Source organism: Muscardinus avellanarius (assembly GCF_963383645.1).
Source record: "Muscardinus avellanarius genome assembly, chromosome: 13".
Lineage (NCBI taxonomy): Eukaryota > Metazoa > Chordata > Mammalia > Rodentia > Gliridae > Muscardinus > Muscardinus avellanarius.
Genome location: NC_137799.1, coordinates 10,057,131 through 10,129,219, shown reverse-complemented (window position 1 = coordinate 10,129,219; position 72,089 = coordinate 10,057,131).

The window sequence follows — 72,089 nt, the reverse complement described above, 5'->3', positions numbered from 1 at the left end:
GGCTTGGCTCTAAGAGGTTTCCAATGAAGAAGAGGTGAAAGGTGAAGGAAATATGGATAACTAACACTTTCCAGAACTTTGCCGCAAAGGAGAATTGAGGAAGAGGGCTGTTGCTGGAGGGGGAGATGGAATGAAAAGGATCTTTTCCCCACGAACCTGGGAGAAACCTCAGTGGGTTCAGAGGATGACGGGAATGATCTGTTGGAAGGGGTGGAGGAGAGAGGAGAGAATTGCTGGCCAAGTTGATGGCTGGAGCAGAAGGTTAGAATCTATCTCTTGCTCAAAAGGAGGGTTGGCTCTGGAGAGTTAGTTTACAGTGATGGAGAAGAAAGCCAGGGAGCAGGTGCTGGTGGGAGCAGGTGCTGGTAGGTGGATGGATGTAGGGTGAGTGGGGTTAGCGAGAGGGAGTGAGTAAAAGAGAGAGAAAGAGAGAGAGAAAATGGCAGAGAAGATGTTAAAAGAATGGAAAAGAGCAGCTGGGTGTGGTGGCGCACGCTTGTAATCCCAGCATTTGGGAGGCTGAGACCAGAGGATCGTGGTTCACGGACAGCCTCAGCTACTTAGTGAGGCCCTCTGGAACTCAGTGAGACCCTGTTTCAAAATAAAGAATAAAAAGTACGGCTGGAGGTGTAGCCCCTGGGTTCCATCCCTAATACTTCAAAAAAATAAAATAGAAAAGAAGATAGGGTTTTTAAAGAGTCTAGGAGGTGGGAGTGTGACTTTGGGAACAGGGTACAATTGCTGGACCACATCAGGGCCCATTGACGGTCCCAGTCATACATTAACAACTTAATGAGATCCTTAGAAACAGATCCTGTTTTTAAATAAAAAGGAAAGCGCGTTGGAGGAGAGTGCTATGTTATTCAACATTTTTACAGCTATAAGCTAAAAGAATGACCATGTAACATAGAGAGACCTACCTGTTGGGAGACATCACTTCCTTAGGACGTCACACTTCCCCACGGAAACCTCTCTAGAATCCTCCGTCTCCTCCTGGGACAGCCCCTCAGTGTGGGAGGTGAGTGGGGTTGGGGTGGGCGGGGAGTGGGCTCGCCGCGCAGTGGGGGACCTGGGGTTCACGCTTTCTGTTGGCAGTGTGGGGTGCCCCTCACCTTCCTGGGCCAGGTCCCCAGGGTCTCAGCCTGCCGGTGGGTTCACAGAATAGACAGCTAGTTTTTTTCTGGGCCTGGCAGAGACAGATGCTGTGCGGGTTACCAGAACAGGCCAGAGAAGGGCTGGAACAGCTGAGGGCTCCTTCCATAGACTCTCAACCGAATCCACCGGCCCACGAGCAAGCGTAACCAACATGGCGCCGCCACTGCCTCTCCCAGCTTCTAACCTCGTATCTTATTACCTTTCTAACTCATTGCTAGAGCTGTCTCCCGTCCAGCAGGGCGGCCACCAGCTCCAGGTGGCCACCGAGAGCCTGCAGCGCGGCTCGCCAGAGCCAGGTGTGTGTTGCGAGGTAACATACACACCTGCTCTCAAATACCAGGGGTGCAAAAGAACACGAAACCATCTCACTAATAACTTTATGTCCATTACGCTGGAAGTGATCATGTTTTGTATGTGTTGAGTTACATAAAATTTATTAATAAAATTGAATTCACCTATTTTTTTTTTATGCAGTACTGGGGATAGAACTCAGGGGCATTTTACCTTTTAGCTACACCCCCAGTCCTATTTTTGTTCTTAATTTGAAAACAGGGTCTCACTGAGTTGCAAAGGGCCTCGTTCAGCCTTTCCAGTTTCTCAGCATCTCTTTCTCATGGCATTTCCCCAGCACACACGAGCAGCCTCTCAGCTCTCGCACCCACCCAGTCTTTGGAGGCTTACATTACTTGTAGTCCTTTTATTTGAGGTTTCAAAAGAAGGCAAAATTTTTTCTTTTTTTTTTTTTTTGGTACTGGGGTTCCTGGAAACCCTTCACTTCCAGGCTACACTCCCAGACCTATTTTATATTTTATTTAGAAACAGGGTCTCTTAAGCCAGCGCGGCTGGCTTCGAACCTGCGCGATCCTCCTGTCTCCGCCTCCCAAGCGCGGGGATGACAAGCGTGCGCCGCCACGCCCGGCAGAAGGCAGAAATTTTTTTTTAAAAAAAGCTTTTTTTAACCTATTGTATGTAGGCAAACATCCCAGCATAGTCTTTGGGAACACTTTTTTACACTTCACTGTGTAGGGTGAGTGTGTGTGTGCGTGTGCATGTGTGTGTGAGAGAGAGCATCCAATGTAATTGGCTACACGAGAGATTCTGCTGTGTTGATAAATCAGAACTCATCACCCTAATTCCAACCCAGAACTATTAAAGTTGTTTCTATTTTTTTGTTGTTGTTGTTATGGTAAAATAGTATGATTCACAATGTTATATCTTCTTCTCTTTATTTAAATTCTAAGGAGTGGCTTTTCGACCAAAAGCCCTGCCTGACTTTAAGCCTTCCGGTACATATTGCTAAATTACCCTTCAGAGACGTCAACCAATAACACTTCTCCCAGAGACTGGGTGGGGAAGCCCGTTTCTACGTGCGTGTACCAGCAGTGGGTATTATCATTATTTTAAATCTTTAACGATGTGATAGGTGAAAATTTATGCCTGACTGTTATTATAATTTGTATTTTCCTTAATTACTAGAGAGGTTGAGCATCTTTTCATATTTATTAGCCTTTTATGTTTCTTCATCTGTTCGTGACATATTATAAAAGATAAGAGCAGGTTACAAAACATTAGGTATAATATGATTGCAAGTTTCTAAAAAAAAAATAATAGTAATAAGATTGGCAGGAAATGAGCATATTCTCACCGTGCCTCTGTCTGGGCAGTGGAATAAGGAATGAATTTTCTCTAGCATTTTCAAACTCTTGTGCTTTCCAAATTATATACACTGAACATGCATTATTTTTGTAGCCCCAAATCATGCTATTTTAAAAAGTAACAATTATACTAATCATATTAAAATAGCCCAAAGTTTTTAGAAGAGAGTTGGGTGGCCAGAACAGCCTACAGGGTCATGAAAAAGCTGGCCCTACCATCCCCACCCCCGGACATCAAAGACCGGCTTCCTCGCCACGCAGAAACCCTATGTGAGATATTGTCTGCCTTCAGAAAGGGCAAAGGTGGGCTACGGGCAGGGCAGGAGGCCTGGGATGTGGCCGGTGGGTGCCAGGCGCTCGCAGGCATCGTGGGTAATTACATCTCCTTTTAACGCATGCAAATTTTATCAGTATTATTTATATATTCAAAGCCACGGATGAATAATATATGCATTTATGCAGAGGTAATTGCCTTAGCCAGGTTCTTCCTGGGACTTTTATTGTCTCCCCAGATACTGAATATTCAACTCCCCTCTCCCGACCAGAGCTGCTGTCTGCAGCCCTGGCCTCCTCCAGGGAAGGGAAGGAGGCCAGGTGGGGGTGCCAGGGTGCTGGGCTTGCGCCTCGGCGGAGTCCTCCAAGGGTGCTGGATGAGGCGGGACTTGGCTTTACACCTCTTGGCCTGGCCCGGGGATGTCCGGCTTCTCCACTGCCGCACCTGTCTCTGCTAGCCCTGGATGTCTTCCCTTCCACACGGCCAGCATCGCCATGAGAACCCCACCTTCTTGGTCCTACGGGCAGGTTATTTCTGAAGTCTCACCTTGACCCGGGTCTTTTTTATTTTATTTTAAAAATTTTTTTATTTTTTGTGGTACTAGGGATGGAACCCAGGGGCATTTACCTCTGAGCTCCACTCCCAGCCCTGTTTTTTTATTCTTTATTCTTTTTTAATTTTATTTATTTATTTATTTATTTATTTATTTATTTATTTATTTATTTATTTTGGGGTGGTGCCAGGGATGGAACCCAGAGGCCTTCTACCTCTGGACTACACTCCCAGACCTATTTTATATTTTTATTTGGAAACAGTCTCTTAAGCCAGCAGAGGCTGGCTTCGAACCTGCGCAATCCTCCTGTTTCAGCCTCCCAAGTGCAGGGATTATGAGCAGGCTGGCCTGGGGCCCTGCCTGGGGCTCTGGGCGGCAGCTGTTATAGTTCAATCATCTTAAAAATCATTTGAGGTGACGGGAAAACCCACCTGCCAGCGCCACGTTGGGAAAGGCCGGCACCCTGCAAGGCACAGCCAGGCCCGGCTCCCTCTGCGCCTGCGTCTGCTCCTGCTGCATGGGCGCGGGGCCACTGCAGATGGCAAAGAGGTTGTCATTAGCCAGGGAGCAGCAGGGCCCAGGCCCTGGCTGGGACGCGTAATGGCTGGGGGAGGGGGGTGGCCTTGCTGAAAAGGGTGTGTTTCAGAATTCCTTATAAAAATTGCAAACATAGCCAAGCTTGGTGATGCGTGCCTGTAATCGCAGTACTTGGGATTATGGAGACAGAGACTGAGATTCAAGACCAACATCAGGAACTCAGGCTGGAGTGTAACTCAGAGGTAGGACGTGCTCAGTTCCTGTCCCAGTACTACCAAAAAAAAAAGAAAGAAAAAAAATTGCAAACGTGGCCAGGCGTGGTGGCGCACACCCGTAATCCCGGCACTTGGGAGGCTGAGGCAGGAGGATCACAGGTTAGAGGTCAGCCTGCGCAATTTAGAGAAACCCTCAGCAATTTAAAGATACCGTGTTTCAGCTGGGTGTGGTGACACTCACTTGTAATCCCAGCACTTGGGAGGCTGAGATAGGAGGATTGCACAGGTTCAAAGCAGCCTCAGCTACTTAGTGAGGCTCTCAGCAATTTAGTGAGACCCTGATTCCAAATAAAGTATAAAATAGGTCTGGAACTATAGCCCGGAGGTAGAAAAGCCCCTGGTTTCTACCCCCAGTCTAACCAAAAATAAAATATAAAAGATAAATAAAGATATCCTGGTTCAAAAGAAAAAGGTAAAATAGGGCTGGGGTGTAGGTGTGAGGTAGAAGGCTCCTGAGTCCAATCCACATTACACACACACACACACACACACACACAAACTGCAAACGTCCCCAGGTGGGGTGAACGGCACAGAGTATCTCTTCTGGACCATCGCAAATTGCAGTCATGATTGCTCCTGACCAGTTTTGCTTGTCCGTATTCCAATTCAATCTCCCTCGATTATTTGAAAGCAGACCCCAGGCATCATAGCATTTCAATCACCAATATCTTAGTGGCATACAGGGCTTTGGGGCCACCCAGAGCTGCTCTCTGGGCTGGGCAGCGACTCAGGCTCTTCACGGGTCAAAGGTTCTGGGCCCTTGGACACCTCAGCTTTTACCCTCTGAGCTGGGGCTCCAGGGAAGACTGAGTCTTGGGTAGGATGTTGACCTTTCAGGACATGAGGTTGGCAGAAATGGCAGCGGAGAGTGACCACTCGGAGACTTCCCAGGGCTGGACCTCGGGGCAAACTAGGAGAGTAAGACCCAGAAGCTAGGCATGGGGGAGGGGCGGGTAGCCCCCTGGGACCCTTCCCAAAGTGACTTAGGGAAAAACGGGATTCCCATTAAAATTGCACAAGATTCTTCAGTAGGAATTGGCGAGCTGATTCTAGAATCGGTATGGAAAAGCAAGTGGCTTCAAGAACCAAATCCATCTTAAGAAAAGATACTTTCAGTTGAAGGATTGACTTTACCTGATTTTAAAACTTGCGGTAACGATGCGGTGATGAAGGCGGTGAAATCAGGTGTAAGGGTAGAGAAACGGATAAATACAATTGAATTGAGTCCAGAAACAGGCCCACGTCTTAGAACGCAGTGTTTTGGTTTTGACTTCTTGACCAAGGCCGGAAGGCTTTTCAACATGAGAAGGAAAGCCTTTTCAGTAAGTAGCGTGGGAACAACTGAATAAATGTGGAACACAAAGACAGAAACCCTCAATCCCTACCTCACACCACACACCAAGTTTCATTTAAGATGGATCGTAAAAGCTCAAAACGTAAACCTAGTGTACAAGAAGACACAGGACATAAACATCCATGGCTTCAGAGTAGGCAAAGATTAACTCAAAAGGACAGAAAAGGCAGGAATAATAAAAGAAAGAGCGGAGCCAGGCGTGGCGGCGCACGCGCTTGTAATCCCAGCATTCGGGAGGCTGAGCCTGGAGGATCGTGGTTCGCAACAGCCTCAGCTACTTAGGCCCTCTGCAACTTAGTGAGACCCTGTTTCAAAATAAAGAATAAAAAATAGGGCAGGGGGTGTAGCTCAAAGGTCAAATGCCCCTGGGTTCCATCCCCAGACCTGAAGAAAAAAAAAAAAAAAAAGCTGATAAGCTGGACTTCCTCATGGTTAAAATTCCCTTATCATTGGGCACTTTGAAGCTGGACATGGTGGCACAGGATTGTAATCTCAGCATTTGGGAGGCTGAGACAGGAGGATCCAGGCTCGCAGCCAGCCTCAGCTACTTAGTGAGGCCTGTTAAGTTGGGTCCTGCACTCATGTGACTTTGTGTCACATGACCTCTGCAGGGCAAGGGAGGGGCTGAAACCCCCGCGAGAATTGGGCATTCCCGCGAGTAAACCCTCATCTCGCGAGATGCATGCCTTTAAAAGGAGAGCCCGCGTCCTCAAGCTTCGGACAGGCGCGCGGGCCCCACGGTGCCTTGCCCTGATCCCCGGGAGAGCCGTGCCATTAAAACTTTACATGCCATGTGTACCGGACCTCTCTCGTGTTTTTCACACTCCGCCGTACTCACTTATTTTTATTTTACTCGCATTTAATTTTTTATTTTACTTATCATTTGGTGCCGAACCGGGAGAACTCTTGGGTCCCTCCCCATTTTTTCTTTTTTTTTTCGTTTTTTTCCTTTTTTCTCTTTTTATTTTTACTCTCTTTTTGAGCCCCGGACTCTCCGACCCGCCAGCAGCTCGACTGCGAGGTCCCACACCAGCGCTCCGCTTGCAGGCGTTGCTCCCGCCACTGCCGCCGCTGCCGCCCCGTGCCTGCCCGGACCCGTAAGCCTTCTTCCCCAGCCCCGCGCTCTCCGGGAGAGCCGGCGGCCTTCTTCCCGCCCCGGGCTCTGCTGAGAGTCCGCGGCCATCTTTCCAGCCCCGAGCTCTGCTGAGAGCTCACGGCCATCTTTCCAGCCCCGTGCTCTGCTGAGAGCTCACGGCCGTCTTTCCAGCCCCGCGCTCTCCAGGAGAGCCGGCGGCCTTCTTCCCATCCCGGGCTCTGCTGAGAGCTCGCGGCCATCTTTCCAGCCACAAGCTCTGCTGAGAGCTTGCGGCCATTTTTTCAGCCACGAGCTCTGCTGAGAGCTCGCGGCCATCATTCCAGCCCTGCGCTCTGCTGAGAGCCAGTGGCCATCTTTTCCTGCCCACGTGCTCTCTTCCGGAGTGCCGGCGGCCATCTTCCGCGGCCACCACCGCCGGAGCGTGCAGGCTCCACCAGCCGCCAGGCTGCTAGTTCCACCCGCCCGGAGCCAGGCTCCTTGGGTGATGCTGGCACCTGTTCTACTTGCTGACCTCCTGCACGGGCCAGGACCTCTGCCTGCTGTTTGGACCTCCTAAAACCGCCGTTCCCGCCTGCCCACGCCGCCCGCCGCTGGAATGGGACCGCGCCGCCCGCAGACTGCGCCACACTGCGCGCCTATGTCTTCTCCGCGCCTGGCGTTGCTTAGACCCGCCTGCCGGGGCCACCTGCCTCCTCCATCTAGGCGGCCGCCACTCTGCTAAACAGCCCCCAGCCCGCCAAGTCCAGCCCGCGCTCCAGCTGGTTCCTCCACTCGGACTCGCGCCCTGGCGCCCTTCACCCTGTGCCTGCCCACCCCTGCTGCCTGGGCCTGGCCATTCCGGTAAGCAGCCACATGGAATTACTGGGGGGGGGGTCGCCAGCTTTGGCCCGCCATCTTGCACACATGGAATCACTGGGGGGCCGCCATCTTGGCCCCACCATCTTTAACCCCTCCCACCTCATGGCCTCACTGGAGGCCTCACCATCCTTAACCCCTCCCACCTCATAGCCTCACTGGAGGCCTCGCCATCCTTAACCCCTCCCACCTCATGGCCTCACTGGAGGCCTCGCCATCCTTAACCCCTCCCACCTCATGGCCTCACTGGAGGCCTCGCCATCCTTAACCCCTCCCACCTCATGGCCTCACTGGAGGCCTCGCCATCCTTAACCCCTCCCACCTCATGGCCTCACTGGAGGCCTCACAATCTTTAATCCCTCCCACTTTCCACTCCTAACCAATCCTAGGAGTCGGCGGCCATCTTTCTGGCCCGAGCCAGGTAGCTTGGCACTTGCTCTGCCTGCCAACCGCCTGCGCGGGCCAGGACCTCTGCCTGCCGCTTGTACCTCCTAAAGCACCGTTCCAGCTTGGTTCTCCGGTCACCGCCGGGACCTCTGGCCGGTTTGCCCCACCCGCCCCGAGCCAGGCTCACTGGCGGTGCTCCTCGGGGCCCAGCCTCAGTGTCTGGCGTGTGCCTGGAAGCCATTTTGTCTCCACGCCGCGGGCCCGGCAAGCCATGCCGCCTGCGCACCCCCACTGATCCCACCTGCGCCAGCCGCCAGTGCCGTCCACACCAGCCACCGGCATCCGCGCGCCCTGGCTCCACCGCGCCCCCAGCAGCTTCTCAGCGCTTCTGTCACAGCCAGCGCTGGCCGACATCACTATACTCCGGTAAACTGCCTCCTTCCCTTGGTTAGCGGGTTCCGGACTTGGGTCTTCTGGTCCACTGGGACCTAAAAATCCAAGCGCTTGGTGACCCATTGTCCCCCGGTCCACTGGGACCACGCTGCGGATGACCAGGTCATCCTCCGGTTTTGAGAAGGAATGAAGACGTTCTTCCCTATCTCTTAACCTCTGTTTCCGAACGATTGAGCAGGGAAATCGGGGACGCCCATTTCCTGTTCTTCGTTTCCGCCCGCGAACCAATTATGGGGAGTCGAACCTTTATACTAGCAGATGCCCTGAGAGCCTGTCTGCCTTGATACGAGTTGGGAAATAGGTTGCGGTGGCCCAGGAATAGTTAGGAACTTTTATAAGCGGTCTGGTATCCTTCCAAATGCTCTCCCCCATCAGCTTCCATTTATTTTCCCGCCAGCTGCCATTTTGTGATGGCGCGTAGTCACTGCCTGGTGATGTCACAGTCGCCATCTTGGCCCGCGCCAGACTGCAATTTTGCTGGGCGGCCCGCGTGGGCGCGCCCTAGGTGCTGTGGGAAACGCCGGGGCTGGGGCGACACCCTCTGCCCGTGGGGAGTCTGCGTTGCCATTCTTGCCGGACACCAGCCCCGGGACGCGCTCTTTGTGAGTATAGGTCCGTCACAGCTGACAGAACCTTAACATAGCATCTAAGTTTTAATTCCAGAGAGAAACAGGCGGAAATGGAGCATACACTCCGACTTTGCTAAAAAGCAGATCCCTGGTAGCTGCCCTTTGGCTGGCGGTGGCGGCTCAGCCCCCTGGAGCGCCACCTAGGTGTGGAGGACTGCAACAACAACTACCTCCAGGAGCCTGCCTCAAGTGGGGCAAAGCCACGCCTACCAATCAGACTGTGCCCGGCGTGTGGCCAGGAGGGCCACTGGAACAGTGCCCTTGGAAAAGGGTGAGCCCCAGGTGCCTCAACACAGGGGGAGCACCTTTCCAGACCAGGCCCCGCCGCTGGCCCTACTCAGCCTGGCTGAAGACTGATGGCTCCTGGATCCCTCAACCTCCATCCTCTTTGCCAGCTCAGGGTAGCTCTCCAGGTACTGAGTAAGCCAGTCTCCTTTTTGGTCGCCTGCTCAATCTCATGATTTGTTTTTTTCTTTAATAGCCCTTGCCTGTTCAAGCCTCCTCAAGCGCACATCACTAAGCTGTCCAGGGTAACCTCCAATTCGCACTGCAGCTATGCACCCACCTGCACCCCCTTCTGGGGGGCTGGACTCCCTACTCCTCCCGGCCTGGGGCCCCTGACGACGCCCCTTGACAGCAGGAAGAAGCTAGAGGGTCCAACGTCATCCATTATCCCTACCATCAAAAGGCCGGAATGTTAAGTTGGGTCCTGCACTCATGTGACTTTGTGTCACATGACCTCTGCAGGGCAAGGGAGGGGCTGAAACCCCCGCGAGAATTGGGCGTTCCCGCGAGTAAACCCCCATCTCGCGAGATGCATGCCTTTAAAAGGAGAGCCCGCGTCCTCAAGCTTCGGACAGGCGCGCGGGCCCCACGGTGCCTTGCCCTGATCCCCGGGAGAGCCGTGCCATTAAAACTTTACATGCCATGTGTACCGGACCTCTCTCGTGTTTTTCACACTCCGCCGTACTCACTTATTTTTATTTTACTCGCATTTAATTTTTTATTTTACTTATCAAGGCCCTCTGCAACTCAGTGAGACCCTGTTTGAAAATAAAGAATAAAAAGTAGTGCTGAGGGTGTGGATCGGAGGTGGAATGCCCCTGGGTTCCATCCCCAGTACCACAAAAACAAAAAGGGAACTTGCACAGGCAAGCCACAGTTTCAGAGAAAATATTAATATGATACTTACTAATAGAAAGCTTATATTTGCCGGGCGTGGTGGCGCACGCTTGTAATCCCCGCGCTTGGGAGGCAGAGACAGGAGGATCGCATGGGTTCGAAGCCAGCCGCGCGCGCTGGCTTAGGAGACCCTGTTCCCAAATAAAAATGTAAAAAAATAGGTCTGGGAGTGTAGCCCGGAGATAGAAGGGCTTCCAGGAACCCCAGTACCACCAAAAAAAGAAAGAAAGAAGAAAGAAAGAAAGAAAGAAAGAAAGAAAGAAAGAAAGAAAGAAAGAAAGAAAGCTTACATTCTATTTTTTGCACACATGCCTGTGTGTGTGTGTGTGTGTGTGTGTGTGTGTGTGTGTGTGTGTGTTGAACAGGAAGTCAACCCCAAGGGCATTCAACCTCTGAGATACATCACCAGCCCTATTGTATTTTTTAGTTTGAAACAAGTTCTCACTACAGTGCTAGATTTAAGACTGGCCTTAAATCTGCGATCCTCCTGTCTCAGCCTCCCAAGTCCTGGGATTACAGGTATATACCGCCACCGCCAGCTTGTATTCTTAATATATGAATCCATCCTAAAATTAATAAAAAACAAAAATGGCAGCCCAAATAGAAAATAAGCACAACACACCCTTCACAAAAGAAAGCGTAGAAATAGGCAATAACCGCAGGGAAAGGTAATCAACAGCATTCAGTGATAGGGGAAGTCGCCATGAAGCACCGCCGCTCCCAACAGAATGTGTTAAAACTGAAACCACAACACAAGGCTGGCAGCGTGGAGCGGTGGCGGGGATGCCGGGCAACGTAAGGCGGGACTCTCCCGCTGGAGTGTAAGGATAACCCGTCAGGAAGCAGTGGTTGAGATCCATTCTCCAGGCCCTGAGTTAGATCAAGTGTGTGTGTGTGTGTGTGTGTGTGTGTGTGTGTGTGTGTGTGGTACTGGGGGTGGAACCCAGGGGCTTTCTACCTCTGGGCTCTACTCCCAGACCTTTTTTATGCTTTCTTTGGAAACAGGGTCTCGCTAAGTTGCTGAGAGCCTCGCTCAGTAGCTGAGGCTGGCTTCGAACCCATGCGATCCTCCTGTCTCCGCCTCCCAGGTGTGGAATTACAAGCATGCGCCACCACGCCCGGCTGAATTCAAGTTATAATGACAAGAAATTATTATGCATGAAAACCAATCCCGGGGAACAATTTTTGATCAATAGGCAAAAGGGTTAAAAAGAAAGAAAGAAAACATGGTCTGCATATAGAATGGAATATTATTTAGCAATGAAAATGAACTGCTCACACACACACAAAAATTCACAAAAGAGTACATACAGGATGATTTCATTGCTATAGGGTCCAAGAACAAGCAAACCCAGTGTATGGCAAAAGAATCAGGGCAGCGGATATCTCTGGGAAAAGAGGAAGAAGCGGATTGGAAAGAATGAAAGCAGAAATGTTCCGCAGAAGTGAGAGTGATTCAGGGGGTCATTTTTAGCTAGGGGCATTAGTCAGTGTTCCAGGCTCGCACACCTACAGTGTGTGTGTTTCGTTGTGTAACAGTTTTATCTCCGACCCGCAAAAAAAGGAAGGAAAGAAAGAAGAAAAACAAAAAACCCTGAGAAACTTTCGGATGATCCGCTCCACCCTCTAGTTGACACAGAGAAGGCAAGGGACCCGTCTAAGGTCACACAGCAAGCTGGGACCCTCCTGACTTCCAGTTTGTTGCCCCTGCCTCAGGCCTCGCCCTCTGGGAGCAGGGGAAGTCAGAGGGTCCGCTGGAGCCAGAGGCCCCCAGGCCTGGCCCGGGCAGCTGTGGGGAGCGGCCTCGGGGGCGCAGGCAGGACCTGGCCTCAGCCCTCTCGCCTCCTGGAGGCCGCGCCTGCGCAGTCCATGCCCCCCCCCCAGGGCGTTGTGCTGGGGACCCCGGAGCGGTGTTGGGGGGGCGGAGGCGGCGGCCGAGCCTCTGTGGACCCCCTCGCCCCTAAATCACGCGGCCGCATGAATAATAAATAAGGCCGGCTCGGATCCTTAATAGTAGTCGCATGTCTTATTAAACTAATATTTCACAAACTTTTATTCTCCCTGAGGTTGGAGGTGGGGAAGAAAGCCCGGCCCTCCCGGCCTCCAGCGCAGCTGCCCCCTCCGCCACCCTGCGCCCCGCTGCGCATCCAGGCCCCGGGTGGGGAGGGCCGGCCCGCAGCCCTTGAGAGAGGGAGGAGGCCTGCGCTGCCAGGCGCCCAGGCCCGTGGACGGATTGCCCGCGCCAGGAGGGAGCTGCAGGGTGGCCTGCGGGGAGTGAGAGCTGAGTAAAGCCGCCCTGGCCAGCAGCCGGGGGCCCCACGGCCCTCTGCGTGGAGGCTGGGCCGGGCGGGCAGGGACCCTGGGCCCAAGGCAGTCAGGGTCCAGCGGGCACCCGCTTATCTCCCCTGCAAAGGGCTAGTTACCTTGAAGAGTAAAGCTAAATCTCCGCCATGCCGGCCCTTAAGGAGAGATTTGAGAAAGCCCCTTGGCTGGCTGACGACCCCCCAAAGGGCTCCTCCCAAATCCAGTCTGCGCCCCAGGGCAGCGGCTCCCTGTCCTGAATCTCCAGAGCCCTGCATCCACTCGGCCTCCAGGACTCAATGCTGAGCACCCTGGGCAGGTGTAGACAGAGGTCTCTGCCCGCCCAGTGGGGGCAGCCCCGAAGGCCCTCCCTCCAGGGCGCTCACCACCAGGAGGCCCTGCCAACCCCGGCTCTGGGGCCCAGGCTCTTTCCCCACAGTACTCCTGTCCCCGGGTCTCCTTCGCACCCCTCCCCAGCCGCCTAGGCCCATTACCCTCAGCCAGATGCCCCCCAGCAGCACCGCCCTCTGATAATGGGTCCCCACTATGATCTGGGGCTTCTCCATCCCCCACTGACAACCCCCAGAGTCAGCCCGTCCTGCCTGGGGGAGCCGGCTGTCCACCCCCCCCTCCAGGCTCCTCCCTCACGGGGCTGCCTCCCCAGCGCCGGCCGACCTCCCAACACTCGGCTCCAGAAGGCTCCTGGCTGCCCACCCCACAAAGGGTCGCCCTGCTCCGTCCCTCCCCCAGCTGGTTCCAGCTGACCGCTCTCAACACAGTCCCCTCTGTCCTTCCCCCACCCAATATACACTTGTGGGCCCTGCTGCCCACCCCAGCCATGCCCATTGGAGTGTGTGTTTGTGCGCGCATGTATGCCCGTGTGTGTTATCAGGAGTGGCGATATCCTGAATTTCAGTATCTCAGTCAAGATTCTAGAGTGGGGTGTCTAGGGGTGCACTGTGCGTCCCTAGGAGGAGGAAGCGGTCAGCTATGGGTCTACTGGGAAGAGGCCACACCAAGGCCCATGTGCTTATCTGGAGGGCGACCAAAAACATAAACAGGTAACCGTCAGTGTGGCAGCGATGCCCCCCCAAAGGCGTCTCCAGCGAGCGCCCAGGGCTCAGTCCTGCTCTGTTCTGGCGAAGTGTGTCAAGGTCCTTTTGCAGGCGCCACCGAGCAGGGGGAAGCCAGCTGTGCCGGCTCCGAGCCAGGGCGGAGAGAGCCGAGCCTGGGCCTGTGTGGACACCGTGTTGGGGAGCCTACGAGCTCTCCCAAGCTCCCAAACATGGCAATGACTTACAGGAGAGTCCTGGCCCCCCAGGGGGCAGGGGGGCCTAATAAGAGCAGGAACCACGGAAGAGGCTTTTCCTCCGCTGCTGACCACCCTGCACCAGACCCTGTGACACTAGTGGGCCCCGGGGCTCTGGCGGATCGGAGGACCTGTGAGTCCCTGGTCAGTGAATAGTGAATGTCAGGCCGGGCCACCAGCCCGGGCGGGCCTCACAGAGCGCGCCCCGCTCTACACAGCCGGGGCGGGGCAGCATCAATGCCTACAGATGGGTGGATTCCTGTTGATTCCCACCAGGAAAAGAGGGCGAGAGCAGCGGCCCCCTCCACCCTGGGCTGGCCCCGATGCCTCTCTAACACAGGGCTCTGGGCAGCAGGCTGGTTCCAGCCCTTGGCCCTTGCTAGGCCGCCGGGCTGAGCCTCCCAGGAGAACAGCCAGCCTGGGAGCAACATGGGGGGGGCACAGAAAGTTGGGGTGCAGTAAGGGGAGGGGGCAAGGGGGAGAACAAACTGAAGCCATCAAGACGATACGCGAAGGCGGGTTTTGAGGAAGGACCTTCTTCTCGTTAGAGCCCCATGAATGCTAGTGAGTTCCCCAGCCCTGGGGTGACTCCAGGGCGGGGGCTATATTACAGCGGGCGGGATCCAGGCGCTGGGAGGAGGGAACTGGGCCTTCAAGGGGTCCACGGGGCTTGAGATGCTGCCCTGCTGTGTCCCAGAAACCGGCTGCCACCCTGAGTCCCGCCTCGGTGCCCACGGCCTCGCCCTGCGGGGATGCCCTTCTCACCCCACTCTGGCCCCTCTCACCCCCCTTGCCCTGGCTCACTTGTGGGAGACTCCACACCCCATGGATAGAAGAGAATCGCACAAATGGAACCACAGGCTCAACCAGACGCCAGCAGCCAGCGTACATCAGCGCCGGGCGGGCACTGGTCCCCGAGCTCACGGGGGTCAGGAGAGAAGTGACCTGCCCCGCCACGCAGCTGGGGCGGGGGCAGAGCTGGGACTGCACCAAATGGTACCCAGGCTTCGGGTCACTCTGGGCTGTCATGATGATAAAGTGGGCTAACACCGAGAGGGAGGCACACAGTGGGCCTGCGTGCGGCTGGCCTTTGTCACGGGGGTCTCCTCTCTTTGTCTCCGCGCCCGGCTGTCCCTGTCCTGCCCAGCCCCGGTCTCTCCGGGCATTCTCTCTGGCTCTGTTTCCTCCGTGTCTCCTCCCTCCTCCGCCGTGTCTCTTGCTGGGTGTCTGGGTCCTCACTGGGCGCTCTGTCCTTCTCGCCCGCCTCCCTGTCCCACCAGCCCCGCCGCCCGCCCCGTGAGCCGCGGTTCAGCTCTCCCGGTGTTTCTTCAAGCATCCTTTGTCTTTAGCTGCGGCCCGGGTCTTTCCCTCTCTCCCTCCTTTATGAGCTGGTGTGCTCGCGACCGGGCAGCAGGATGCAGGCCACTCGCTGGTGACCCATCTCTGCGATCACCTCATTATTTATCACCGGGGACGCCAGTGTTTCCATAAATTACCCCGACCTGGAGCCGCCCGCGCCGGAATCGATCGTCGCCTCTCGCCTAATACCCAATTATTAATAACCGTGGGGGGGAAGGGTGGCCAGACGTGGCCAGACATGGCACCCGGGACCCTCGCCCTGCAGGGGGAGGGAGCTGGCACCCACGCTGTGAAATGCCTGCACAGGGCGAGAGAGGAGGCCTGGAGAGGGAGCCAGGATTCTGCTCCAGGGCTGGGCAAACGAGCCTGAGATGCTGTTCCCCGCCGGGGTCCCTGGCAGAGGCCTCGGTGCTTCGAGTCTGAGGGTGGGGACCCAGCCGAGCACCGGTGTCTGCACCCACCTGGCACCCTGGAGATGAGGGAGCCCCTTCCCAGGGAGGGGAGCTATGGAGCCTCCTGTCCTGCCGGGCAGGGGCTGACAGGAACTGGGTGCAGGAGAGGGACTTAGTTCCCGGCAGGCAAGGGGTCTGGCGGCGGTCTCCTCCCCCATGCGCTTCTGAAACTGCTGGAGCTGGTGTTCAGCAGGAGGAAGCCCCAGAGAAAGATGTGGGGGCCTGGAGAGGAAGCGGGTATCTTACAGGGCACACAGTGAGTGTAATCTGAGGCTGGGGGTCCGGGGGCGGGAATCAGCCTCTGTCCGTGCAGGTGAGGGTCAGAGAGGGCAGGGGCCAGGGCGGGCGGAGGCAGAGCCCCAGGAGCCCTGACCTGGGTGTGTCCTGACACCCAAACATACACAGCCTCAGACTGGCTCCCAGTCCTTGTACCCAGAGGCACAATCAGAAACACACACACACACACACACCTACACCCACACAGCACATGTGCAAACCAGAGGCACAGATATGCTTTTGCACACGAGGTATTCTCACAGATATAAGCGCGCACACACACACACACACACACACACACACACAGCCAGAGACACAAAGGCACTGAACACACACACAGCAGAGGCATGATCGTGTCTACCCAGGAAAGCAAGCCCACGTTTGTACCTAAGCACGCTGACCCCTCCAGACACTCCCCACGGACAAGTGCCTCTGAACACTGGCGCACGCACGCTCGCAGCCCACCCTGCACACGCGCCCTTTTGTGTACACGGTGTGCACATGTGGCGTGCATGGCCAGCCATGGGGGCTCTGAAGGCATCTGGCAGGCACAGGCTGAGCTTGCATTCGGTGCCAACACTGCCACCGTGTGGCTGCAGGAGCGCAACGCCAGGCCAGTGCGGAGCCTGGGAGGAGCAGGTGCCCAGGTCTCCCTCCAGACCCTGGCCTCTCCGTCCAGATGAGGGCTGCTCTTGGGCCAACTCAGAGTGAAACCAGACACAGACCTGGAGAGCCAGGGTTGGACCTCGTGGCAGCTGGGGCCGGCTGCCGCAGAGCAGCCCTGTCTACCCTCCTGGCCCAGGCCTCCGCATCCCACAGCTGTGCAGAGAGGGAGGAGGCAGCCCCCTGGCTAGTGTAGACTTGTGCTCAGTCCCTAAGCACTCCCAAAGAGGCCAGGGTTCAATCCCCATCTGTGCTTTTATTTTTTAATTATTTTTTCTCCTCCTCTTCCTCCTCCTTCTCCTTCTTCTCCTTCTCCCTCCTCCTCCTCCTCTTCTTCTTATTATTTTTCAGTACTGGAGATTGAACCCAGGGGCATTCTTTCTATTTTTTATTCTTTATTTTGAAACACTGTCTCACTAAGTTGCAGAGGGCCTCACTAAGTAGCTGAGGCTGGCCTCAAACCTGCGATCCTCCTGTCTCAGGCTCCCAAGTACTGGGATTACAAGTGTCCACCTACCAGGCTCAGCTTTATTTTTTTATTTTGAAATAGGGTCTCACTGGGATTCGGTGCACTGGCCTCAAACCTGCAACTGAGATATTTGATTAACTTTCTGCACCTCAGATTGAAAAATAAGATAGTTCTGGAACCAGCTGTGGTCTTAAATCCAAGAGCCGCTGCTCGTGTGCGGTTTAATCTCCCTGAGCCACAGTTTCGCCAAATTCACAAGTAGATAGTGGTGTGACCTTGACGAGCTGTGTCCCTGGTGCAGGCTGGGAGAACACAGAGGCCTGGACAGGGTCCTTCCAGACTGCCCTCCCAAGGGAGCCATCGCTGGGAGACCTCAACACATACGGGAGAACTGAGGAACGACAGATAGGTGGGAGCCGGGTGCAGTGGCACACACCGTGATCCCAGTACTCAGGAGGCTGAGGCAGGAAGAGCACAGGGTCAAGGCCAACATGCAGTAATTTAGTGAAAGTTTGCTTTAAAATAAAAAATAAAAATATGCCGGGCGTGGTGGCGCACGCTTGTAATCCCCGCGCTTGGGAGGCTGAGACAGGAGGATCACAGAGGTTCGAAGCCAGCCTCAGCTACTTAGTGAGGCTCTCAGCAACTTAGTGAGACCCTGTTTCCAAAGAAAATATAAAATAGGTCTGGGAGGATAGCCTGGAGGTAGAAAGCCTCTGAGTTCCACCCCTAGTACCACCTAAATAAATAAATAAATAAATAAATAATAAAAAGAAAAAGGGCTGGGGTATAACTCAGTTGTAGAATGCCCCTGGGTTCAATCCCCAGCACCACAAAACCAAAACAATCCAATCAACCCACAGTATTAAGAAATCCTCATTTTGAAAATCATTAATATATGTAGAGTCACATTTCTTGATTCTTAGATGTCCTTTTTAAACATTTTAATGTTCTTCAAATCAGGGTATTTCAATTAATATATATGTTTAATGCAGAGTTCTTTTCCCCCTAAGAGCTGTGCAATTAAATCAGTGGTGCCTCCTGTAATTGATTTTACACACACACACACACACACACACACACACACACACAGATATAATATACACATATGAAAAATTCCAGAGGAAAAAAAAGACGTGTCATTGATTGTAGGTGATTGTCGCTTTCTTCTTTAAACTTTTCTCTATTGTCTTGATATTATAAACTAAACACAAATTATTATTATAATCAAAATAAGAAAGCCAGCTGGGTGTGGTAGCACACGCCTAGGATCCAGTCCTTGGGCGGTTGAGACGGGTGGATCTCAGGCTTGAAGTCAGACACTTTAGAGAGAAACCTTATTTCCAAGTTAAAAAAAAATAGGCCGGGCATGGTGGCGCATGCTTGTAATCCCCGCACTTGGGAGGCGGAGACAGGAGGATCGCACTGGTTCGGAGCCAGCTTCGCTGGCTTAAGAGACTCTGTTTCCACATAAAAATGTTAAAAAATAGGTCTGGGAGTGTAGCCCGTGGGAGTGTATACCGGAGGTAGAAGGGCTTCCAGGAACCCCAGTACCACCAAAAAAAAAAAAAAAAAAAATAATAATAATAATAATAATAATAATAATAATAGGACTGAGGGTATAGCTCAGAGGTAGAAAGGCCCTGGTTCAATCTCCAGAAACACATACACAGGCGCACACACACACACATACACACACACACACGGGGTGGGGGGCTTAGCAAGACCCTGTTTCCTAATTTAAAAAAATAAAATGGACTGAGGGTATAGGTCAGAGGTAGAAAAACCCTGGGTTCAATCCCAGCATCACACACACACACACACACACACACACACACGAAAGAGAGAGAGAGAGAGAGAGAGAGAGAGAGAGAGAGAGAGAGAGAGAGGACGGACACCACTGTTTCTATACTGCAAAACAAAACAAAGCCTTAGCTCAGAAAATCCAGAGATACAGCCTTTCAGAGTAATTGCTAACTGGAGCCCGGCCACAGACTGTAGGAGCCCAAAAGCAGGAGGTGGGGCCTCGGGCTTTGCAGCGGGGCCTCCTCAACAGGAAGGCTTGGGGCTGGGCAGCAGTCTTGGGGCCGCAGGCCGAGGACGCAGCCGAGAGGAGGCCTTAACCGGAGCGGAGCCCGTGCTGCAGAGGGCTGTGTGCGGTAGTTGCAGTCATGACGCTGTTACAATCATGATGATGCGTGTTGCTCACCTACTGTGCGCTAGGAACTGCCCTCAGCATTTTATATTTTTCATATTTTTCTTTTTACGGTTGGACCGAAACCCCGAATTCATATATTGCATCCTGACCCCCACTACCTCAGAATGTGACCTTGCACAGAGACTGTTTGTTTGTTTGTTTGTTTTGGGATTGAACCCAGGGGCAATATACCTCTGAGCTCCACCCAATTTATTATTAATACAATAATAAATTATTTTATTATTTATTTGTATTTATTTATTTATTTATTTATTTTATTATTTTTTTGGTGGTACTGGGGTTCCTGGAAGCCCTTCTACCTCCGGGCTACACTCCCAGACCTACTTTATATTTTTTATTTGGAAACAGGGTCTCCTAAGCCAGCAGGGCTGGCTTCGAATCCTCCTGTCTCCGCCTCCCAAGCTCAGGGATTACAAGCGTGCACCACCACGCCCAGCTTTTTATTTTTAATTTAGAAACAGGCTCTCTTTAAGTTGCTGAGGCTGGCCTCAAACTTGCAATCCTTCTATCTCAGCCTCCCAAATCCTAGAATTATAGGCGTGTGCCACAATGCCTGGCTCAGAGACAGGTCTTTAATGAGGTTGTGAAGTTAAAATGGGGCCATTGGGGACGGGCCCTAAATAAATATAACAAGAAGAGTGACTTGTGTGCACAGAGGGAAGAGTAGAGAAGGCACGGGAGGACACCGCTTCCTACAGGCCAACAAAAGAGGCCTCGGAAGACACCAAACCTATCGGCACCTCAGTCTCAGACTCCCAGCCTCCAAAAGAGGGAAAAAAAAATATTTCTGTCCTCTAAGCCCTGGGGTCTGTGGTACTTACTATGGCAGTCCTAGCAAACTGAAATATTTCATTCTCCCCGCCATGACCCCATGGGGTATTTCAGCTATCTTCGCTGTGTAACAAGCTGCCCCAGTCTGAGATAGCAAGCATGGCTTATTTGGCCATAGGACCGGGCAGAGTGTTCTCCACGCCACATTGACTTTAGTAGATGACTCTCAGGATGGCTCGCTGGAGGGGCAGGTGGGTCGCTGTCCACTGTGGACAGGACACCGCGATGGCCTGTCCATGCGGCTGTGTGGCTTCCTCACAGCATAGCTGCTAGGTTCCAAAAAGGGCGTCTCAAAAGAGTAAGACCAAAGCACATGGCATTCTAAGGACCTGGCTTCAGAAATGTATCTGTCGGGGCAGTGACCCAAGCCCACCGGGTCTCAAGGGGAGTGAATACCGTCCCCACCACCCCAGGGGAAGATTGACAACAGGCTAATGAGGAGAGCTTGTGTCCTGGCCCACATCTGTGGGACGCACGGCTTGTCACAGCAGGTGGGATTGTTATCCCCATTTCACAGATGACAAAATGCAAGTCAAGAAAGGATTTCAGTGACCACGTGGTGGCTTAGAGCACGGTAGCATTGCTTTAGGTTGGTGCTGGGTCATGAAAGACTTTGAATGCCGAGGTCAAAGTTTAGGTTTCAAACAGGTAGGCTGAGGAAAGTTATTTGTAAGACAATAGGCAGGACTTAGCCAGGCCTGGTAGAATCCCAGTACTTGGGAGGCTGAGACAGGAGGATCACGGGTTTGAGGCCAGCCTCAGCTACTTAGAGGCTCTACTTAGTTGTCCTCTACAACTTAGAACGTGTTTTAAAATAAAGAATTAAAAGAAAAAAATAAAGCCGGGCGTGGTGGCGCACGCTTGTAATCCCAGCATTCGGGAGGCTGAGACCTGGAGGATCGCGGTTCGCGGACAGCCTCAGCTACTTAGTGAGGCCCTCTGCAACTCAGTGAGACCCGGTTTCAAAATAAAGAATAAAAAATAGGGCAGGGGGTGTAGCCCGGAGGTCGAATGCCCCTGGGTTCCATCCCCAGACCGGCAAAAAAAAAAAAAAAAAAAAAAAAAATAGGGCGAGGGATGTAGCTCAGAAGTAGAATGCCCCTGGCCTCCATCCCCAGTATTGCAAAATATAAATAAATAAATAAATAAATAAAGATAGAACTTGAGAAGACCATTGTGCTAAGGGAGGTCAGCCAGTCTCAGGGTTGTATGCTCCCTCTCTTATGTGGAAGCTGGAGAGGAAACAGGAAAGGAAAAGGAAAGAGACTTCAGATAACAGAGGAGACCGGAGCCGGGCGCGGTGGCGCACACTTGTAATCCCAGTACTTGGGAGGCTGAGACAGGACCCTGTTTCAAAATAAAGAATAAAAACTAGGGCCGGGGGTGTAGCTCAGAGGTAGAATGTCCCTGGGTTCTATCCCCAGTACAAAAATGGACAGGCCGGGCGTGGTGATGCACGCTTGTGATCCCAGTGAAACGGGGTTTCTTGAGAAGAAACACGCCGTTTCCTTAAGATGAAGCAGAGTTTCTTGAGAAGAAACTCGGTGTTTCGTTACCAGATTCTTGTCTGCGGTGAGCGAAGAATGACACCCGCAGACCACAGAAAGGGGAGTAAAAGGTTTATTGGAAGCAACAGGGAAGAGGGGAAAGTGGCCGAACACCCCTAAGGGCTCTTGGGACTCTGATGCCCAGCAGCTGCCTTCAGGTCACTACCCGAGTGTAGCCCGGGCCAAGTGCCTTCAGTTGCAAGCTGCTTTCTCCCAAAGTCCACGCGATCTGCCAGAAAGGAAGTGCAGGTCACCCCTAGGGGCCCTGGTTGGCCTTGATGTCCAGCAGAGGCCTTCAGGTCACTACCCGAGTGTAGCCTGGGCCAAATGCCTTTAATTGCACTCCACCTTCTCTCAAAGCTAACGCAACCTGTGAAAGAGAGAAGCTCCCCAATGGGGCGGGGTTCCCAGAGAGGGAAAAACCTTCCTGGTGACAGCGCTAGAGGTTTATATATGTCTGCATGTCCTCTGTTGGTTGGAGTCTGGGAAGCAGTTCTTAAAATTTGCATGTCCTTTGAGGGGTCTCCTTTCCGTAGGGGTGTCAGACTTGCTCCAGTGATGTCTCCTGGGTTTGTTGATTAGTAAACAGATGGTTTTGAGAAGCTTTGGTCCTTCTTATCTCTGAACCTTGGAAGAGTTGGTCTCTTTTAGGAACCTTGGAAGTTAATTAGTATTTGTCGCCCCTCAGGAAATTAAGTTTTTCGGCCGAGGCCTCTCCCCTATCTGCCTACTTCCTTTCTACCTCCTCACCAGCATTCAGGAGGCTGAGACTGGAGGATTGCTGTTTGAGGACAGCCTCAGCTACTTAGCGAGGCCCTTCGCAACTCAGTGAGACCCTGTTTCAAAAATAAAAAGAATAGCCAGGTGTGGTGGCGCACACTTGTCATCCCCGCGCTTGGGAGGCAGAGACAGGAGGATCGCGCAGGTTCGAAGCCAGCCGCGCTGGCTTAGGAGACCCTGTTTCCAAAAATAATATAGGTCTGGGAGTGTAGCCCGGAGATAGACGGGCTTCCAGGAACCCCAGTACCACCAAAAAAAATTTTTTTTAATTAAAAAAATTAAAAAATAAAAAGAATATGGGCCGGGATGTAGCTCAGTGGCAAAGCGCCTGCTTCGCAGGTGTGGCGCTCTGGGTTCGATCCCTGGTTCCAAAAAAAAAAAAAAAAAAAGACAAAGAAGAACCCCTTTAAAAATAAAAAAAATAAAAAATAAGGCTAGGGGTGTCACTCAAAGGTAGAATGCCCCTGGGTTCAATCCTCAGTACCACACACACACAAAAAGGATGGATGGACGGACAGAAGGAAGGAAAAGAGCAAAACACTCTGAGAGTAGAGGCAGGAGCCACAGTCCGGGGAGAGGGGCATGGGAACAGTGTTTGAGGCTGGAAGCCTCTGGGTGGTGACCCTCCCACCCCTCCAGGGAGCCGCTGGCTCCTCACTCCCTGGGCTCTCCAGATGCTACTAGTGGCTTCTCCAGACCCTCCATCTTCTGGGCCTCTTCTGGGAGCCTGGCAGCCCCTCCGGGGCTCTGCTGGATTTTACCTCCCTGCACAGCGGTAACACCCAAGGAACCAGTCCTTGGTCTTTACTGAATGAATACAGAAATTGGGGGAGGGACGGTTTGAGAACCTTCTCAGTGGGCCAAGCAAAGTAGCCTGTACCAAATAGGGCTGAATCCTGATTGGACATAATGTATGTCAATCAGGGCCTCTCCACCAATGAGCCAGCCAGCTTCCTATTTCCCTCCCCCCAGTCCAAAACGCCCTGCTCATTGAGTGACTGCCACACTACCTTCAGCGGGGTACTTGGCCTGCAAAGGCGCAGTTTCCCTGCTGCAAGATGGGGATGAGGGCAGCTCCTTCCTCCCCGGGCTGTGGTGTGGACAGGGAGGCTCTGGCTGGATCTAGGGGATGGCGGGAGCTGGGCCCGAACCGCGCCCAGGGCTCAGCCGGCCTGGCTAGAGGAAGACTCTGATGGGCTTGGAGGTTTCCTGCAAGAAACCGATTCCCTCTGGACCGTCTGCCAAGGGCCGCGGGGCCGTGGACGGGTGGGCAGGCAGAGTCTCACTGGAGGTCAGCCAGGAAGCCCACAGCTGGAGACCCGGTGACAGGCAACCAGGCCCGTGTGAACCGGCTAGATGAGAAGCCTTCTAGCAGCCAAGAACCAGAGAGAAAAGAGGCAGGGAGGGAGCCCCCGAGTCCAGGGAACAGCTGCAACATGCAAAACGGCGGCTGTCTTGGTGTGCCCACTTTACAGATGGGGAAACTGAGGCTTGGGACCATCATAACTGGTGAGGGCTTTGCGCCCGGGCCTCGCTGACCCCGGATTGTGCGCTTTGTCCGGCATCAGTGGCCTCTGGATAGACTTTGAGGAGGGGAGGGGGTCGGGTGCCTGCTTCAGAGGCCCGGGTGCTCCTGCTTGGGCTCCTCTCGTTCTGGACCTTAAAGCATTCTCTGAACCTCCCGCGTCCTTCTGGCTTCTCCATCCACAGCAGCCTAGAGAAGGTAAAGAAAAGTAGGTCCTGGCCAATCCCGACCAGCTAATCTATGCACTTGAGGGGGGCCCCCACGGCCCCTGGTCACCTCTAGTGAGTGGAGAGACCCCTGCTGAGCCCAAGATGCCCCACCTTCCCCCGGGGGCCAGATTCACCTTCAGATCCCAGGGCTAAGTCCCAAGGCCGCCTGGGAGGATGCCCGTATTCCCTCAGGTTCTAGAATCTGAACACGGAGCTCTGAGCTGGGCTCTGGGCTTCAGGCTGAACTCACCACCCCCAGCCCCACCTTTAGGCTCCTGTGACCTTCACCTAACCTGGATCCCTGCCAGTCACCTCTCGCCCCTCTGTGGCCCTGGTCAGAGCTGGGGCTCAGCTGCTGCTAGCAGCGGGCACCAGAATCAGGGCCTCGCCTGGCCCTGGCCCCACCAGCTGGCTCCAGCAGGCCCGGGGCTGGAGCCCTTGAACACGGACCGGATCAGCTCCCGGGTCCCCGGGTCCCCTCCTGCGGCTCCCCCTGGCTCTGTGGCATCTGACACTCGCAGTGGCCCAGGCCCCGGGGCCCCCGCAGCCCACCTGGGGACCCAGCCGGGGTTCCAGCTGGCTGGAGAACCCAGCCAGGCGTCACGCTCCCGAGACATTCCTGAGTGACAGGAAACAACTCGGCCCTTCCTAGAGCCGCAGCTCTGACAAACACTCAGTGGGAAATAATAAAGTAGCAAAATAATTCTGCATCGGACACACTTACCGGAGCAGAAAGCGTCTGCCGAGGAGACAACATCGTGTACCATCTATCTTCCTTAAGTCCCCGCGCGGTGACAAAGTGGAGGACCAAATCATGATGAATGGCGGGCACACCGAGCCAGTGCCCGCCTGTGCCGCGGCCGGGCAGGGCTAATGAAGATCTGGCCCCCGCCCGCCCGCCGGAAACAAGTCTTTATTAGGAAATTGGCGCCCGGATTCCCAAGCTCGCAGGCCCAGGCTGGAGGTGTGACAGGAATGAACGCCCCGCTGCCAGGGCCCCGACGGACGCGGGTTCGGCTCCCGCCGCCGCCCCGTGCCCCGCGTCTGCTTGACAAGCCGGGAACACGCCTTGGTTTTGTTCCAGGCCCGCCCGCCATTATTTATTCTGCTGCCTCATTTGAATATGATGAATACCCAGTTCTCTATTTGTTCACAACCACCAAATAATTGTAGATCCGTGGGCTTCGGCGCAATTAATCACATCTTTCCCTCCACCAATCCACTATAAACATGACATTGAACAATAAAGTACATTAACCTCTGCTTTGCACAAAACTTCGCTTATTTAAACACCGCAAGGTTATTTGTTTTGCTTCTTGCTAAGTCCCTGCCACGGGGGAAGGGGAGCAGAGGGAAGGCGCACCCCGCGTCCGCCAGGCACCCAGCCGCCGCTGCGTGCGTGTGTGCACAGGTGTGACTGCAGGCACGCTCGTGTGGCTGGGTCGCGTGTACATATGTGTTTGGGCGTGTCTGCTCTCAGAATAGAGGTGTGTGTTTACATATAGGCATGGATCTGTACACGAGTGTGTGTGTATCTAGGTGTGCCTGCATAAGCAGTCTTGTGTGCGCAGGTGTGAGTGGACACTTTAAATCATGGTTGCAGCCGGGCGTGGTGGCGCGCGCTTGTAATCCCGGTGTTTGGGAGGCTGAGGCAGGAGGATTGCGAGCTTGAGGACAGCCTCAGCTAATAGTGAGACTCTCACCAACCTAGAGAGACCCTGTTAAAATAAAATTAAATAAAATAAAATAGGGCTAGAGATGCAGCTCAGAGGTAGAATGCCCCTGAGTTTAGCCTCCAGTGCAACAATAAATTAATTATTTGATTAATTAATTAATTAATTAAAAATGTGTAAGTCCTTTCATGTTCCTCTGATCAAGAGATGGGATCTATTCCCCCCTCCTCTCTTTATCTCTTTCTTTTTTTAAATTTTTTTTAATTGAACCCAGGGGTCTACCTCTTAGACCCTTTTTATTTTTTATTTTGAAACAGGGACTTGCTGAGGCTGTCCTTGAACTCGCGATGGTCCTGCCTCGGCCTCCCAAGTACTGGGATTACAGGCGTGCGCTGCTACACCCAGCTTTGAGCAAACGTGGGCTGGTGCCTGCTTCCACCAAAGCAGCGGAGGGTAGCACCAGGAGGTTCCCAGGGCCAGCTCGCGAAGGCGGTGCGGCCTCCCCTTGTGCACAGAGCACCCCGCCCTGCAGCCCCAGCTGCTGTTTGAGAAGCCCGGTGAGAGCAGTCACAGGGACAGCCTGAAGCTGAGCGAGGGAGAGAGAGGTGGTGGGCACCAGCCACTTAGGCCAGCCGGCTCGGGTGCCAGGCCTGTGAGTGGGCACCTGCACGCCATTTTGATGCTTCCCAGAGGAGGCCCTGGGCCTGGGATTGCCAAGATGGGCCACCCTGCCCCAACCCAGCGCTGCTGGAGGGCGAGTCTACAGGACCCAGCAACGGGTGGAATGGTCCCTGCAACCCAGATTGGTGTAGGTTTCTATGCAGCAACAGATAAGGGATATCAGGGCTGGAGAGTCTGTGTGTGTGTGTGTGTGTGTGTGTGTGTGTGTGCGCGCGCGCGTGTGTGCATGTGTGCGCACACATGCACACGCACACACACACCAGGGATACAGATGTATATGTGCACTCCTTCCATCACTCAGAGCCTTACTGAGAAGCTGTCGGGCCACCTCCCGGTCGGTCCCCAGCCCTCTCTTTGGTTCTGGAGATTGAACCCTGGGGCCTTCTATCTCTGAGCTACACCCCCAGCCCTGTTTTAATTTTTATTTTGGAATAGGCTCTCACTTGTTGAGGCTGGCCTTGAACCCGCGGTCCTCCTGTCTCAGCTTCCCAAGCACGGGCTTGAAGGTGTGTGCCACCACACCCGCCAGTCTGTGGCTTTTGTATGTTACTGGATTAGCATTTTAAGAAGAGGCTGTGTGGGTTTCTGTTATGTATTGGGGTATGTGTGGGTTTATGTGACTTGGGCAGGGCTCTACTCCAGTTCTTAGAAGCCGCACCCTGGGGCAGCAAGCCTGCCCACTTAGGATCACGGAGAGTGGTGGGTCTCGTGGGTGGGGGTTGAGCACCAGCTGCTCCAGGTAGAAGCCACCTGCCAAGAACAGGGGCTTAGCCAAAAGGAAGGTGCGTGCCGACCAGATGGAATATAGGTGTCTTCCAAAATAGCATATTCAGCTAGGCATGGTGGTACACGCCTATAATCCTAGTACTTGGGAGGCTGAGATAGGAGGATTGCAGATTCAAGGCCAGCCTCAGCAACTTATCAAGACCTCAGGAACTTTGATCCTTTCTCAGAATAAAATAAAATAAAATAATAAAATAAGGCTAGGTGTGGCTCAGAGGTAGAATGCCTTTGAGTTCAATCCCAGCAGCTCCACCTCCCCAAAAAAGGAGAGAGTAAAGAAAAGAAAGAAAACGAAAATGGCATCTTCAAGAAATAGCTAATTATTAGAAAACTTCTACCCAAATGGTAACGAATTCTTCCAAGAACTGATAAAGCAGTGCTTCACAAAAAATGGGGGGCCATCAGATGGGCCCCTCAACTCAAAATCACCAACATCTTGGCTCTAGGCCTGGGGCTCTGGACTCTCCTCCTGACCAAGTTGAGCAGAGACGCTGCCCACCCTGCCCGAGGCACCTCCCCACCCCCAGAGGAAGCTGCCCCCTCGTCCCCATCGCCGCCGCCGGGACGCCGCCAGGGAGGGCTTGGAAGAGAAGACGCGCACGCCTTAGGCGCGTGGTACGCAGCCACCGACGGGTGGATTTGTTCTTTTCTATTGCAATCAGAAAAGGGGGCCTGAGACAGACAGCAATGACTGTGTAGAGTTATGTGGTTTTGTCCAGGACCTATATTCACTCTCCCATTCTCAATCACAGATAATCCAAGGAGATCTGGACCAGCTCTGCATCGCAAAAAACATTACATAGCCACCATCGTGTTGCGCGTGATGAAGGGAAATTGGCTCCATCTACCAGTGACAGCGCTGGTGTGGACGAGCCAGTGACGGCTAGTTTATTGGAGGTTTGAGAAAGACACATGCACAGAAGCGGGTGTTCATGTATTTATAATTTATGGAAGTGGCATCGTATAACATCGCCATTCTCTTTTTATTTTTTTCCTTTGGTCACTGAACTTTAAAAACCTGTTACCCGGGCATAGTGGCACACTCCCGTAATCCCATTACTCGGGAGGCTGATACAGGAGGATGGCAAGTTTGAGGCCAGCCTGAACAACTGAGACCCTTGATAACTTAGGAGACCCTGTTTCAAAATAAAAAAAAATAAGGCTGGGTGGGTAGGGGCATAGCTTGAAGGTAGAAAGCCCCTGGATTCAATTCCAGTAATGCACACGCATGCACACGCACGCGCACACAGACACTATGCATGCTCTGTTTATGTGATCTTTGCTTCCCCATAGGCGTAGGGTCAATCCAGATTGCTACTATCTCTTCAACAGACTCGCAGCACGCACCCTTGCGGATTTCCCACCGTGCACCTCTGCTGGAGCTGCTTTGTGTCCTGGGGGTCCATGTGGCTTCATTTGCATAGGTGATGCGGGATGCTCTCTAGAAAGGCCGTCCCAATTTACACTCCCGTTGGCCAGGTGTGAGGAGTCCTGTCTTCTCCTGTCTGCCATTAATTGGTATTACCCGGCTTTCTAGTTTTTGCCAGACTTAAGGTGTGAAGTGCTCTCCCGTTTTAATTTGCATTCCTTTGACTGCTAATGAGTCTGAGCGTCACTCCGGGCTTATTAGCTTCTGGGGTTTCCTCTCCTGTAAAGCACCTGTCATGTCATTTGCCCATTTTTCTGCTGGAGCCGATGTCCTCTTCTTGCGGCTTTCACAGAGTCCCTTGTGCGTTCTAGGTGTTAATCCCTTGCCAATTTTAGGCTTTGACCAAAAAAAAAGAAAAAAAAAAAAGAAAAAAGAAAGAAAAAACACCTTAAACCTTAATCCTATCACCCAACTCTTAATTAGCCCAGCTATTTCTATGTTAAACATAATTTCTTAATTTTGATGTAATCACATTCAACAGATTTTTGCGCGACGGTTTGTGCTTTTAAAGTCTTGTGACTTTTTTTCTTTCCTTTCCCTGAGCCCAGCGATACCCTGACATTTGTTTCTATTAACCCTATGATTTTTGACATCTGCATCTAAATGTAGAGCCCATCTTGAGTTCTGCTTGTACATGAGGCCAAGTAGAAATCTGGTTGTAATTTTCTGTGTAGAAGGAGCCAGTTTTCCGAGTCGATGTGCAGAACAATTCATTCCTTCCTGCTGACTAGGGCCACCGCGTCCTTTATTCTCTTTAAATTCCCATTCTTATATGTAAGTCTTGGCTCTCTATTCTGTTTTGTTGATATATCTGTCCTTCCTTGTGCCACACCACAGTTTTCTATTTTATATTTTTTATAAAGTTCCTACTTCAAAATATTTTAAGTACTATGGTATTATAGTAGGTCTTAATATTTAATGGGAAATCATCCCTCTTCACCTTTATTTTAAAAAAATTACTTAGTTCTCCATGGACCTTCCATTATTTCATATAATTTTTGAATATATTTATTGTTTTATATACATATAAAACAATATATATGTGTATATATGTGTGTGTATATATATATGTACATGTTATATATATGTTATACATCACACATATATGACATATGCGTGTGTATATACCATGTATAATATACATATATATGTGTGTGGGCACCTACATACCTATACGTATGTTTATACGCATAGATACACATATACGCAAATCACTGTAACTAACATAGGGCTCAGTAAATTTGAGAGTTAGTCTCGGGAGTTTGACTTGGTCATAACATTCCATTCTATACAATGAGAGTCAGTTACTCAAGTTCAATTGATAGAGGTTGTGTTTTGTTTTGTTTTGTTTTTTGGTGGTACTGGGGTTCCTGGAAACTCTTCTACCTCCAGACTACACTCCCAGACTATTTTATATTTTATTAGAAACAGGGTCTCACTAAGTTGCCGAGAGCCTCACTCAGTAGCTGAGGCTGGCTTCGAACCCGTGCGATCCTCCTGTCTCCGCCTCCCAAACGCGGGGATTACAAGTGTGCGCCACCACGCCCGGAGATAGAGATTTTATATGTTCTTGGCTTCATTCTCAGATACTTAGTGATTTTGTTTCTATCACAATGCTGTTTTATTTTTATGACATTCATTTACATGTATCATTTATTTTATTATAACTTTTTATAATTATCCTATTTGTCACTTATGTATTAAACTTTTAATTACACTTTCTAGTTGGTAGTTCATGGTGTAGACAATCAGTATTGATTTTTGTAGGTAAACCTTGTGTCCGGGCAACAGCAGCAGATTTCTTACATTCTAATAACTGGCCTGGTAAGTTTCATTTATATTCATCTAGATGGGTAATAATATCTACAAATAATGTCTTCTCTTTCAAATTTCATAATCTTCCTATCTTCCTTGTAGTATTAGTTAGAATCTCTAGTGCCGTGACAGACATTATCAATTATAAGTGATACTGAAGCCTTAAAGCTATCTGTCTAAAATGTCTTTATTATGTATGTTATTTGCTTTGAGGTACATAATATTTATCAAATTGAGGAAATATTATTCTACTCCAACTTTTATAATTTTTATGATAACAATGTATTGAACACTATCAAATACTCTTTCTACATCAATTAATACCACCATGTATTTTTTTTTCTCCCTCTTCAAATATATTGAAATAAATGAACATTTTTTCTGATGTTAAACTATCCTTGCATTCCTGGAATATGGTGCATTACTTTAATACAGTGCTAAATTTATTTAGCAAAAGTTTTCTTGTGAAATTTTGTCTTGTTTTGTTTTTGTTTTTTGTAGTACTAAGAATCAAACCCAGGACCTGGTGCATACTAGGCAAGCACTCATCTACTGAGCACCACACCTAGACCACTGTTTAGGATTTTTTAACCCGAGTTTATAAGTAAACTAGGCCTTTTCTTTTCTTGTATAGTTGCTGTCTGGCTTTGGAATCAGAAATAGATTAGAAACAATAGCTGGGCAGAGTTCTCTATATTTTTATTTTCTGGAACAACTTGAAAAAATAGAGGACAACTGTCTCTTAGAAGTTTAATAGAATTCTTTGCAACCTGTTTTCAAAATAAAGAATAAAAATTCTGTCTGGAGGTGTGGCTCAGAGGTAGAATGCCCCTGGGTTCCATCCTGGTATCACAATTAAAAAAAAAAAAAGAAGTTTAGTCAAATTCATATGTAGAATAATTGAAATTCATCTAGGTCTAGGTCGTTTTTGTTTTTGGAGGGAGGTTAGAAGTAGAAGATATTCAACTAGAACTTCATTATTGTAAATACTTGTCAGTTAAGGCTTATTTATCTATACGAGTTCACTTCTTCACGTACAAATTCTGGCATTTTACATTTTCCTCTAATGGATGTTTAAGTATTTCTTAAGGAAATTTAATTAAACTTATTAGCAACTAGCTCTTTATAATACTCTTATTATTAACCTCTCTCTCTGTCTGGTTTATTTATTTATTTATTTATTTTGGTACTGGGGATTGAAGCCAGGAGCATTCTACCTCTCAACTACATTTCTAATTCTTTTTAGTTTTGAAACAGGGTCTCACTAAATTTTTTTTTTTTAATTGGTGGTACTGGGGATGGAACCCTTTAACCTCCAGGCTACACTCCCAGACCTGTTTATATATATATATATATATATATATATATATATATATATATATATATATTTTTTTTTTTTTTTTTTGAAACAGGGTCTCTTAAACCAGCGTGGCTGGCTTAGAACCTGCGCAATCCTCCTGTCTCCGCCTCCCAAGCGCGGGGATTACAAGCGTGCGCCACCACGCCCGGCAAAATTTCTGAGGGCCTTACTAAGTTAATGAGGCTGTCTTTGAACTTGCAATCCTCCTGTCCCAGCCTCCCAAGTACTGAGATTACAAGCATATGTCACCGCTCCTGGCTGTTAGTTTTTTCCAAGATCAAATATGTAACCTTATCTTCTCTACTTTTTTTCTTTGCTGTTTCACTGACTAGTGCATTCATCTTTATTATTTCTCTCCTTATTTTCAGCGTTTGTTCTTGTTTGTTCGTTTTATTTCTTGGTAAGAAAAAAATGTGTGTGCGTGTACGCACCACAAATTATGTGTGTCAGTCAGCTTCCATTAAAGTACATCCAAGATAATTAACTTTTTTGTGTATGTGTGGTACTAGGGGTGGAACCCAGGGACTTTCTACCCCTGGGCTACACTCCCAGACCTATTTTATACTTTATTTGGAAACAAGGTCTCACTAAGTTGCTGAGAGCCTCACTCTGTAGCTGAGGCTGGCTTCGAACCTGTGCGATCTCCTGTCTCAGCCTCCTAAGCACTGGGATTACAAGCATGCGCCACCACGCCCAGCAGATAATTAACTTTTTTTTTTTTTTTTTGGTGGTACTGGGGTTCCTGGAAGCCCTTCTACCTCCAGGCTATACTCCCAGACCTATTTTAAACTTTTTTTATTTTTGGAAACAGGGTCTCTTAAGCCAGCGCACCCAGCTGGCTTCGAACCTGCGCGATCCTCCTGTCTCTGCCTCCCAAGTGCAGGGATTACAAGCGTGTGCCACCACGCCCAAAAGAAATTATCTTTTCTAGGTATAAAGTTTCTACTGTTTTCTACTTGTGCACAAAGTCTTATGAGAATGTTGCTAATAATCTTGTAAAACAGTGGGTGGCTAAATTTTGGTCTACCTATGTTAGAATAACACACAGATGATAATATGTTTCAGAGCAGTTATAGCAGGAGGACATGGTCATGTCATTTGAGAACGTCAAGCTCAAATGGGAGGCAGAGACAGGAGGATCGCGCAGGTTCGAAGCCAGCCGCGCGCGCTGGCTTAGGAGACCCTGTTTCCAAATTAAAATATAAAAATAGGTCTGGGAGTGTAGCCCGGAGGTAGAAGGGCTTCCAGGATCCCCAGAACCACCAAAAATAAATAAATAAAAGATAATTTCTGGTATAAATCAGCTAATACTGGTGAACGGAATACAATAATTAATGAATTCATGATTATTTTCTTAAATTCGGACACGTCTATGTCAGGGCCAAGAGATATAACATTTTGTATTTTTTTTTCTCTTTTCTCAAAATGCAGTACCAGTTCGAATAAGCAGTTTCACTGTTTTGAATTTTAAAATCCCTAACTTAATAGGTCAAAGTTTCCATTTTTAGTTTAGTTTAGTTTGGGTTCTTGAGGATTGAACCCAAGGGCATTCTTGGGTTAGCATTTCGAGCTCTGCCTCCAATCTAATTTTATTTTTAATTTTGAAATAGGGTTGCTGAGGCTATCCTCAAACCTGCTATCCCCCTGTCTCAGCCTCCCAAGTGCTGGGATTACAGGCAGGCCCCACCGTGCCCAGCTCTGTTATTAACTGAATGGTCATTTCTGTAATTTCTAGAAAGTCTGAAACTCGCAGGTCATTTGTATTTTCCTTTCTGTGATGTATCATGGTGTTTGTCTGCTTCCTGTGGATTCTTTTCCTCGCCAACTCGTAAGATTTCTGCATATATTGATATTGATTCTAAGTTTGTCATCTTATTGCCAGCTATTTTTCTTACTTGAAGTCAAATTTCTCCTTCTTCTTCAGACATGACCTTTGCTTTTTTTTTTTTTTTTTTTTTTTTTTTTTTTGCGGGTCTGGGGATGGAACCCAGGGGCATTCGACCTCTGAGCTACACCCCCTGCCCTATTTTTTATTCTTTATTTTGAAACTGGGCCTCACTGAGTTGCAGAGGGCCTCACTAAGTAGCTGAGGCTGGCCGCGAACCGCGATCCTCCAGGTCTCAGCCTCCCGAATGCTGGGATTACAAGCGTGCGCCACCGCGCCCGGCTAGCTATGACCTTTGCATGTGTCTCTGGAAGCCCTGCCCCTGTAAAGCCCCCTGTCTCCCCCCCACCACGCCAGATAAGGTATCACTTGTTGGCTGCGTCAACAGGTTCCCCCACCTCTTGGTTGGTCTCTGCCAATGAGGAGCCTCAAGGACATCAGAGAGGAGAAGGGCAGTGAATTTAAGCTCCTGGTTGCCCAGCCTCCCTCTTTCTAGTCTTAGATTGGCTGTATTTCTCTCTCTCATGCCACTGTCCTGCTCCCAGCGGTTGATAGTGGACATGAACCGACTGGAACCACTCATGTTCTTGGGATCTAGTGACTGAGTCTGGGGAATGCACCATTCCTGGCAGTTCCCCATATCCCCACACTTGGCAATTGTCCCTTTGTCCGTATGCCACCCCAGCCGGGCGTGGCAGCATTCTGGAGGCTAAGACCAGAGGATCGCAGTTTGCGGACAGCGTCAGCTACTCAGAGAGGCCCTCTGCAACTTAGTGTGACCCTGTTTGAAAATAAAGAATAAAAAATAGGGCAGGGGATATAGCTCGGAGGTCAAATGTCTCTGGGTTCCATCTCCAGACCCACAAAAAAATAAAAATAAAAAAATTATGTCACCCTGAATGACCCATTTGCTGATATGTGCTTAGTTTCGTGCTGGGATCCAGAATTAGATACACTCAATTTTATCACCTTTATCTCCATCATTTTACCTTAGGGTTTCAGTTACATATATTCAGTGCTCCCCTAAGACCTATGCCAACACATCTCTAACTGTTTTATTAATTGTCAGAGTATCTTTCTCTAGTATTCTCTTTAGTGGAGACTCAGGAACAGTACTCTCTGGGGTCCTGCATGTCATAACTATCTGGTTTGGTTTGTATCCTTTATATTTTAAGGAGTATTTTCCTGGATACAAATATTTGACCCATCTTCTTTCCTTCTGTAGCTTTAAGATATTGCTCTATTTTTTAAAAACATAAGATGATATTGCATAAAATTGTGATGCAATAATTATTTTCTTTCCTTTACAAGTACTTTGAATTTTTTTTTACCTTAATGCCTAAAAGATTTATATTTTGTCATTAAGAAACATTGTATCAGCTGGGCATGGTGGTGCATACTTGTAACTCCCAGCGCTTGGGAGGCTGAGACAGGAGGATTGCGCAGGTTCGTAGCCAGCCTCAGCTACTGAGTAAGGCTGCCAGCAACTTATTGAGACCCTGTTTCCAAATAAAGTATAAAATAGGTCTGGGAGTATAGCCCTGAGGTAGAAAGCCCCTGGGTTCCACCCCCAGTACCACACACACTAAAAGAAAAAAAAAGAAAAAAGAAAAAGAAAGAAACATTGTATCACTAAGTCAAGCCTCAGTGTCAACCATTCTATGTTTATTTCCTTTGGACAGAATGTGCTCTTTTAAAAGTTAATCCAAATATTCTTTTTTTTTTTTTGGTGGTACTGGGGTTCCTGGAAGCCCTTCTACTTCCGGGCTACACTCCCAGACCTATTATATATATATATATATATATATATATATATATATATATATTTTTTTTTTTTTTTTTTTTTTTTAATTTGGAAACAGGGTCTCCTAAGCCAGCGCGTGGCTGGCTTCGAACCTGCGCGATCCTCCTGTCTCTGCCTCCCAAGCGCGGGGATTACAAGCGTGCGCCACCACGCCCGGCCTAATCCAAATATTCTATCTCAAGAAATGAAACTTAATTCAGATCCAGGCATGGTGTTGTACGCTTGTAATCCCAGTACTTGAGAGGCTGAGACAGGAGGATCGCATGGGTTCGAAGCCAGCCCCAGCTACTGAGTGAGGCTCTCCGCAACTTAGTGAGACCCTGTTTCCAAATAAAGTATAAAATGGGTCTGGGAGTATAGCCTGGAGGTAGAAAGCCTCTGGGTTCCACCCCCAGTACCACAAAAAAATTAATTCAGCTTTAAAATATGCATTCTCTTTCATTAATCAGGCATTTCTTTTTAGGGCCTTCAATTGTACATATATTGGATCTCTTAAGCCTAACATTGATAACTATCATTTTCTTCAAAATACTCTTTACTTCTACTGAATCCCCATTTCTATTTTCTATACTTATTTCCAATACTTATATTTTGAAAAACTTGCTCACTCTTGGATTTCTTATAATCTAATCTTCATTTTTAGGGGGAAGCCTCCCTTTGTCCGTCTCATGACGTCTGTGTCTGTTCTGGGCTGTTCTTTCAAAGCTCTTCCCATTTTATCAGCCGCTTTCAGCTCATTCAGCTTTGTGTCCACATCTGTTCTCTTTACCTATCAGGATGATATTGAGAGCCAGACGTGGTGGCGCACGCTTGTAATCCCAGCATTCGGGAGGCTGAGACCGGAGGATGGCGGTTCGCGGACAGCCTCAGCTACTTAGTGAGACCCTGTTTCAAATAAAGAATAAAAAATAGGGCAGGGGATGTAGCTTGGAGGTCAAATGTCTCTGGGTTCCATCCCCAGACCTCCCTCCCACAAAAAAAAATAATAATATTGAGTTTATTTTTATGTTTTTCCTCATAAAAGACATTTGGAGATACATTGTATTTCTTTTCTGTTTCTTGAAATAAAAATATAATTTTTTCCCTCCTGGATTCTAAGAAGAAAGCTACCAAGGAAGGGCAGAGATGGGCTAGACGGCTTTCTCTACCTTTCATGGTATTACCAGGTACTAATTCTTTGGGACCAAAAAAATAAAATAAAAATGAAATAAAAAAGTAAAACTACACAAAATGGTAATGATGACTCAAAAATAAACATAAACAGACAACTCTAAGCAGTGAGTAACACATTGCTCAACTGTATGAAAAAAATTGAAAACTAGAAGACATTGATACTTTCATTAGGAAAAAATAATTTGTCAAAACTGACTCCAGAAGAGAAAGAAATAATAAACAAATCATCAGGGAAGAAACAGAAAATGCTATGTCTCAAAAGATAACCTGCCCTAGACAGTCTTATAGGAGAGTTCTATCAATTTTAAGAGGGCATATAGTACTCATGACACTTAAATTGTTCCAGTACCTACAATCAAAATTTTTGAAATTTGTTTCTTTGAAGCAGAAATATTTGATATCAAAATCCAACAAAGACACACACGCGTGCATACCACACACATACTTTTACAAATATTCATATAAAAGTAAAAATTAAAATAGTAAATAAAACTAATACACCATGACCAAAAGAAAGTTAGTATAATAGTAGAGGAATGGTTCAGTATTTTACAATCAATTAAAATCTATTTAAATCAATTTTAAAAGCCAGAGGCTGAGACAGGAGGATCATGGTTCACGGACAGCGTCAGCTACTTAGTGAGGCCCTCTGCAACTTAGTGAGACACTGCTTCAAAATAAATAATTTAAAAAAAAATAGGGCAGGGGGTGTAGCTCGGAGGTCAAATGTCCCTCCCTGGGTTCCATCCCCAGACCCGCAAAAAAAAAAAAAAAAAAAAAAAAAATCGATTTTCAAGCCAGGTGTGGTGGTGCATATTTGAAACCTCAGTACTTGGGAGGCTGAGACAGTAGGATCGCAGTTTTGAGGCCCTCTGCAACTTAGTGAGATTCCGTTGCAAAATAAAAAACTAAAAAGCCTTAGGAGGTAGTTCGGAGGCAGTATGCCCCTGAGTTCAATCCTCAATACCATACACAAAATATCAATTTTTTAAAAATCAGTGATCAATTATATGATAAGGCCAGCGTAGTCACATGAAGGATAGAGGGTGAGTGGGAGGCGTGTGCTTGTTCAGGGTGACTTTTGGCGTTTTGGAGAAATTTCATAATAAATTTCATAATAAAGGGTTGGGAAAATATCTATTAATATAATTCATCATATTAATAGGCCTAAGGAGAATGATCTTAGGATCATTTCCACAAACTCTGAAAAGGCATTTGACAAAATTCTATATTTAGTCTTAATTTTTAAAACATTTAATAAAGTAGGAAGAGAGAGTTATTTCTTTAGCATATAAAATAGATTCATCTTAACCTATAAGCTAGCATTAGGCTTAATTGATACTTTTATTGGGAGAAATAATTTATGCTTACTGCTTAATGGCAAAAAACACCAAAAGCATTCCCATTAAAGTCAGGATAAAATAAAAATGTTCAATATTATCCCATTAGCCTATTATTTAGCATTGTTCTGGAAGAAATCATCAGTGTAATTAAAGAAAGACATTAGAGGTATGAACATAAGTGGGACATTAAATTATCTTTTTGTTTTGTTTTTGTACAGGAGATTAAACTCAGGGGTGTTCTACTTCTCAGCTACACCCCAGTTGTATTTTATTTTATTTTATTATTTATTTATTTATTATTATTATTATTTTTTGGTGGTACTGGGAAACCCTTCTACCTCCGGGCTACACTCCCAGACCTATTTTTACATTTTTATTTGGAAACAGGGTCTCTTAAGACAGCGTGGTGGCTGGCTTCAAACCTGCGTAACCCTCATGTCTCCGCCTCCCAAGCGCGGGGATTACAAGCGTGCGCCACCACGCCCGGCTCCTATTTTATTTTTTATTTTGAAACAGGGTCTCACTAAGTTGCTGAGGTTGGCCTCGAACCTGTAATCTTCCTGTCTCAGCCTCCCAAGTACTGGGATTACAGACTTTGCAACACAGTACCTGGATAGATCATCTTTATTGGTAGATGTATATAACTACATAGCTGCAAAACCAAGGAACTCAACTAAAAAGTGATTATAAATCATAAGATCGCTTCATAGCGTAGCAAGCTACAAAATTAAAAGAAAAATCAGTAACACACACAGGACAACAAAATACTCAGTGTTATGGTTTGGACATAGGATGCCCCCTGGAAAAGCTGATGCGTTGGCAATGCAAATGTCCAGGGGTGAAATAATGGATGCACGAGGACTCTAACCTCATCAGTGGATAAAGCCACCGATGATTCACACTTGGGATGGCTTTACTGGGTGGTAACTTAGGCAGGTGGGGTGTGGTTGGAAGGGCAGGTCTTTGGGAGCGTGATAGCTCTGTCCACTCTGTCTCTCACTCTCCGTCCAGTCTCCATGATATAAGAGCAGCTGCCTCTGTTGCTTCTTACGCTTTGGAGCCAGGATAATGGACTGAAACCATGAACCCAATAAATCTTTCCCCCTCTCAGTCGTTCTTGTCGGATACTAGGATCACAGTGATAGGACAGCCGAGCGAAACGCTCAGTATTTTCTCACAATAAAGAAATGCATATTAGATATATAGACAACACTTTGACGTACTATCAAGGCCCACAGATGACTGCATGCTGTCATTTTGTATTCTTGGATACAATCAACAGGCAGATATCGGCAATTTTTAAGTTACTTTACAATATTTTTAGATCCCACCCCAATGCCAATAGTGTCATTTAATAAAAGCAGCTGATCCTAAGATGAATTAAAAATGAACAAACCAAAATAGAAGTGTGTAAGCGTACATCTGTAATCTCAGTGCTTGGGAGGCTGAGACAGGAGGATCGCAGGTTCAAGACCAGACTCGGCTACTTAGTGAGATGTTGTTTCAAAATAAAAAAATAGGCCGGGCGTGGTGTCCCACGCTTGTAATCCCCGCGCGTGGGAGGCGGAGTCAGGAGGATCGCGCAGGTTCGAAGCCAGCCGTGCTGGCGTAAGAGACCCTGTTTCAAAAATATAAAATAGGTCTGGGAGTGTAGCCCAGAGGTAGAAGGGCTTCCAGGAACCCCAGTACCACCAAAATAAATAAATAAATAAATAAATAAATAAATAATAAAAATAAAATAAAATAGGTTCAGGGGTGTAGCTCAGAGATACAATGCCCCTGAGTTCAATCCCCAAACCATACATACAAAAAGAAAGGAAAGAAAGAAAGAAGGAAGGGGTAAGCAGTATACCCAATAATAAAACACATTACAAAGCTATAATAAGAAAAAAAGGCAGCAGAACACTTGTGTCTCTAGACAGATCTTGGTACAGACTAACATCCTGTAGTTCTGTGTATAATAGAGAAGGCATTCCAAACCGTGGGGTTGGGAGGGGAGTTTGATCGTTTAATAATAGGTCTTGAGATAACTGAAAAGCTATCTTGGGAAAATAAAAAGAATTATATCCTTATTTTTTAACCTGACATCGAAATAAATTCCAGGTAGATCACATATTTAAACATGGAAAATAAAACCATAGCTTGGGAGAATATTCTGTAATTATGTTTCAGAAACCATATATCAAGTTAAATATCAAGATATGGCAAACTCTGTGTGTGTGTGTGTGTGTGTGTGTGTGTGTGTGTGCGTGTGTGTGTGTTTGTGTAAGAGAGAGAGAAAGAGAGAGAGAGAGATTGATTGTCTATAATTCATATTACAAAGAGCCAGGTTCTCCAGCAAATGAAGTCTCCCGGAAGAGTGAAGAGAATAAGAAGGATCCCATAGGGAATTATGCGAGGGTTCTGTCCAAAGCGTACATTCTCAATGGGTGTGACACAGCCCTAAAAGAATGGAAATTGTTCCTTGGGAGAGAAAGTATCTTAGCTATTCCAACAGTTGGCCCTGCAGAGTGGAACCCTAAGGGAGAAATCTTCTTTCTTTTATTTTTTTATTTTTTGATACTCAATTTATTCCATTAGGAAGAATATAAATTTTAATTTATTACTATATTAAATAAGTTACTGTGTTAGTTATAAAACTACAAATTATAGTAAGTGGTTATTACAATTTAAAATTAATTTAAAAATTGATTTAATTGACTACTAAGGTGAATTCAGTAAGGTAAGAGTTTCTCCCTAAGAGATTGATGATAGAAAAGGGTCGAGGAATACAAATCTAAACAAATGGTTGATGGGAAGGGAATTAAAGTTGGTGGTTGGACATGTAAGAAGATACTTAAACAAAAACAACATGACTGTTCACAGCAGCATTATTAACAATAGGCAAGTGGTGGAAACAACCCAATATCTTTCAACAGATGAACGAATAAAGAAAATGTGGTATATCCATATAATGGAATAGTATTAGGCCATAAAAAGGGAATGAAGCACTGATACATGTATGACATGGCTGAATTTTAACAACACAGTGATAAATAAAAAGACAGCTACAGGGATAGCCTGCTGTGTGATTTTATCTCTGTGAAATGTCCAGAATAGGCAAGTCTGTGGAGACAGACAGAAGATGGAACAGAGGTGGATTAGGGTTGAGGGCAATGAGGCGGTGATAGTTAAAGGGTACAGGCTTCCTTTTTTAAGGTAATGAAAATGTTCTGAAATTGATTCAGGTGATGATTGCACAGCTCTGTAAATATAGTAAAAGGCAGTTAAATGCGCACTTTCTTTGGAATGGGCCACTTCGGAAGCTCTTAAAAGCTATGAATACTCTCTCCAGAAAAAAACTCACATCTGCCGAGAAGTTCGCCTTTGATTTTGGTGAGTTTCAGGGTGCCCTAGGAGTCCACGCGGCTCAGAATTAGGACTCCTGGTGTAGCACATTTAGTGAAATGGAAACGCATTGATTGTCATTAAGCATAAAGTATGGTTTATAAAGGTAGGATGGTTAAAACGAATTCATTCCTGGGGTGGATATGCACGTATGTGCACACACACGCACACACCTTCAGTAGTGTTTTAAAAATGTTTTAAATTCCAGGATGTTAATAGTGATAACCTCTGAGTGGTGAAGTTATGAAAAATCTGTATTTTCTTCCTGTTGTTTGAATTTTATACAATAAACATGTTTTGGTTTGGTCATAAGAAAAATATAATAAGTTCAAATAGTTATTTAAAATATAATAAGTTCAAATATTATTTTTAAGTAAAGAATATGACACTTGGTAGGATAAATTTCTGTTATTAGTCCTGTTTTCCGATAGTTTTATAATTGTCTTAGTCCCTTTAGTGTGTGTGTGTGTGTGTGTGTGTGTGTGTGTGTGTTACTAGGAATGGAACCCAGGGGCATTCTACCTCTGAGCTACACCCTCAGCCCTATTTTTTATTCTTTATTTTGAAGCAGGGTCTCACTGAGTTGCCGAGGGCCTCACTAAGTAGCTGAGGCTGTCCGCGAACCGCGATCCTCTGGTCTCTGCCTCCTGAGTGCTGGGATCACACGTGTGCCCACCACACCTGGCTGGTCTATTTCATTTTCCAGAATTTTAAAGCCATCTGTGAGCAGATCCTCCTGCACTCAAATCCCGTGTGTTATTTAGGATTTAACAACGGGTATCTACACTCTTCCCAATCTGGAACATTTCTTGTGTATTTTTCATTTATCCAAGTCTCCTTTTAAGTAAAGTTTTATCGTTCTCCTTATATAGGTCTGTACACTTTCTTGTTATTTGACGATTTGGATTGCTTATTGAACTGTAGTTTTATTTTGACAGTACTTTATTAATGTTCGTTTCTGCCACATTTATTTCATCGCTGCTACATTACTGAACTTATCTAGCCTTTTGACTTTTTAACCCTTTTATTTAATTTCCAAAGTGGAATGATCATTATTGTTTTCTGAGTATAAAAGTTATACATATTCATCATTTAAAAATTCAAACCTTTAAAAGCATAGAAAGTGAAAGTACTTCAATAATTCCACCCCTCGGGATAACCACTGTTTCTTATGAGTTTGGAGTATTTTTCAGTTAATTATCTGGGATTTCCCAGATCTAAAAATCATATCATCTTTAATTAATGTGTGACAAGGTAATGTTTTGAGGATATTAAACCAATGCATTTTCTTTTTTTAAAAAAAGTTTTAATTATAGGCCGGGCGTGGTGGCGCACGCTTGTCATCCCCGCGCTTGGGAGGCAGAGACAGGAGGATCGCGCGGGTTCGAAGCCAGCCGCACGTGCTGGCTTAGGAGACCCTGTTTCCAAATAAAAATGTAAAAATAGGTCTGGGAGTGTAGCCCGGAAGTAGAAGGGCTTCCAGGAACCCCAGTACCAAAAAAAAAAAAGTTTTAATTATGAAATATTTCAACTATATAAAAAATAAAGAAAATAATGCAATGAATTCCATGTCAGCCTGCCCCACTTAACAGCTGGTAGCAGTGTGCGGTAATTAGGTTCCTCTCCTCCCGCCCCTCCTCCCTAAGGAGGGCTCTCTCCTGAGGTTGGTCTCAATCTCATCTGCTTACAACCTAGCAGGGCAGTATGTACAGTCTTTCCTGTGTTTCTAAGTGTCTTTGTTTGTTTGTTTGTTTGTTTGTTTGTTTGTTTTGGGATACTAGGGACGGGACCCAAGGGCATTCTACCTCCGAGCTACACTCCCAGTCCTATTTTTTTAGTCTTTTTTATTTTTGAAACCGGGTCTCACTGAGTTGCCGAGGGCCTCGCTAAGTGGCGGAGGCTGTCCGCGAACCGGTCTCTTCGGCCTCAGCCTCCCGGATGCCGGGATGACAAGCGTGCGCCACTGCGCCTGGCCTTGTGTTTCTAAATTTAAATAAACAGTGGCGTAGAGTTCATAGCTTTGTAAAACCTGACTGTGAAATCTACTCAGGTTGCTGCGTACACGTCTCGTTCATTTAACTAACTTCTTGCTAGTACGTGATTGGGTGAATGCCTTTCCGTTTTCCTTCAAAGGTGTAGCTGTTTCTATTTTTTTTTTAATTTATTTTTTATTGGTGCAATGTATTCATACATCATAGTGGTATAAAGAAAATACTTTTGTAGACATACATGCACATATCGCCCAGTGTTTCTATTTTTATACTCTTTACCTAGGGAACAGAATAACCACTCCTCACGCCCTGCTTGGCACAGGGAAGGACGTTCATCGAGAGTGAATGTGTGGGATCCAGAGTTAGGCGTCTCTCCAGCGACCACGTGCCGCCCGGCCTGGTCAGCGCGCTCAGACCCGCTTCCTCTCCACAGCCTCGGAAGCGCGGGCTCTGTTCGCGGATGAAGGATGTGAAATGTTCCCCATCGTTGCTTTAATTACAGCGTCAGGACTAGCAGCAAGGTTTCCATTTATCACCCGTTTGTTGACTATTTGAGTTTTCTCTTTGGATTCCCTATTAACAGCCTGGCCACTCTTCGTTTTTCTTACTGAGTTGTAAAGGGTCGTCATGTGCCAGGCGCGGTGGTGGCGCACAGCCCAACTTGAGAGGCTGAGGCAGGAGGATGACAGGGCCAAGGACAGCCGCAGCAACTGAGTGAGGCCCTGGTTCAAAATGAGAAATAGTAGGGCCGAGGGTGCAGCTCAGAGGTAGAATGTTCTTGGGTTCAATGCGCAGTACAGAGAGAAAGAAAAAAGAAAGGAAGGAAGGAAGGGAAAGAAAGAAAGAAAGAAAGAGAGAAAGAAAGAAAAAAGAAAGAAAGGAGAGAGAGAAAGAGAAAGAAAGAAAAAGAGAAAGAAAAGGAAGGAAGGAAGGAAAAGAAAGGAGGAGAGAAGGGGAGGAGAGAGGACTGCTTTTTTGTATAAATTTGCACATTCTAAGTTTTTCTGTTGCATCCATTTAGTACCCTTTAATGTGTCACTTCACCCGTTCCTATTAACAGTTAGCTGTCAGCCAGTCAGTTCCTCCTACTGGAGAGATTCATTTCTGGTGTTTGGCAGGAATATTTTCTACAGGATTTGGGGGCTTCACCACCAGATATATAACACCTACCATCGTATTTTGGGGATGCAGGAACCATAGACAGCCATTGCCTGGATCCATGGCCTCACCTGGACTTCCAACATAGCAGTATTCTAATTCCATCACTCCTGGCATACAAAAGGTCCTGGGTTCATTTCTCAGGACCGGGAAAGAAAAAGATTTCGTATTCCTCAATAGTTTACTAATTTAACTTATAAAATAATTCATGCCTAGCAATTCTGCCTTGTTGTGGTTAGAGCCCAATGTACTGATACAATTTTATTAGTGGATATAGGTCTACTCAGGCATCTCTCTCTCTTTTGACTTTTATAAACATTCATATAATTGATTTTTTGTTATTTTTTGGTTCTTAGTTTTGTTATTGTTCTTTGAGTTTACTTAGCCTCTAGTTTCTGAAAATAAAGGCTTGACTTCCTGATCTCTCTCCCTCTCTCTCTCTCTCTCTCTCCGTTTTTGTGTTTTTTGTTTTTTGGGTTTTTTGGTACTGAGGATGGAACCCTACCTCTGAGTGACACCCTCAGCCCTAATGTTTTATTTTTGAAACAGGGTCTCATTGAGTTGCAAGGGGCCTCACTACGTAGTTGACGCTGTCTGCGAACCCCAGTCCTCTGGTCTCCGCCTCCCTAATGCTGGGATCACGAGCGTGCGCCACCACGCCCGGCCTGATTTTTCCTTTTAAAGTACTTTATTCTTTCAGCATTTTTGCTCCCCATATATTTTTGAAATGCAAGTTTTGCTTCATTTTCTAAATTAATGGTGTGTTTTGGCAGTCTCTTTGTAACTGGTGTCTAATTTTATTTCACTGTTATTGGAGTGCGTGGTTTGTATGACTAGCCTGGTTTGCTATTTGGGTGATTTTTATAACTGCCCATAAATGCTTGAAAAGACCAAATCTCTAAATTTTGAGAATAGGATTCTCAACAGCTTTATCATTTCAAGCCTGTTAGTGGTATTGCTCAAATACTATCTTTACTAACCTTATTTTCCATCTTTTTGACATATAAATAAGAAAGTGTACTTTGAAAATCTCCTGCTAGCCGGGCGTGGTGGCGCACGCTTGTAATCCCCGAGCTTGGGAGGCGGAGACAGGAGGATCGCGCAGGTTCGAAGCCGGCCGCGCTGGCTTAAGACCTTGTTTCCAAATAATAAAATAGGTCTGAGAGTGTAGTCTGGAGGTAGAATGCCTCCTGGGTTCCATCTCTAGTAACACACACACACACACACACACACACACACACACACACGCAGCTTCTCCATGATTGTGATATTATCTAATTTTCCTCATAATTTCAGTAATGTTTTACTTTATATACTTTGAGGTTGTTGCTAGATACACACAAGTTTAATTTTTAATGTTTATTTCTTGTTGATTTTTTTATGTAACATCATACTTTATCTCAATTATTGCTTTGCCTCATAATCTATTTTGCTAGATCTTAATATAGCTACGCCCACTTTAAAATTTATTTTTGGGTGAAATCTAACATAATAGTCTTTGGCTCCTCTCGCTGTCTTTCTGAGGCACGGCCTCCTGCAGGGCTCTCTGCTGCTCCCCCGCCGGCCCGCCTCCTGTCTTTTAACTGGGAGGGCGGATCCCACTTACAGTGATTTTTATTAACATATCTTTACAACACCTGGGCTTTCTGTTTGCTATGATGGTTCTTTACTTCTTTTCTCCATCCCGTTATCTGTCTTCTATTTGATATATCTTTTTTTTTTTATTTCTTCCTTACCTACCCTTCAAAGAACTAGAAGTTTTGGCATCTATTTCTCTGCTCTCAGAAGATATTATTATTATTATTATTATTATTATTATTATTATTACTTGTGTGTGTTTGATTTGGGGATTGACCTTAGAGGGGTTCTACCTCTGAGCTACACCTCCAGCCCGTTTTATTTTTTATTTATTTATTTTTATTTAATTTATTTGTTTATTTATTTATTGGTGGTACTGGAGGTGGAACCCAGAGGCTTTCTACCTCCGAGCTATACTCTCAGACCTATTTTTATATTTTATTTGGAAACAGGGTCTCACTAAGTTGCAGAGAGCCTCACCAAGTAGCTGAGGCTGGCTTCGAACCCGTGCGGTCCTCCTATCTCGCCTCCCAAGTGCAGGGATTACAAGCGTGCGCCACCACGCCCGGCTTATTTTTTATTTTGAAACAGAGTCTCGCTAAGTGCCATGTGGCCTCCCTAAATTGCTGAGCCTGGCCTCTAGCCTGGCCCTAAGCAGACTTTCTTTCTTTCTTTCTTTCTTTCTTTCTTTCTTTCTTTCTTTCTTTCTTTCTTTCTTTCTCTAAGGTAGAAGCGAAGATGTGGGGTTTTTTACAGAATACCCAATTTTTTTCACTGTCAAAATGCCCTGCAGAGCGGGGTGCCCTTTTTTGTGTGTGTGATACAAGGGATGGAACCCAGAAGCAGCATCCTACCACCGAGCTACACCCTTAGTTCTTTTTATTTTTGACTTCAAAATAAGGTCTCGCTCATCTGGTGAGGCTGGTCTCAAACCTGTGGCTCTCCTGTCTCTGCCTCCCAAGTACTTGACTCCAGGCATGTGCCACCATGACAGGCTCTATTTTAATTTTTCTGCAACGCTGGGGCTTAAAGCCAGGGACTTGCACAGGCTACACAAGTGCTCCACCACCAAGCGGCACCCCCGGCTCCCCGTACCCATATTCTATGAGATGGTTTGATTTTTCTTTATTGATTTTCAAGCTCTTTACTCTCGATCCTAACCCTTTATCTCTTTAATCGGTTGTCAATACTTTCAAATGCTTTTGTGGTGTCCTTGGTCACACAGACCTATAGTTTAGTCAGATTTATTAAGCTTTGCATTTACAGATTTTGGCTTTTACATTTTGTCTAAAAAATCTACCCCGGCCCCAAACAGATAGCACAGCCTTCTGCATTCCTTCTAATATGGTCGTTTTACTTTTTGCTTTTAGGGTTTTAATCTAGAAAGAACTTTCTCTTTGAGGATAATAGGAAGTTAAGATCTAATTCTGTCTTTTCAAATGAAAGGTAAGGGTCCCAGTATTATTTATTAAACAGTGCCTAGTTTCCCGAAGCATTTGCCATTATATTTTATTTAGATTAATAAATCAATGGACAGGATATATCTGAACTGTTAACTTGGTTCTGTTAATTTAGTTATCTTTTCTGGCACCAATATCTAACCATTTAAAAATATTTCTCGCCAGGCGTGGTGGCGCAGGCTTGTAATCCCTGCGCTTGGGAGGCGGAGACAGGAGGACTGCGTAGGTTCGAAGCCAGACTTGCTGGCTTAAGAGACCCTGTTTCCAAATTTAAAAAATGTTAAAAAAAAAATAGGTCTGGGAGTGTAACCTGGAGGTAGAAGGGTTTCCAGGGTACCATCCAAAAAAAAAAAAAAAAAAAAAAGCTCTCTAATTTTGTAAAATTATGATCCTTATAGAGGAAATATAGATTATTTTAATATATAATCCAATAATTTATATTTACTCTTCTATATTGATTTCAGAATCAGCTTGTAAAATTTTACAGAAAATTCTACTGAATTGTAATTGATATATTGATTTTATATATTATTTTTGGGAGAATTTATTTTGTTTCACAAATTTACATTTTTTGTTTGTTTAAACAATTTAAATGAAAAAAATTTTTATATTATTGCATTCAAGTAAGAAAATCTAGTCTTTGAAACTGGGCATGGTGGGGCATTCCTGTCACCCCAGCCACTCCAAAGGCTGAGACAGGAAACTGCAAGTTCAAGGCCAGCCTGGGCAATTTAACAAGACTCTGCCTCAAACTTTACAGACAGAAGGGATGGGATCTGTAGTTCAGTGGTAGAGCACCTCTGGGTGCAGTCTCTAGTGCTGCAAAAGAAAAAAAAAAGATAGGTAAAGAAAAGATATCTTTCGACCAACCGTTAATACTAATTGAGCGCCTACTTTATACAATCGCAATGAAGATTCACAATGGTGATAAGACGGGAGCTTTCTCTGCCCTCTGGTGGCTTAAATTTCTTTCCTTTTGAAAGTTATAACATTTCCTTTGTGGGTTAGAAAAATGATTAAGTTTCAAGTGCTAAATGGAATGGGTTAAAATACGTATTCTACATCCATCGATTATGAATTCTGAAAAATATCTAGCAAAGAGCCTTATTAATGAAATTATTCATGTCTTCCATATTTTCTTCTTTTTGCCTACTCGATTTGACAGAGACTAAATGATGCAATAATATGAAGGTGCCCCATTAGGACTGCGGTGTTGCCAGATTCATCTTGGTATTTCTAATAGCTTTTGCTTGTTTATTGCTTTTTTAAGAAATAACATTTATTAGATTTTTTAAAATATAGAAAACGTTGAAGACTATCCCATAACCTACCATCAACATAATCCTTAACAACCTCCAACACACACACACACACACACACACACACACACACGTTAGGATTTATCGTTGTTGTTGTTGTTGTTGTTGTTGTTGTTATTGATGTGTGTGCTGCTGGGGTTCAAACTTAGGGCCTCCTGGGCCCTGGATGCTAGACAGATGCTGTATCACTGAGCCACACACCCCCCCCCTCCAGTTGCTTTTGGGGCCATTTGAATTCTGCCTTCTTTCTTCTGCTGCTCCTGATCTGATTGTCCTAGACATACTTTCCTACAGATACCTCAGGAAAATACTCAGCAGCCTGGTCCCCCCGCTAAATCTCAGTCCTCGGCTGCTCATTTGAACCCCAAACTCTATCCACAAGGTACTCAGCCTACTGCATCAGATGCAGAGAGAGCCTTACCCTGCCCGGGCTGACTCGGGAGCCTCCTCCCCGCGAGGGTCATGCTTAGCCCCGCGCTTCCAGCTCCGAAGAGAGGACTGCAGCGGAGGCTTCCTGTGGACAGTGGGCTCCTGAGAACAAGGGAGGAGGACGTGAGTGAGGGCAGGGCTCGGGTTTCCTCCAGCTGAGCACCTCCTCCTGATGTGGCAGGACGATGGGCAATGTTTGGGAGACCAAAGGAACGCTGCCCGGAAGACTAAAATAGGTTCTATTGCCCTGGGAGGGGGAACTGACCAGGAAAGAGTCCATGAGAGTTAGAGGCTCTTTCTTACAGAGAAGGGGCTTTTTATGGGGTAAGGAGGCAGGGGTATAGAACTGGTCATAGATACTGCATGTTAATAGGTCATCTCAGGGCAGAATAATGGTCAGGGGCCATTTCTCCTTCTTTTGTGCCTTTCTTAGGTTCCTTTGGTCTCCGTCTCCTCCAGCAAGACCTCACAGTGCCCACATTCCAGAGGTTTTATAGTATTTATATCTGTTCACGCTCCTTCCCGCTCGACATCGGGGCAGAGGTATACCCGGGGCTAGCAGCTGTATTGCGGGCACCATGAGGATCCTGTGTGTTTGGGAGGAGAATGCATTGGCCTTTGATCTGTACAGGAAGCTCACTGACAGAGCAGTTAGGAATTTTTTGAATTTCTGATATCATCAGGTTTATTTTGCATGGCCCAAAGAGTATAATGAGGAAGCAAATGGGTAAAGGAGTTAGAAAGGGTAGAAGCCATGCTATCCAGGAGGAACCATAAGGACCTGAGTTTATAAGCAGGTTTTTATTCTGTAGGATTTGAGGCAGGACTCAGGCCCCACAGGAGCTTACAGGTATGGGATTTTCCACTTTTTGTAGTGTCTGATGGTCCTGAACCCGCAACGTCTCGAGAACGACAGGGTTAATTTTTCAGCATCTTCTAAGAATTTAACTGGAGGGCGGTTTGGGGCACTGGTGCCATATCTTATTCTTCTGTGCGTTTCAAGATAGAAGTACTATACAAATGGCTTTAGAATGGCTCCTTTTTGTTACTCCTGAAATGACACGTTTGCCTCTTCTGGGTATTTAAGACCAGCTGGTATCTCACTGGGCAAATATAAGTTTTTTTAAAACTATATTTTGCTGTTAAGGTCAGTCAAGGCTCCTCAAGGTTATGTGTAGGGACCGGGTGAGGCTTTACCTCTACCAGTTGTGCCATCTGCCAGGACAGGTCATAGTTTTTGTAACCATCGGCTTCCCTTGAAAGATGGGAGACATTTTCTGTCCCATGAGCCTCCTTTTTAAGAGCATGTGCTGGTGACTTTCACACTCTCCCTGTCTGGGGGAAATAGATGGCTCATCAGAGTTACAGGGCCTTTAATGAGGTCCCTCCCTTGGTTCTGTTTGATCTTAGAGGACAAGACACAAATACTGGCTGATTTTTCTTAGTTCTTTTCTCTCCTGACTATTCTCTAAGTCTCAGTTGTTGAGTACCCAGTTCGGTTTCACCAGTCCTTTTAAGCTTATTGCAGGCGATGGCTATTCTCTTAAAACACCGTTTGGATGTTGTACTTCTGTTAAATGCTAACAAATAACAGTTACACCGTTTTCTAGGAAAACAAAACAGAATCATCTCGAATAAAATAAGCCTATTTGTATCTTTGCATAAACCTGGAAAGGCTATCACTATTTTTGTTTTGTTTAGATGCCATTAGCTTTGTAATCTCACATATTGTTGTAAGATTAAATGAAGTGCAGGGTGTGCCCCATTAGCATAGAGACACGCCGAGATCCACAATAAGTTACGAGAGGCTTTATTCGTGGGGAGTCAACCCCCAGCCCCCGCGTGGCCGCGGGGGCCGGTGGCCGGCGGGAGAATACCTCCCTCACTCTCCCGGTCCTCTCTGAACTCTGCCCTTCCGGGGCGGGAGGTCTGGTCCCCGGAATCGCAGGCTCCACCTCCTAGCTCTCGGCCCTGCCCCCACTTTACAATTGTATTTTAGAAGTCCTATACATTTTGGAAACACAAATATCTAAAACATTATTGTCAATAATGAAAATTATCTTAGCGAAATATAAAATGTAAAATTTTTGCTCTCTAGGCTTGTTTTGCAAAACTTTAAAAAGAAAAGCTCAATATCTTAAGAAAACAAAATTGTCTTAAACGTAAAAATCAATGCATTTAATGTGGCTCCTAGAAAACCCTTTAAATAATTCCTCTTCTTTGTAACCAACCTTATAACACATTCAAGCTTTCTTTTATATCTTATCCTTTACAAATCACTTGCAACCTCCTCAAACCCTCTGCAGCTTGCTTTACCCTGTGATTCTGTTCCATATAAAATTATTTTCACCTAAAAGCATTTCCCTGTTTCTTTTAACTTTCTTTTATTACAATATCCCTTGATGCCTACAAATATCTCCTTTTATCTAGTGGGTTTCCTTTTGTCTTTTTGGGCTCTGGTAATATGGCAAATATTCATCAGTCAGTGTGGCCCAAAGGACCACATCTGATTTACCTTGCTGGCTTGGGATTTTTCTAAATACAAACTTTATATCCTTTATGTTCTCCTAGGTAAGCAACAAGGTTCCCAGCTGATTGGGCCAGGAGCCCTGAGGCCTGGTTCTTTATGCTACATAAATATAGACAGTGTGAGTGATACAGTCTTACGGGGTTGGACTACAGAGTAGTATAATCATAAACTACTGAAGAATAGGCCTAGGATTAAGGGTAAGCCTTTCTAAGTCTGATTGAAAGTCCTGACTAAAGAAGTGAGGTCTGTCCTGGGAACCTCGAGGGAGGACAGTTCAGGTGAGTTGTCCGGTAAGTCTGGTATCCAGATCTTTTCCAGGCAAAGACAAGTAATTATTGGAAGGATGGGTATGAATTAAGAATTGAGGAGATTAACCGCGAGAGGCGGGGCTAAAGCCGGAGCTGTGGGAGGCTGTGAGTAGAGGCTGGGGCAACCAAGTACAGAAAGGGAGGCCAAAAGGTGGGGAGGCCGAAGCACCGCTTTTGGGCGGTTGGAAGGCTGTGGTCACAAGGAATGCGGAGGAGGGGTTTGAGGAAGAATAGGGTGCAGAGTCTCCAGGGGATGGTGAGCTTGGGGAAGCTGGAAATGGGAGGGGCTGGCGCCTTTGCTGGAGGGGGGAGCTGGGGTGAGGCCCAGGAGGGCGCCAGGGCATGGACAGCCCTGAGGACGGGCGGGGATGGAGCGGGAAAGTCAGCAAGGCTGGAGGGAGCAGCCTGGTCACCCGGTCAGCCCGGCCCAGCAAGGCGGGGAGGGGGGGCGGCGGCAGGGCCCAGGCCGGCTCCTGGGGAGTTTGAGGAGCGCAGAGGCGCAGAGGGGAGAGCTCAGGGCGGCGCTTCTTTTTCCCTGGGATGTTTTGCGTCAAGGAGAAGGACTTGGCAGAGAAAGTGATTTTTATAGCTTGAGGGGCAGGGCAGAGAAGAGAGAAGGATTGAAAATAAAGGCCTCCTGTCATCTGGCCCTCGACAATGTATTTATCTAAAGCTTGTCTGTGAAGTTTCGGAACTGGTAGGTCAGTAAGCCGAAGCTCCAGAGGACAGGTGAGGCTTTTTACAAAGCAGGGGATTACCTGCTTAGCTAGGGGCGGGGCCAGAGACGGAAAGCCGAGCATCTGGAACTCGTGTGGTTTTTGGGGGGAGACCCAGGGCCGGTGGCCTGCGGGGTCCTGGCAGGGGTCCCAGAGCCTGGGGAGGGGAATCCCAGCGCCCAGAGCAGGGGCGGCGGTGCAGGGACCCCGGAGCCTTTTGCCTGCCTACAAAAGGCGATCCGAGGCAAGACTGACCAAAAACGAATGTGGTTTGTTGGTCGTTTGGATGCGGAACCAGTAAATAGTCTGGTCTGGAGCCGCGTGGAAGAAGGAGAGTTGGAGGGGAGGGGAGGTGGCGCTGGTCCCCTGGAGGGTGGCCCGCCGGAAGTCTCCCAGGCGAGAGAGGCCTGGCCGGGTTTTGCCAGCAAAATATGGGAGAATATGGGAATAAAGGAAACAGACAGATCAGAACAGGATTTATTTGGGGGAAGCCTCAGAGGGTAACTCATGGGGAGAGTCCGCAAGAGTCAAAAGCACCCTTTCTTACAGACTAGAGGCTTTTTATGGGCAAGGAAGGGGCGGGGGCACAGGGGTAGTGTGTGTGCCACTGGTGAATGGGCGAGTGACCAGGCCATCCCGGGTCAGGGTAATGGTGGGGAGGGTTAGTGGACGGTCCTCTCAGTGAAGGGCAGTGGTCAGGGGGTGTTTTATTCTTGCACCTTCCTTGCATCCCTGTCTCTGCCTACTCCATCCAGACCTCCTGGCAGACCTCACGGTGCCCACAGGCAGGTAACCCATTCTCTGCACACCCTTTTGAGCACTCTCCACGTTCCAAGACTCTGCACCAGAGCTCTATACAGTCTACCCATCAAGCCCCCTCCACAGCCTATGGAGACGGAGCTTCGCACATCATCCAGAAGGAGTGAGTCAAGACTCAGAGAACCCCAGCAATCAGCAGCGACTGCTAACGCCACGCTGTGTTTCCAACCAGCTCGCAGCAAGAGGTATCCATCCCACTGTGCTCCCCATCCTGACCCCATCTGGTGACCCCTCTTCCAGAAGCAAGGGCCGCCTTGTAGTTGAGGGCCAGGGGAGGCCCGCTCTTCTTCCTGGGCTCTCAGCAGCCCCTTGTGGACCTGCACCTGGCCTTCAACCATGAGCATCCTGGTGCCTCTTTGTAAGGCAAGACGGCCCATGACTAGGAAGCTAACCCCAAGTGAGCCCTCCCCTCATACAGTGGCCCCAGGTGATTCAAGTTGGCCCCAAACATAGCAACTGGAAATCAAGCCTGACACTGCCAGTCCTCTACCCAAAGCCCCTGGCCCTGGGAAAAGTTCTCACTGTCTGAGAAGGCCTATGGGCCTGGGAGACCCCCTTCCGTTTCTTCTAGCCTCATTTTAAACCACTTTCAAATTTCTTTTTTGGCCGGGTGTGGTGGTGCATGCCTGTAATCCCCGCGCCTCGGAGGCTGAGAAAGTAGAATTGCAGGATAGAGGACAGCCTTAGCAAGCGGCAAGGCTCTCATCAATCTAGCGGGACCCTGTTTTAAAACAAAACTAGCCGGGCGTGGTGGCGCAGCTTGTAATCCCCGCGCTTGGGAGGCAGAGACGGGAGGATCGCACAGGTTCGAAGCCAGCCGCGTGCGCTGGCTTAGGAGACCCTGTTTCCAAATAAAAATGTAAAAATGGGTCTGGGAGTGTAGCCCGGAGGTAGAAGGGCTTCCAGGAACCCCAGTACCACCAAAATAAATAAATAAATAAATAAATAAATAAATAAATAATAAAAAAATAAAACTAAACTAAAATAGGAGCTCAGATGTAGTTTGGAGGTAAAATGCTCCCGTGGTCAATCCTCAGTACCATGAAAAAACTTTGTTTTTCTTTTCTTAAAATGGAATTAAAAAAATTTTTTTTTATCAAAGTATATGTATGTAGTTAAGAAAGTCAAATAGCAGAAAGCTTATTACAGAAAGCAGTAGCCCTGGCTGTGTCCTCAGTTACCCTCCCCATGAGCTAACCAACTCTGTGGTTTGGAAGCGTCCCCCAAAGGTCAGCTTGCAGAGGCCGGCTCCTCAGGGTGGAGGTGCCGGGGACCTTTAAGACAAAGGCTCTAGTGGGAGGTCTTTAGGTCATGGGGGTGTGCCCTCAAAAGGGATTGTGGTTCTCTAGCCAGTGCCCCCCACTCTCTTCTTTGATGTGAGGGGTTCTTTTACACCACTCACTTCTCCTCTTCCTATCTTTCCAATATAGCTGTATCACAATTTTTGTTAATTGAATATTCAATCTTTATGTAATTAGGACTCTGTACATCCTGGTCCTATCTGAGCTGTGTAGTATGCTATCAATACATTCTTTCTTAGTGTACAATTTTTTTCTTTTTCTCAGAATTCGTGATTACTCTTTTCCCCCCCTACTTGCCTGACTTTAGTTCCAGGTTTTTTCTTTGCTTTTTGGAGCTTATTTCTAGACTCATACTTTCCCCTTTCTGCTTTTCTCTCCCAATTTCCTACAACATGTCTTCTAGTAACATCCTGAGAGTAAATATCTAGAATCACCTTTATTTTCCTCTTGATGACCTGAAAACATGTCTATGCTGCTATTACAGTTCGTTGACAGCGAGGTGAGATCTGGAATTCTGGTTTGGAAATAATTTTACTTCAGATTTTTCAAGCATTTTCTTCATGTCTTCTGGCTTCCAGGCTTGCGGTTGGGGATTTAACATTGTTCTGGTTCCTGATTCTCGGTATGCAATTTTTTTCTTCCTAGAAGTTTCGAGAATATTCTCTTTATTGTTGGTACCCTGAAATTTTACAATGAAATGCTTGAGTGGGTTATTTTCTATTGGGTTGGAATATTTTCTTTCCATATGGAAATTCGTGCCCTTCAGTTCTGGGAAATTTTCCTGTATTATTTCTTTGAGAATGTCTTCCTTTCTGTCTTCTCTTCTCTTTTTCTAGAACACCTGTTATTCTAGATCTCCTGAACTGATTACATTTCTTCTCTCTTAACCTCCAACCAGTTACATGTTAGAGTAACATCAGTCCTAGACCTCCTCTAATTTTCTCGTATTTTACTTATTATTTTTAAATTACCTTTATCTTTTTAGTCTGACTTCTGAATTCTCTTTATCTTCCAGCTTTTACCGATCCCCTTAACCTTCTCTCTCTCTCTCTCTCTTTTTTTTTTTTTTTTTTTTGGTGGTACTGGGGTTCCTGGAAGCCCTTCTACCTCCGGGCTACACTCCCAGACCTAGTTTTACATTTTTATTTGGAAACAGGGTCTCCTAAGCCAGCGCACATGGCTGGCTTCGAACCTGCGCGATCTTCCTGTCTCCGCCTCCCAAGTGCGGGGATTACAAGCGTGCGCCACCACGCCCGGCTTCTCTTTTCAATCTGTCCTTTCAGTCTTACGCCTGCCACGCCATCTCTTCCTTCAGAGGATGTTATTTAGAGGCATCTATTTAAACATATTATTTCCTTTCTCCTCCTAGTTGCCCCTTTCTATCTTCCTAAATCTTTGGTCTCTGCCGTTCCATCTACGGTTTTCCACAAATAATACAGTAGTGCGAGGCTTTTGTTTATATTTTCACTCTTTTATTGGTGTATTGTAACTATTCATCATAGTGAGATTCAAAGTGTCTTCGTACGTGCAGTGATCTCTGGGTATAATTCCACTATACCTGCTCCCCTTCGTCCCTCCCCACACGTGTTAGTGAAATTAGTAGCAATGCCTTCCTGTGTGGACGCAGCATTATTTGAACCGCTCCCGTCCTCCATTCTCCTTTTTCCTCTCCCCATCTCCCTCCCCCATCCTCTTTCCATTATTCTACTGTGGTTTTTTTTCTCATCATTTGATTAAAGTCCCTTTTGTGCCGGGCGTGGTGGCGCACGCTTGTAATCCCCACACTTGGGAGGCGGAGACAGGAGGATCGCGCTGGTTTGGAGCCAGCCTTGCTGGCTTAAGAGATCCTGTTTCCACATAAAAAAGTAAAAAATAGATCTGGGAGTGTAGCCCGTGGGAGTGCATCCTGGAGGTAGAAGGGCTTCCAGGAACCCCAGTACCACCAAAGAGAGAGAGAGAGAGAGAGAGACAGACAGACAGACAGACAGACAGACAGACAGACAGACAGACTATTTCCACATAAAAAGTTAAAAAATAGGTCTGGGAGTGTAGCCCGTGGGAGTGTATCCCGGAGGTAGAAGGGTTTCCAGGAACCCCAGTACCACCAAAATAAATAAATAAATAAATAAAGTCCCCTTTGTTTTGTACTTTTTCTCTAGCTTCCGTATATGAAAGAAGACATGTGACCCCTGACTTCTGACCTCACTCAGCACCATATTCTCTGGTCCCGTACATCTTTCTGCAAATGTCATCCATGTTTTGTTCTATTTTATTTTATTTTTTGGTGGTACTGGGGTTCCTGGAAGCCCTTCTACCTCTGGGCTACACTCCCAGACCTATTTTATACTTTTTTTTTTTAATTTGGAAACAGGGTCTCTTAAGCCAGCGCGGCTGGCTTCGAATCTGCGTGATCCTCCTGTCTCAGCCTCCCAAGCATGGGGATTACAAGCGTGCGCCACCACGCCCGGCAGTCATTCATGTTTAAAATGGGCACATGAAGGGATGGCTGGAAGCTCCGGGCATAGCCAGGGGGATCTGAGGAGACTGGCCCTGTGACTGTAGTCCTCAGACGATGGTCTCTATTGACCGCTCTCTGATGCCAGGCGTCCCCACAAACAATTCTCCCACCTCCTGACCTGGAGTAGGAAGGAGCCAGGCGGCAGCCCCAGGAGCGCCCCAAGGGGAGGAGCAGCCTCTGTGCTCTAACTCTTGCATGTTATCTCCTGTGCATTTGTGTAGGGGTCTCACTTTTTCCTTGGCTGACGCCCTGAGTCCAGACCCTCCCATGGGCTAGTTTCAGAGGGTTGACCTCTCATCTGCCACCATCACGGGAAGCGTGGCCCCTGGCCAGTGGTGGCTCCTCCCTCCCTCCCTCTGGGCCGCCCCGGGTCCAGGGGTGCGGGGTGGGGTGTTCCCAGCTCCTTCCTCCATGAGGCCAAATATTTCAGCTTCCTCTGCTCTGCCCGTCAGCGACCATCATCCATCAACTTCCACCCAAAATTTTGTGAACATCCTTGTCTACTTTCGTGTCTCTTTCCTGTTCTCTTTGTCCCATGTGTTTGTACATTTTTAAGTTTTAAGTTAATTTTATACTGTGTGTGTGTGTGTTGTTCTGATGTTCTACCTCTGAGCTACATCCCCAGCCCCTTTTATTTATTTACTTATTTACTTATTTATTTATTTGTTTTTCTGGTACTGGGGGTGGAACCCAGGGGCTTTTCTACCTCCAAGCTATACTCCCAGACCTATTTTATACTTTATTTGGAAACAGGGTCTCATAAGTTGCTGAGAGCCTCACTTAGTAGCTGAGGCTGGCTTCGAACCTGTGCAGTCCTCCTGTGTCAGCCTCCCAAGTGCTGGGATTACAAGAGTGTACCACCACACCCGGATCCTTTTTATATTTCACTTTGAAAGAGGGTCTTCCTGCCGGGCGTGGTGGCGCACGCTTGTAATCCCCGCGCTTGGGAGGCGGAGACAGGAGGATCGCGCAGGTTCAAAGCCAGCCGCACGCGCTGGCTTAGGAGACCCTGTTTCCAAATAAAAAAAAATGTAAAAATAGGTCTGGGAGTGTAGCCCGGAGGTAGAAGGGCTTCCAGGAACCCCAGTACCACCAAAAAAAAAAAAAAGAAAGAGGGTCTTCCTAAGTTACTGTACTCCTGGCTTCAAATGGGAAGTCTCCAGTCTCAGCCTCCCAAGTACTGAAATTACAGATGTGTGCCACCATGCCTGGCTAATGTGTGTGTGTGTGTGTGTGTGCGCGCGCGCGCGCATGTGCGCATTACTAGGGATTGAATCCCGGAGCATTTCTGCCTCTGAGTTACACCCTGAGCCCTTTTTTATTTTATTTTTTAATTTGGAAGCAGGGTCTCATTGAGTTGCCAAAAGCCTCTTCAACTTTCTAAGGCTGGTTTCAAACTGTGATCCTCCTAGCTCAGCCTTGCAAGTACGGGGATTACAGACACGCGCTATATTTTTAAGACCCGTTAGTCACTTTTGGTGATATTTCTGCAATGAGTAGAAATAAACACACCTTCAGTCAGCCATTTCACTTAAAGTTCCCACCCTTGTGCCTGCGCCATCTCTGCCTTCCTTCTGACTCTGAAACTACCTGCCACGCTCCCTCTCAGACTGGGGAGGTGTAGAAAGGAGAGAGGAATGGAGGGCCTTCCCAGAGCCGGGGCGCCCCGCTGCAGGCCCCAGTCCAGCTTAGCTTCCCAGGCTTGGGCCACGGCTGCCGCCCTGAGCAGCTAGCTGGTCCCTGGGACTCCTCGGGGAGGAAGCAAGGAAGGGCAGTGGGAAGGAGCCCTGCCTCTGTTCTCCCCGCCTCTCTACCCCGCCAGCATCTTTTCGACAGGCTGTTTCTCTCTGTCCCCGTCATTGTTTCTCTGTCCTTTGTCTCTCTCTCTTGGTGTCTCTCTCCCTTCTGCCTCTGGGACCCTGTTCTCTCCTCTTTCCTGCCTGTCTCTCCCTGGCCCTTTCTCCTCTGCCCCACCCACCTCATTTCCCCTTTGTCTTGGTTCCCATCCCTCCCTACCGCTCTGGCCCTGGCTCCAGGAACCCCTCCCTCCCGGTGCCCACCTGCTCCCCGGGCCCTGTGCGTCCGCCCTCCCTCCCCTCTGCCTCTCTCCAGGTGCGGGGCTGGCGGGGGCCTTCCCGCAGCCAGCAGGGGCCCAGGTGTGGCGTGGCCCGGTGGCCGACCGGACGCCTGCTGTCTAACACTCTTGTAAGGTTACTATTTATCTAGTGCAACCAAAGTTGGCACACACATCTGGCGCCTGGTACTTAGTGCAATTATTTATGATTTCCACCAAGATTTAAAAGCTCATCGCCGGCCTTGTAATGCAGTAACTGATTGCGCTGCTAATGTAATTAAGAAAAGATTATGATGTCCACGTGGCGTACCAGATGGTGGCGTTCAGAGTAATCGGCATGCACAACTGGCAGACACCCGCACAAGGGCAGCGGAGCAGAGGCAGCTGGAGACCAGCGTCTTCCTCCAGTCGCCCCCGGGGAAGGAGAGGAGGCCGCAGGGAGTGCGGACCACGCAGGAACCGAGAGGAGGTAGGGCAGAGAGAAGCCAGGGCCAAGGAGGGGTCCAGGGTCCGGCTGCCCTGCTCTGCGGCTCCTCTGTCAGCCTTTGTCATCACTCCCACAGGTGCACAGATGCTGATAAACTTTTGCTTGTACACAGATGCACAGAGGCGCGCAGGGATGCAAATACTCGCACAGACTGCCAAAAGCGTGGAACCCTTCCCTTCTCTTATCAAGAATTTTAATGAACTGCCTCGTTGTGCTAGGCTCTGAGCATATATTGATAGATAAAACAGCCAGAGGCCCCTTCCCTGTGGGGCTCAAGGGACTAGAGAAGAAACGCTCATTCGATCAAATATGACAAGAATAAGTGTAAAAGAGAATTGTGATCAAGGGTACATGTAAGAGGTGGGCAGCGTGGTGAGGGCCTCCGAGGGGTGCTGGGCTTGGCTGGGAGTTCAGAGAAGGCTTCTCAGAGGAAGTGACAGCTGAGATGTGACCTGAAGAGTAAGAGCTAGCAGGTGACAAGAGAAAGGCAGGGTGTTTTAGCAGCAGGAACATGTGCAAGTGCCCTGGGGTTGAAGGGATACTTGACTGCTCATAAGAAGTAAATTAGAATAGAGCGCCTACGGTTTATTCCTGCATTCTCTACTGTACAAAATAGACTACACTGATATATATCTGTAAATGATCTATACAAACATAAAAATATAAATGTATCCTCTACAAATACATAAATAGTAAAATATACCGTACGAAATGTACAATGTGAAATATACTACACAGAATGTGTGGCTAATACTTGAGTCCATCACAGGCTGAACGGTGCTGAGGAGTCAAGGCCGCGCCGTGCTGGACCAGGACAGACAGAGCCAGAGACAGAGGGATCTGGCAACAGAGCTACACGGAGGCGTGATCACTTAGATGCCGAGGCAACCCCACCGTCCGGCGGGAAGGGAGTAGTCTTTTCAGTAAATGGTGCTGGGCCAATTGGATATCCGGACAAAACTGTGGTAACTTAACCCCTCCTTTCTGTCACACACAAAAATCCCCTCCAGATGATTTGCAGAACTAAATATGAATTGTAAAACAATAAAGCTTCTGGGCGTGGCCGCGCATGCGTGTGATCCCAGCACTGAGACCGGTGGATCACGGTTCGCGGACAGCCTCAGCTACTTAGTGAGGCCCTCGGCAACTCAGTGAGACCCTGTTTCAAAATAAAGAATGAAAAATAGGGCAGGGGGCGTAGCTCAGAGGTAGAATGGCCCTGGATTTCATCTCCAGTAACACACACACACACACACACACACACACACACACACACACACTTAAAAAATAGGGCTGGGGGCATAGCTCAGAGGTAGAATACCCCTGGGTTCCATTCCCAGTACTGCAAAAATAAAAAATAAAAAAATAAAAAATAAGGATTTTATCCAGGCGTGGTGGCACACACCTGTCATCTCAGTATTTGGGAGCCTGAGACAGGCGGATTGCAGGCTTGAAGCCAGTCTCAACAACTTAGCAAGACACTTATTATTATTATTATTATTATTATTATTATTATAGACTATAAATATATAAATAATAATTATTATTTTGAAATATTATTTTAAATAATACATTTTAAATGTTATTATTTATTACTATCATTATTATTATTAGGCTTTTAACCAGGCATGGTGGTGCATGCCTGTAGTCCCGGTGACTTGGTAGGCTGAAGCAGGAGGATTGTATGTATGTATGTGTATATGAACATATATTCAAAAGGCCAATAAGAATATGACAAGGTACCCAACTCCATTCGTTCTCAGAGAAGTGCAAACTCAAATTGCGATGAGATACCTCTATGACCTACCATAGTGGATCGAATTTAAAGGACCGAGTGTCAAGTACTGAAGAGGCTGCAGGGAAGAGGAACTCTAGTGCGCTGTGGTGGAGACTGTATGTTGGTACTTTGGCAAACAGTTTGGTATTATCTACTAATGCTGAATGTGTGTATACCCAATGGCCCAGAAATCCCTCTCCTACAAATATACCACACTAAATATTTAATATGCATATACTGAAACGAGCACTACTCATAAAGGTTAAAATCTCATTAGAACAAGGAAAACCTCTCAAAACCACCTAAATGCCCATATAGTAGATTGATCAGAACAGAAAGCCTGTGGCTTATTCATGCATTCTATATCATACAAAATATACTATACTGATATATATATAATTATACAAACAAAATATAAATATACAAATATATAATAAAATATAGTATACAAAATTTACTATGTAAAATATACTATATAAAATGCATTATATACTATACAGAATCCCAAATAAAGAAATTACAAAAGGGTTTGATCCCATAAAACCTTGGAGAGACTTGGCCTTAAAGATGCAAAGGAAATTGGGAATGGCATGTAGGGCTTAAAATGATGGGATTACCCATCCCCTACCTCCCAGCCCTGCTCCTACACACAGAATGCCTGGCTCCCCAGAGCCTAGATGCCAGGCGGGGACCAAGGGCTCCTCTAGGAAGCCGACCCCAGCAGAAAGCTCGCTCACTCCAGCCTGTCACATGTGGGGTCTTAGCTCAACCGCCCAAAGCCCTACTAAAGTAGCACTCCCAATCAGCTTATAATTGCCTGCCTTTTAAATATGAACAGATAACCAAGATAAATAAGGAAATCAAAACCTATGATTAGAAAACCTGACCCCAGACCAAATAAAGATAACACAACCAACAGATCAAACTGGTATCTCAGATAAATTAGAGAACCTCGAGACCAAGCTAGACAATCTGTGAAGAAGGAACATCATCTGAAAGATCTCTGAGAAATCAAAATTTTAATTGCCAAAATGAAGAATTGAAGAGAATTACAAAATAAAATCAAAGGACTCGTCCAGAACATAAAACCAAGATAAAACGGGCACACAACGCAAGAAGAAAATGAGTGGGAGGAAGAATTAGTGAAGACATAATTTTCAGTTGCAAGAAATTTTCTCGCAACTGAAGGAAACGAGTCTTCAGAACAGAACAGACCACTTAATGCTCAACAAGAATGGAAGCAAAATGACCCACGGATGGACTGGCTGTCATGAAATGTCGGCACACCAAAAATAGACAGTATTAAAAGATTTGAGGCAGAAAGATACATGTTACATACAACAGAGTGGGTACCACAATATCATTAAATTTTTCAGTAGTTACCTTTGATGGCAATATTTTCAATAGCATCAAAATTCTCAGAGAAATCACTTTCAACTAGAATTTATGTGCCCGGCCAAACTGTTGCCTAATTGGTTAGGAGGAAAACAGTCCCAGAAAATTGAGCTCCCCTGCACTATTTTTTAAAGAAAATTACTTGAGGATGTGCTCCTGCAAAACAAGGGCATAAAACAAGAAAAAGGAATACAAGGGCTATCCGAAAAACAGTGGGTCGATCCAGAAGCACAGCAAAGAGAACCCCAGAGGACAAATGAGGCAGTGGATACAAGGAGAAGAAGCCAGTCCATACTGGAGAGGGAGTGTCCTGGAAAGGAAGAGTGTAATAAAATACAGAATCGGATGGTCAGGCTAGAAACAAAGCGATGAGAACAGCAAATAACACGAGGGGGAAAAGACAGGCAGAAATTCTGGAGGGGGGGTGGTGCTCACAAAGGAAGATGGAATCACGGCACGCACTATTTGACTTTGCAATGCGCAGTAGTTAAAGAGCAGGGAGGAGGGAGATTGTGGATTAAATCTTCACCTGCCACAGTGAAACCCCAGCAAGTTCTTGTCTACGGTGTGCGAAGAATGACACCCGCAGACCTCAGGAAGGGGAGTAAAAGGTTTATTGGAAGCAGCAGGGAATGGGGCAAGGGTGGCTGAACACCCCCAAAGGGGCTGGAACTCCGGGGTCCAGTAGCTGCCTTCAGGGTCACTACCCGAGTGTCGCCCGAGCCAAGTGCCCATCAGTTGCAAACTACTTTCTCCCCGAGTCCACGCGATCTGCCAGAAAAGAGGTACAGGTCACCCCTAGGGGCCTGGTCAGCCATGATGTCCAGCAGAGGCCTTCAGGTCACTACTCGAGAGTCGCCCAAGCCACGTGCCCTCAGATGCATTCTGCCTTCTCTCAGGGCCAACACGACCTGCAAGAGAGAGAGAACAGCTCCCCAAAAGGGGAGGGGGTCCCGAGTGGGAAAGTCCCCCTTTTGCCATCTGACTGGCCGATGCCTGACCGCTTGCAAGTCCATTTGTGGTTAGGGTAACTTTTGGGATTCCAAGGAGAATTTGCATAGGGCATTTGCAAGTCCTTTGAAGGGTCTCCTTTCAGGAATGCCAGACTTGCTCCGGTGGGTTTGTTGATTAGGAAACTCAGGATGGCTTTGTGAAGCTCTGGCCTTCTTATCTCTGAGCCTTTGGAATTTCAGGCATTTGTTGCCCCTCAGGAAATTAACTTTTTCTACCAAGGCCTTTTCCCTATCTGCCTATTTCTTTTCTATCTCCTCAACAGCAGGAATAGAATGAATAACATGTGAGATGGGTAAGTCAAGAGACCTGGGAGAATCACAGGTGCTCTGAGTCATAGCTAAGGGGCAGAGACGAGGACTGGGGACGAGGTAGAGGTCTACCGCTTTTAACCAGTGCACACAATATTTTGATATAATTTTTAATTGCCGTTTTATGCTGGTTGCAGAGTGGAAATCTGCTTGGAGGAGGTCCGGATCAGAGGCGGGGAGACTGGTCAGGGGAACACGTGAGGCAGTGCAGCGGGAAACAAAGGTTTGTTGGATCGGGTTGGTGGCAGCGGGCATGGCGACAAGAGGATGGATGAGACACGGTGAGGAGGTCAGGCTCACAAGCCTTGCTGCTGGGTTGGGTAAGGGATGGCGAGGAAGGTGGGGACCTGGGGGTGCTGCCTCGCTTCCTGCTTCTATCCTTGAGTGGACAGGAAGGACACGTACTGAGAATTCTGGTCAAGAACCTAGTCAATGAGAGAGTACTGCGTTCAGTCGGAGACATGTGCTTTGGAGACGTTGAAGAGATGTCAGGTAGGAAGTCATAAACACAGCTTTGAGTCAGATCAACTCTTCAGGGATAGGTCTGAGCATGGTGGTTCACGCCCGTAATTCCAGTACTTGGGAAGCTGAGACAGGAAGATCACAGGTTCAAAGCCAGCCTCAGAGCCGGGCGTGGTGGCGCACGCTTGTAATCCCCGCGCTTGGGAGGCTGAGACAGGAGGATCGCGCAGGTTCAAAGCCAGCCTCAGCTACTGAGTGAGGCTCTCAGCAACTTAGTGAGACCCTGTTTCCAAATAAAATTTAAAATAGGGCTGGGAGTATAGCCCAGAGAAAGAAAGCCTCTGGGTTCCACCCCCAGTACCACCGAAAACAAAAAATAAATAAAGCCAGCCTCAGCAACTTAGTGAGGTTCTCAGCAACTTAGCAAGATCCTGTTTCAAAATTAAAAAGATAAAATAAGGCTGGGAGTATAGCTCAAAGGTAGAATATCCTGATGCCCCTGGGAGGGGACTGAGCGTGAGTAGCATAAAGAAGCCCTCGGTGGTCTGAGGTCCACGTGTGATCTCACCCTAGAAGCACCTAGCACATAGTCCCAGACCAGCACAGACATAAACATCATGGTGTCTTTAAAGGGACACTCATAGCCCAGACTCCCCCTTACCTTAATATTAAAATAAAACTCCAGCTCGCTTTCCACATGCTGTGGAAGGTGGGAGATCTCCACCAATACTTTGCTGAGTATCCAGGCAGACTCTTGAGTTGATTTGCAATTCTAACTGGCTCTAAACCTCAACCTAAGTGGTTCACATCCATTCCCACCCCCGGGACCATTAACTCTCCCCAAACAACACCACCGGAGCTTACTTACTGTGTGCAGAAGAGTTTTTTTTTTTTTTTTGAATATTCAAAGCAGTTATAGCACAGAACAGGAAGCAAATTAAAACTATGTCAGACATCACCATTCCCAGACATTTACCACTAGTTTCCATCACAGGGAGCTTTTCACCGGCCCCAACTTTCCATGTACGTCCTGCCCTGCTCTCTGTTGGACGAGGTCCTCTTTGTTCTCTCTCTGTGCCCCTCACCCCTTGCCTTCTAGGCTCTTCTCTGCAGCTTTGCTGTGGAATTCATTTCTTTCTTTGTCCTCTCTCTCACCTTGCAGACCTTGCCAGGCCATTTAACAACTCCCAAGGGGGCCAACAAATTACTTTGCAAAACAATGAGCCATGGCTCTTCAGATGAATAATGTCTCTGCCCTGGAGTGGTAAAAGGGAAGCCTTTTGGTCCTTCTTTAAATAGCACCCTGTATTAGTCCATCAGCCCTTTCGCTGCTGTAGCCAAAATCCCTGGCAAGAACGTAGAGGAGAAAAGGTTTTTTTGGTTTATGGTTTCAGAGGTTCATCCCATGGCAGACTCTTGGACGGCTCCAAGTCAGAAACATCATGGTGGCACGGCCGTGGAGGAAAGTTGCTCAGCTCATGGCAGGAGAGAGAGAGAGAGAGAGAGAGGAGAGAGGAGAGAGGAGAGGAAGAAGGAGGAGGAGGAGCAGGAGGGAGGGGAGGGGGGAGAGGAGAGGAGAGGAGAGGACAGGAGAGACCAAGGGCAGATCCCGTCTTCAAAGCCAATGACCCCAATGACCTATCTCCCCAACCACATCCCACCTGCCTACACTGCCACCCAGGAGATCCACTCAAATTACGAATCCATCAATGGATTTATGCACTGAGGAGGTTAGAGCCCTGATTCAATGATTTCACCTCTGAACATGTCTACACTTCCAACCCATGAGCTTTCCTGAGGGACTTTTCATGTCTAAACCATAAGGCAGCCCCGCACCAACACCGTGGGCAGCACGCACATTCCCCTCTGTGGCCACTCGTGTGCACACAACTCAGAATCTCATGTACACACTTGTGTGTGCACACCCACACTCATGCACGTTGGATATACAGATTCGCTTACTGGCTTCTAACGGCAGGCACCTGCGTCAGATCAGAACCATTCCGCCAGTGCGTGTGTGCATGTATGTGACAGTGCATGTGTCGGCATATGTGTGTATATGTGTGTGTGTTGTACGTGTGCCCTCTCTCTGCTTCTCTGGTCATTTCACTGTCAGAAAGGAGCATTCTGCTCGTGGCCTAGGGCCGTCACCTGAGGAAGAGATGTTTTCTCAGCTCAGAAACTGGAATGGAGCTCTGAGCCCACTGCTCGGGGTCTGGGACAGGGCCTGTCATGGAGTCAGAGAGGCAGGCTCCCCCGGGGCAAGCAAGCCAGAACCAGGGCTGTGGTGGAAAGAATAATAGCTCCCCCAAAGACGTCTACTTGTGAATCCCCAGAATCTGTGATGTTGTCTTTCATGGCAGAAGGGGCCTCGCAGATGTGAGACCCGTGTAGGCGCAGTGTGAGCACGGGAGAGCGAGAGGCAGGGCCAGGGGCCGTGATGCTGGCTCTGCAGCCGAGGAAGGGGCCGTGAGCCAAGGAACATAGGCGGCCTCCAGAAACCAAGAGGGAAAGAAAGAAAGGGCTCTGCCCGGAGCCTCCCAAAGCGACAGCGCCCTGCTGGTGCCTCCATTTTACCCCGTGAGACGCATTTCAGACTTCTGACCTCTGACACTCCATCTGTCCTGTCGCAGCCCGGGTGCACGGTAATAAATGTGTTGCAGCCGCGACAGGGCGCCGTAGTGTGGCCGGCTCTGGAGGCCCGAGGTCAGGAGGCAGGGCGGGGTGGAGGGGAAGGACAGGTTGTCTCTGGAGGGTCTCAAGGCCAGGTCTTCCTCCACGGCCTCCCTGAGGCCGGCTGAGGAGCTCAGCAAAGGGGGAGCCCTGGGCCATGGGAGAGGGGGCTTCGGGAGCTCAGGGGCGGCACCTCCCAGGCCGGCACCCTGCGGCTGCAGAAGGAGCCCCCCAGGGCCCCTCCTGAGGCGGCCACCTCCCAGGCTGTGGGTCTCTAGTATGGCAGCTGTGGGCCCTGGGAAGGACCGACGCCGCCGCCCTGCAGCGTCCATTGGTAGGACTCCTGACGGCAGCCCCAACGCTGCCCCAAGAAGCTGGGCAGTTCTGCAGGTTCCCGGCATCAGGTGGAAGTCCTCAGGGGCAGCTCTGGGTCTGCACCCTTTTTGGGCCCCATCCAGAGCCAGCTGGCCAGTGAGTGCAGGTGGAGGCATCAGGAAACAGACCCATCTGGAACAGATCCAGAAACGGGGATGCTTTGGGGCCACGCAGGGCTCCAGCCACGCTGCTGGGCCTCCTGAATGGAGATTCCAGAGCAGCTCTACCGAGTCCCTCGCCCGCCGGGGTGGGCCCCGTGTCGCTCTTGACTTTGTGTTCTTTGTGTCAGGCCAGGACTTCCCGGGACTGCTGCTGGCCGGACAGTTTCCAGTACGTTCCCAAGTTCCCAAGGGCTGAGCTTGGACAGGCGCCTCTAGCTGTTTAGTACTTGGTCTCTTTCTCTATGAAGTGGGTCACGTAATCATATCAACGCATCGTGCTATCGCAAGAAATGTGTGAAATAATCAGCTTTAACTTCCTGGAATCCAGTAAGTGCTTGAGAAAACACACACACATACACACATACATACACACATACACATATACACACATACAGGCATACACACATACACACATGCACACATACATATATACACAAACACACAATACACACAATACACACATACACATACACACATACAAGCATACACACATACATACACACATACATATACACACATACACACAATACACACATACATACACATACACACATACATACATACACACAACACACCATACACATACACATACACACATACACACATACATACACACATACACATACACACATATATACACATACACACATACATACACATACACCCATACACATACATACACACATACACACATACATATACACACATACACGCATACACACATACATACACACATACACACAATACACACACATATGCACATACACATACACACATACACATACACACATATACACACATACATACATACACACATACACACACATACACACACATACACACACATACACACACATACACACACACATATGCCAGGCTTGATGGCTCACTCTTGTAATCCCAGTTCTTGGGAGGCTGAGACAGGAGGATCGTACGCTCAAGACCAGCCTCAGCAACTTAATGAGACTCTATTTCAAATAAAAATAAACTATGGCTAGGAGTCTGTCTCAGAGGTAGAATGCCCTTGGGTCAACCCCTAGTGCCACACATACACACATACAAATATCTCAGATACATATACATATCTTAAATGCATACACACATATATATAACACATAAAAAGCATATATGTAGCCAAGTGGATTGCTGCACACTTGTAAACCCAGTACTTGGGAGGCAGAGACAGGGCAATCTCAGGTCTCAAACCTGTGAGCGGAATTGCTCCAGCGATGTAGGGAGACTCTTACCAACCTAATGAGACCTTGCTTCAAAATAAAAAATTAAATAGGGATGAGGGCACAGCTTAAAGGTAGAATGTCCCTGATCCACAATAGATAATAATATAAATAAATAAATAAATAAATAAATAAATAAGTATGTATGTATGTATAAATATACACTGAAAATGGGGAAACAGTTTGAAATTGACTAGATAAAAATGATTGAAATGGTTATCACTAGTTAGTGAAATTTCAGATGCCATTTACATTTTTCTTTAGAGATTTATACATTGTCTAAAAATTTTTAATGTGTGTATAGTAGTCTTTTTCACTTTAAGTAAAATATTCTAGACATACAAGCAGTACTGATAATTTAATGCAATATCATGAAAACACTCATGACCTTATTGAAAAAAAATTTACTTTCAATTATTTCTTTTTTTTTATTTTTTTATTTTTTGGTGTTACTGGGGTTCCTGGAAGCCCTTCTACCTCTGGGCTACACTCCCAGACCTATTTTTACATTTTTATTTTGGAAACAGGGTCTCCTAAGCCAGCACGCGTGGCTGGCTTCGAACCTGCGTGATTCTCCTGTCTCTGCCTCCCAAGCGTGGGGATTACAAGCGAGCGCCACCACGCCTGGCTACTTTCAATTATTTCAATAAATAAATTTGTTCCTTATTATTTCAGCAATATAAAAATACATTCAACATAGTGTGCCGTAGCACTCCTGTAATTCCAGTACTTGGGAGGCTGAGACAGGAGGATCACAGGTTTGAGGCCAGACTTAGTAACTTAGCAAGGCCCTCAGCAACTTAGTGAGACCCCGTTACAAAATAAAAAATAAAGTAGAGCTGGGACCTAGAGGAGAGTAACCCTGAATTCAGTCCCCAGAACCCTACACATAAAAAAGTTTGTAGTCTACTTTAATTTTTATTGACTTACGAAAATCAAATGAAAAAATTTAAATATAACATAAAGAAATGGAAAGATATATTTTTGTATAGAAAACCTTTATATAAGAATATCAATATCCTAACACAAATATATAAATGTAATGTCATTCCAATTATAAATAATACAATTATTTTAACTACATAATATGATCATAACATTCATGTGAAAGAATAAATATCTAAGACTGGCCAAAAGGTCTTGCTTTGCCTTACAGATAATAAGATAAATCCACTAGAATTCAACATAGGGTTATTAGATTTACAGAAAACTTTGGAACAAGATAAAGAGCCCAGATATGCATTTTTGGCATAAGTGAGAATCTAATATAAAATTTAAAAATTTTTTGGTGGTACTGCGGGTGGAACCCAGAGGCTTTCTACCTCCGGGCTGTACTCCCAGACCTATTTTATATTTTATTTGGAAACAGGGTCTCACTAAGTTGCTGAGAGCTTCACTCAGTAGCTGAGGCTGGCTTCGAACCCGTGCGATCCTCCTGTCTCAGCCTCCCAAGCGCGGGGATTACAAGCGTGCACCGCCATGCCTGGCTAAAATAAATATTTTACTTCTATAATAAAAAAAAGTTTATTAGTAAATAATACTGCCAAAAAGTAGTTGTCTGCTTGAAAGAAAATGAGGTTGGATTCTAATCTCACACCATGAAATGTTAAGTTCCAATCAATTGAAAAGTCTTAAATATAAAAATAAAACAAACTCTTGCCGGGCGTGGTGGCGCACGCTTGTAATCCCCGCGCTTGGGAGGCAGAGACAGGAGGATCACGCAGGTTCAAAGCCAGCCTCTCTGGCTTAAGAGATCCTGTTTCCAAGATAAGGGTTCCATCTCCAGTACCACCAGTAAATAAATAAATAAATAAATAAATAAATAAATAAATAAATAAATAAATAAAACTCAAGAAAAATGTTATGTGTATTACATACTTAATCCAGTGATTAAGGGGATATTTTTGCCCTATAATAGGAACTCAAAAACCTATGAAGAAATAATCACTTTTACTTCATAAAATTTAAATTTTTTTTGGTGGTACTGGGGTTCCTGGAAGCCCTTCTACCTCTGGGCTACACTCCCAGACCTATTTTATACTTTTTTATTTAGAAACAAGGTCTCTTAAACCAGCGAGGCTGACTTCGAACCTGCGCGATCCTCCTGTCTCTGCCTCCCAAGCGCGGGGATTACAAGCGTGCACCACCACGCCCGGCCATAAAATTTAATTTTATCCAGTTTGTTTTTATGTCAGATATTATATTTTTGGTCTATATGCCTCCTGTTCTGGTCCATTTCTCTGTTCAGGTTTTCTATTTAAGCACTCATCACTAGTATACTTCATATCTTTGAACATAGTTATGAGTAGCTTTAAAATATTTGT